The 72,089-nt window shown below is 40.8% G+C and overlaps 2 protein-coding genes across 3 annotated transcripts; one reads left to right on the forward strand and one right to left on the reverse strand.

Annotated features, from left to right (window-relative positions):
• Nucleotides 1–9,316: 9,316 nt before the first annotated feature.
• Nucleotides 9,317–11,760, reverse strand: si:dkey-251i10.1 (ADP/ATP translocase 2). Its single transcript, XM_030438104.1, has 4 exons — nucleotides 11,508–11,760; nucleotides 10,147–10,633; nucleotides 9,913–10,053; nucleotides 9,317–9,745 (listed from the first exon to the last, which is right to left on the reverse strand). Exons 1-4 carry the CDS (start codon nucleotides 11,616–11,618, stop codon nucleotides 9,588–9,590), a joined length of 897 nt encoding a protein of 298 aa, XP_030293964.1. The 5' UTR covers nucleotides 11,619–11,760; the 3' UTR covers nucleotides 9,317–9,587.
• Nucleotides 11,761–16,296: 4,536 nt separating this feature from the next.
• LOC115594840 (GDNF family receptor alpha-4-like) lies at nucleotides 16,297–43,355 on the forward strand. Of its 2 annotated transcripts, none has more exons than XM_030439099.1 (8): nucleotides 16,297–16,800; nucleotides 28,912–29,178; nucleotides 29,303–29,395; nucleotides 29,491–29,860; nucleotides 32,032–32,141; nucleotides 33,704–33,838; nucleotides 37,443–37,579; nucleotides 40,355–43,355. In XM_030439099.1, exons 1-8 carry the CDS (start codon nucleotides 16,746–16,748, stop codon nucleotides 40,556–40,558), a joined length of 1,371 nt encoding a protein of 456 aa, XP_030294959.1. In that variant the 5' UTR covers nucleotides 16,297–16,745; the 3' UTR covers nucleotides 40,559–43,355. The 2 variants fall into 2 exon arrangements, with proteins under 2 accessions (XP_030294959.1, XP_030294960.1); XM_030439100.1 differs by having other exon boundaries at nucleotides 29,336–29,395.
• The last annotated feature ends 28,734 nt before the right edge of the window (nucleotides 43,356–72,089 follow it).

Below are 72,089 nucleotides of genomic sequence, written 5' to 3' on the forward strand. Positions count from 1 at the left end.
TAGCAGTTTTATTCAAATATTGGCACCGTCTAATATTTTAAAGGCTGTCCCTGAAATACTAATCTGACATTATTGTGACTTAGAGTACATTTAGCCATTTATACTTGAGATGGACCAAGATGTTAAGTTTGCACATATTTGTAGGTTGTTTTATGAAGCCAAAAAAAAAGAAAACGAAAGAGAATAACTCTTTAGAATACACTCTCTTAGCAAATGTCACAGTCGTTCATGTTCACTGAACAAAATACAAAAAAGAAAAAAAAGAAAAGCATCAGAGCCAGCCATCACTACATGATGAAAATTAATCCAAAACCAAACCCGTAACATGATTTTAGATATCACAATGTGGTCCAAATATTTATGAAAGTGATTATATATTTTTGTAATGACGACACACATCATCTGCGAGCGGAATGTAAACCATTTGGCTAAAAATCTGACAATATTTTATTACTGTAGGGTCTCGGTGAATCTGCTGTATATTTTTCATCCTGTGTGTTTCAAAATAGGAAATTTGAATTACTGTAATTCGGGCGATGTTTTGTACCTTGGGTGAGGACAGAATTTCTCAAAAATGACAAATAAGAAATAACACGTGTCCTAATCAAAACAGCTTAGGTTGTTTCTTTTTTTTTTTCATCTGGCTTTTCAGGCTTTTTTGCTGCCATATCTTTGTATGTAGATGCTTCTGTAAACATGCACTTGAGTTGAACTATGAGATGTGCTTATAAATATGTGTATATTGTGTCAGGCTCTTTTTCTGGCCTACGTTAGCTCGATATTTTATTATTTTTTTCTTCCCTAAGAAATACTTCTCCTATATAGCTATGAACTTGGCAGAAGTGGAGCTGTTGTAGTAAAGGTAGTTAACATCACAACTAAGCAAACCCTGAAATATATGCTGCAGTAATGTGTTTTCAGTTTGTTTTTTTGATAATTTATGCTCCAAGTTGGTTTGTATTTTATTATTATTATTGTTATGAAACAAGCTTGTTTGAAATGTGCTGACTGCTGTTTTGAAATAGGGGATAAAGATTCTTTCTTTCTTTTTTTTTTCTTAAGTGTATGTGCAAGGACGTTTTTTCTTTTCTTTTCTTTTTTTCTTTTTTAATAATATGATTTGTCAAACACTGGACTGGAGTGAGTTTTCCAACATTTCCAAGTTGAGAGATGTATTTGACAGACATAAACTGCACAGACAACACCCGTTAGCACAGACGTGAGCTGACAGACAAAAAAAAAAGCACATCCTCCCAGCTGTACAGGGGGAGGGTGACTAACATGGCCGCCATCCTCCCGCTCAAAATAGGAGTCATTTTAGATGTAAGAAGTTCAGACATTTCCTTTGTGCTGGTTAATTGCATTCATTGGGGTGATGGGTTATGTATAATAGGAAATATTTAGCAGGGTTTTTTCTTTTTCCCTTCCAAATTCTCGCATGGCATCGACTGGTGACGGATGAATTTTTTTTTTTAAACGTTCTTTTCCGAAAAAGAAAAAAAATCTAATGAATATTTCAGAAAAAAAAAAGAGAATCGTAAAGGGATACCACTCGACAGCTATCCAGTCATCAAAAAATCACCTGGTGTGTTCTTGCTATGGTAGAGCAGATATGACAGTTGAGTCTCATTACACCAACCACCACTTCTCAAACCAGAAAAGAGATTTGCACTAGACTTATTTTGGTCTTCTTCTATCAAAAGCAATATAATTCACTAAACACATTTTCAAACCATAGTATGTGACAGTTGTCGTAAAGTGGTGATATTTGACATGTTTTTGATTTGTTTTTTTGTATTCAAAGGTACAGAATTGGTCACCTTTTTTAAATGATATCCACATGTTGTTGTTCGTAGCAGGGTCTCTTTCTTTTCTTCTTCTTCTTTTTTTTTTTTTTTTACCCAGCAGTACCCATGAGTATTAGTGTCCAGATTTTGAGGGGCATTAAAAACTGTTGTTTCCTCCTGTGATTGTTTTGGACAAATCAAGCAGCTCTTGCAGATCTGAAGTGAGAGACGGGATGTATGAGGGATGGAATCATTTCCCACGAGTCTTCATCACGCAGCCGGCAACGTTATTTAAAGAGAAACACAAATACCAAAAGATAAAACCCCAGCTTCGTCCACTGTCTTGCACACCTTTTCTCCTTAAAGAAAAATCTTTTCTGCATATTTGGTCACTTTGAGTGCTTTTCTTCTGCTGGGACGTTACTAAGATTAAAGGAAAAAAAAAATGCTTTAAAGTGAAACAATAACGCTTGTTAGAGGCAGAAAAAGAAATTCCAAACGCACCCTTTTTTCATCGTACAAACACAGCATTATTGGCCACGTATGTAGAGAATCCACCAAAATGTACCATATCGTCATTCTTTTTCGGCGAGGTCGCCCATGACAGCAGTAATTACCGACCTTAACGTTGTTATTTTGTTGATGGATAAATGTAAATTTTCTCTCAATAATTCACAAATGGCAAAACTTCTTCACCATTTTATCTGGATGTAGTAGCTTTTCCTGTTTTTCACCGCTTTGTGGTGTTGTTGAAAGATGTTGCGGTTTGTCTAAATATGTTGCGTGTTAGAGGAAGCATAAGTATGTGCCTTCTTGTAATCTCCTTGGTGAGCTTGTTATTATTGAGAAGCTGAAGCCAGCCAATTGTGTTTGCACTAAAACCAAATTGCTTTTGTGATGTAGACTATTTAAGCAAGCTTGTTGCGTCACTTTAACCGTACAGTATGCATGAGGGTGAAATTGGTAAGTCTAGGGCTAGAGCTCTCATCTGTTGACCTGTAAACCAGTGCAGCTTAGAGGATCTTGTGAATATATCTTGGCTTAGTTTCACATTCAGTTTTTTCAAATTCCATCTCCTTTTACTCATCAAAGTTCGTCACAGTTTCAACGGTTCAAAACAACAACAACAATGAAAAAAAATCTTAAGTAAAAAAACGAGAAAAAAAAAAAAAGCAAACAACACATACCATGAATACAATACAGCTTTTACTTTCACATGCCACAGTTAGAGAGTTACACAACTGCAGTAGGGATATTCATTTTTCTCTGAATCATGGGAATGCATGAGTATACGAGGTCGCCTCAAGACTATTGGTCAAATTAATTTAGGTTGGTTGTTTTTTTTTTTGTTTGTTTGTTTTCTTTTTGAAAACTTGTATTTATTACATATTTTGTTGACATCTAAGAAAAAGGCCTACATGCTTTGAGTCTTACAAATGCACCTTATTCATGTCAGTCCATGTGGGGGGAAAAAAAAAGAAAAAAAGAGGCTGGCAAATGTAATATCTCTGATTTAGCACCTTACTACACAGCATGTTTTCAATTTATGCCAGTTTAGCTATTCTTCCATATGTATGAGTTCAAAAATAAATTAAAAAAAAATTCTCATTAATTTGTGGAATTTGTTTCATGGGATGTGCCAAAGTTTGGAGGCGATCTCCCAAGTGTTTATGCTTATCATTTTCTTTTTTTTTTTTTTCTTTTTTCTCCTCCTCCTTCAGTTATAGCAATGGTATGTCAAAAACTTTCCTATAACAGTGTGTGGAATCAATTTATCTCAGCAAACAGTATCATTACTTGCCATTTTACAATAAGCCCTGTATTTCACATATATTTACCAGTGATGTGTATTTGTTATTATAAAGAAAATAGCCGTAAAAGCTTCATTATGTTACATAATATTGTGACTTTTTTCGAAAAACTGTGAAGACTTATCTTGCATATACTTTATACAGAAGTATTAAGCCTTAATACAAAAGACTAAAAAAAGTGTGGAAGAATAAACTGATTGTTGCTAAGTAAGGATGATTTTTGTAAATGTTACCAGCACTTTTTTTGTAATTTTCACTCTCTGAGGTATTGTACAAGTTCAAGCTGTTTGTGAAGTTTGATTATGAAGGAATAAAAACTAGTACTTTCCTGTACTTCACAGAAAGTCTTGTTGCTGTTTTATTTTTCATCCCTCTCTCTCTCTCTCTCTCTCTCTCTCTCTCTGTCTCTCTCCGTCTGTCTCGCTCTCGGTGGGGTTTTTTTTTTTAATAAATATATTTTTGTCTAGAGACACACAGACAGTAACCTTTTTGGCTTTAAAAAAGTTTCTGCAGTAAGGCTTCCACACACGACCCTTCACATGACTGCACTGCCAAAATCTGCAAACTGACTTCCAGCGAGTGCCAGTGGATAGATAAGATCAGGAACTACACTGCGTTACGGTTTGAGTCATTTCTTAAGTAATGAAAGTCAGGGGGAAAAAAAAATTCTCTGATTGCAGCCTGTTGAAATGTGAATATTTCCTGGCGTCTTTAAAAGTAAACTGAGTGCCTTTGGGTCGTGGACAAAACAAGACATTTGGGGACGAAACGCTATTCGAAATCTGTTTAGTGTTTTCTGACGTTTTATAAACCAAATAGCTAATTGAAAAATCAAAAGAATAATCGAGAACAGAAATAATTTTTAGTTATAGATAGATAGATAGATAGATAGATAGATAGACAGATAGATAGATAGATAGATAGATAGATAGATAGATAGATAGATAGATAGATAGATAGATAGATAGATAGATAGATAAACAATCAATATTTCTCACTATTTCCACCACATTTTATAAACCAAACAACTAATGACTGCCAACTATTTTGATAATGATTAATCGATTTGGAGACGCTTTTACAGTGACAGTAAACAGATGATTTTGTGGGGGGGGGGGGTTGTTGAGAAAATGAAACACTTGAGGACATCGTCATTGGACTTCGGGGAAAAACACTGATCAGAGAGTTGCAATGATAGTTGTCAACTATGAAATTAATCATAATTCTCATAGTCCATTAATCGGTTTGAGATTCATTTTTTCCCTTGAGAAGAAAGTCCAAATGCTGTGATTCTAGATTCTTAAATGTGAACATTTTCTGATTTATTTACTCCTCTTTGACGGTAACTCCATTTCTTGGGTTGTGCACAAAACAAGACAATCGGGGGCATCATCTCGGGCTTTTGGGAAACATTTCATACACTCGTGGATAGATAGCTGCAACAATTAGTCGTCGACCATTAAGTGAATTGCAAACTGTTTGGGTAAAATATCAGTTTGGATATTTTCTGGTTTCTTCACTCCTCTGTGACAGTTTAACTAATTGTGTGGGGTGTGTGTGGACAGAAGATATTTGAAGATGTCATCTTGGACTTTTCGGAAATCATGATCAACATTCTTCACCATTTTCGCACATTTTCTAAATCCAACAACTCATCAATTAGACAGACAGACGAAGACCCCAGATAGATGGATGGATGGATGATAGATGGATGGATGGATGGATGGATAGATAGATAGATAGATAGATAGATAGATAGATAGATAGATAGATAGATAGATAGATAGATAGATAGATAGATAGATAGATAGATTGGCTGTATTGAAGCCCACAGTTAATATTAGCCTGCAGGGCTGTCGATTCCAAATACAGTTGGAAGTGACGAGATCCTGAACAACAGGCTGGACAATATCCCAGAATGCACTGGACAGAAGGCAGGAAACACCCTGGACAGGCGAGCCAGTCCATTACAAATCTAACAGTGATTAATCAACAATTGCAGTCACACCTCACTTCACGCCTACTGTACGGGCGATTCAAGAGTGCAGTCCACTTCAATCACGAGTGTTTGGACAGTGGGAGGACGCTGATGCAGCCAACATGTAAACTCTGCACAGGAGAGTTTCCAGGAGCCGAAAAAGCCCGGGTCAGTTCTGCTGGGAGCGAGGTGTCTGTGTTAACCTCTGAGCTGCACGCACAGAATAATGGGCCGTGCATGGTTTATTTTCAAACTCCGACCGGCCTGCTGCATGTGGAACGTGTCAATACCAGTTTTTATAAGACTATAAATACAAAAATCAGCTCCACAAAAATGAGACACAATGATGTGCTTCAGTAAAAAGTCATCAAGCATATAGTGATACTGATCACAACCTCCTTTAACTGTGTTGGGCTATTGAGAACCCACCACAGTCAATTTTTAATTCGATTTCTGATATTAAAGGGGCATTATGCCGCTTTTGAGAAGAAATAAAAACTCTGAATTTTAATATTTCTAACATAAATAATGTGGTTACGCAAACTCAGATTGTTTTTTAGTTGTTTTTTCGATTCTCAGAGGAACATAATCTCTCAAGAACACTGTTCGAAGCTAGAAAGGTGGCAGGGTCCGCCACATAAACAATGTGAAACAGTTTAAAACTGTGTTGTCCTTTAAGGTCAGTTTGTTTATTCAGATTATTCAGTCATGAAAACGAAGAGAGTTTGTTTATTTAGTATGTTGTAGTTTTAATGAAGATGAAAGCGTATTCCCGTAAAACTACATAGTTCACCTTTAATGACAACTATATTTTGTCTTTTAATAAAAAAGTCCAACATAATTGTTTCTCTTAGAGTATAAAACACATAATGTCCTGTGGAAACTGTCAAGACACACAACAAAATCCATATCTTTGATTTCACATGTTCATCATGTCTTAAGTCGTAGACAGCGCTGGTTTTCTTCATTTTTCGAATCACGAAAAGGTGGTTCGTTATGTCAAATTTCAATGGATTTGTGTTTAAATCAGCTGATACTTTATGTGCTAATGTAAATTCCATTGTGGACATACATTTGTTAAATAAAAAAATGCCTCCTTATATTTAGAAAAAAGCCAGAGGATAAAAAGAGGAGAGGAAGCAGACAAAGAAGAGGCTCTGGGTTGTATTCAAATCCTGGATTCAGTTTGTATTGAAATATCGTTTTAAAAGATTTATTTGGTGGAATAAATTAGAAGTGTTTATGAATCCAGAATGAGCTTGTCTGAGGAAAAAAGATGGTGGCTTCACGCTGCCGTGCCTTTTTTTTTTTTCATTCTCTTATTATTTATTTCACTCCGGACTGCCTCATTTTTCTTTTTTTGCGTTCAGGTTTATATATTGGCTAAAACTACACTTTTGACGTCAGTGAAAAATACAGGGGCGCCCTCATCATTAAGAAAATGATTTGTGATTTTTATTATTTCTTTTTTTAAATGCATTTTTCCCATCGCATGTCAAGTTAATATGCACCTGATCATAAACTGGGAGATGTATTCTGCCTGCGACACGCAAACCAAAACAGTCAGTGAGGTGAATTCATGGCAAAAATGATATTAATGATCCTTTAATAACCAGACAGTGTGTGTGCTCATTTGTTCACGCAGATCTAAGTATTCTTTTTGATTTGGTCATAGTGATATATCGTGCTCTTTTTTTTCTGCACAGGAGACAGCAAACATAACTTAACATCCTATTTTATATCACCATCTTTAAACTGGAGTCAACCAATGAGAAGGCCAGAAGCACCTGCAGCATGTACACAGTGTACCTTTAGGCTGCAGGTGGTCATGGCGACTCCGCGCGCACTTTCAGTCGCTTGGCACACATCCTCCTCTCCACACTCTGTCACTGTGTCCTGATAAGAAGATAAATCACACTCACACGCCTCATTGACAAACTCGAGCGCGCGCAGAGGAGGGTACGGGAACGCGGAAGTGTCACACTGGTTTGCAGCAGGCGCCCCCTGCTGTCAGGTGTCCGCATCTCAGGACGAGTAGAGGATTACAATCATGGAGGAGTGGACTGGAACTTCCGCGTCTGTGTGAAGGGGTCACCCCTAAAATATGTCGCTGACGTTTCACAGGAAATGCTTTTTTTTTTTTAAACTTGGTTAAAGTCGGTGTAGGAAGCAAATTGTGTTTGAGCAGAAATGATAAAAACATCTGATAACGTTAGCTGTAAATCTACACAAGCACAAGTCCAGTAGATGTGAGTTACCATCAGATCTCCGTCTGTAGATAATGACTTGTTGAGAAAGTATTTATCTAACCAAACCTTCACCATTCTCTGCTCTCTGTCACGCCTCAAAGTCATATTTGTTCTAACATGCTTGAAGTCAACCCAGGACACACAACCAAGTCCATTCATGCGCTGTGGTGAGAATCCACACACAGCATTTCACATCTTTAATGACTGCTGTCACTAGAGTTTCATTCACAGCGTACAGTACAGTACAGTGCATCCTGTATTGTGATTACTCTGCATGGCAGGGTCTGGTACATTTGGACATAGCATATATTCTGATTTCTGAGCAACATGATGCACTTTTTGTTTTTTATTCCTTTATGATATTCCTACATGTTAAACAGATACAGGTCTAAAGCATAATGAATTTCATGCTGGAAGTAAATACCTGTTTACAATTAATCATGTTCATGTCATGATTAAAGTAAGACCTTAGGCGCAAATGCAATTGCAGCTAGTACCTACATAAATATAACTTTGGATGATAGTGTTGGGCATGGTACTTATAAAATGTAAATACATATTACTAGTCACTATAATTTAAATATCAGGTTTTCTTCAATTACAAGCTGTGTGTAGTAATGCATTATAGTCCTGCGTAACAAAGCGTTTACTCCATTTATTTTTTGTGTTATGTGTTAATTTTGTACACGAGACAACCAACACTGATATTTAATTGAGCTCACAACTTAACTGCAGCATCTAATGATTGTTTATCAACCTTTTTTCACGATTTTAACTCTTATATGTGAAACATGATCACAATTTCCCATAACCTAAAGTGACATTTCCAACTTGATTGTTTTGTCCAGCCAACAGCCAGATCGACCCCCCAAAAAGTCTTCCTTTACAATCACGACTTACCAAAATAAAAATGAAGAACTTGGAACCAGAGATTACTTGAAAATGACTGAAATGGTGGATTTTCAAAATAGCTGGCAACCAACTACATTTGATCAACTGATTTATCCCTGCAGTGCCAATTCACATACACAATAAGTGTTGTGACTCTCATGGGCATTTCCCTGCTGTTTGTGCTAGAGTAACTGAGCCTACATGCTTTAAAGTCCCTCAGATTTCCTTTGAAAGTTGTCCATGTAAAACAAAATACAGCTTCCTGGAGCAAGAAAGTTGCCAAGTTTCATCCTCAGGATAGTGACAAGACTCAACCATCTTTCCCTGGTAAGTCACATTTTGGCGCTTTAAACAAAATGTTCACAGCGGCAGTAACTTTAAAGCAACACAAAACAAAATTCCTTATACCCTACTGACTTCTTCAGTAGCACTCAGGTGTTATACTACAATCCTAGTAGTGACTACGGTCAAACCAGGAAGGCTCAGGAGGAGATAAGTGGGAGTAAATATAGCAGTTAGGTGTAATCCACTTTGTGCATTTCATTATCCAGCATGTGCTCATCTCATGCACTGACAGTAGAGGAGACAGTTTGACAGTGGTTTAGTTTGTTCCCCAGAATAGATTTATTCAACTTGGGACCATACAAACCTAGTGAATGACAGGAGGTATCAGATTTCTTTAACAGGAATGACATTGGTAAAGAGGGTGTGGAACGTTTAAAATCATAAAGATGCACAACGTACAGCCATCGCCCACAGCTAGGGGTGAGACACTAGTTTGTTCCCATAAATAAGGCAGAATGCAGAGTCCATAGAAATGGAAAGTTATTACATTTAGCCAAATTGGACAGTGACGTGACAATATGACAATTTACATGACTTTCTTCAGCTCATCGTACAACACAAGCACAAAGGCGCCGCCCATGCCTCTGAGCACATTGGACCAGGCTCCCTTGAAGAAAGCCTTGCCACCCTCGTCACGTGCGATCTTACGCCAGCAGTCAATGGTGCCGGTGTACATGATGTCAGCTGAGAAAGGAGAGAAGAAAACGGCCAGGATTAGATATGCGACCAGAAATAATACACAGAAAAATGTATTCCAGTGAATGCATGATCAAGAAACCACACATCAGTAATGTCTTTCAACAGTATATCAGCACAACTGCAAAGGCTTCCATCAATACAAATAAACTCACCTCCTTTGCGTCCAGACTGCATCATCATACGTCTACGGACAGTGTCGAAGGGGTATGAGGTTAGGCCAGCAACAGCTGTGACAGACTGAGCGATCATCCAGCTCACCAAAATGTGGGTGTTCTTGGGATCTGGAAGCATGCCTGTAAACAAAAAGAGGGAAACATTAGAGATCTAGAAGCACCAGACCAGCCTATTCAGAGATTTAACTGTAAACCAGTGCCAAATCAACATACCCTTAGCTGTGTCATAGATGCCAAAGTAAGCGGCCCTGTAGATGATGATGCCCTGAACAGAGACATTGAAGCCCTGGTACAGGCCCTTCAGACCATCAGACTTGAAGATTTTAGCCAGGCAGTCGCCCAGACCGTTGAACTCTCTTGCAGCTCCAGCCTTTCCCACATCAGCAGCCAGACGGGTACGGGCGAAGTCGAGGGGATACACGAAACACAGGGAGGTGGCTCCGGCGGCGCCACCAGAGGCCAGGTTACCGGCGAAGTACCTCCAGAACTGGGTGCGCTTGTCGACGCCATCAAGGAAGATCTTCTTGTACTTGTCCTTGAAGGCGAAGTTGAGGGCCTGGGTGGGGAAATATCTGATGACATTGGCAAGGTTACCTCTCCAGAAGGAGACGAATCCCTGCTCCTTGGGGATACGGGTGATACAGTCCATGATACCCTTGTAATGCTTATCTGCGGTGATCTGCTTGCTGGCATGCTGGACCTGAAATAAAGAAAAAGAAAGTTTAATTTATAGTTTTAATTAGGGAAGCCAATTAACTGATCAGTTTGTTAAACACAGGGTCTCCTTGTTGTGACCTTGATACTGGTTGCAACTGTAAAAGTTGCAGCAAAACCCTTCTTTTAAGTGCAATTTAACAAATATCAGTGTGTACTAGCAATCGAATGACAGGCTTCCATCTTGAATCACTCAACATTTGTTAATGCAGAGGACATCCTCTTGCATTAAATCCATAAATCACGGGTATGGACGAGTACAGGAGCAAGTTCGGGTTAAGTACATTACTCTACAGCAATGTAATCATGCAGGTTAAACTGAAAAGGATGGAAAACTAGTTGACCCGGCTATGAATGACTGTCCCAGGGCCTCGGTGCAGCCTCGTCTCTCTGCGCTAGCCACATCAAGAGTTAACATTAGCCGCCTGACAGATTCCCTCGTCATATACGCCGAAATATAACAGATATGTAGCCCTGCTTCAAGTACCTACAGTATAGTTGGGTTGTTAATGAACCAGAGGTGATGCCGCACATTTGTACACAATGTCCCAGAGTCACTACGAGCGTTTGTCCTTTGTTAGCTATGCCGGCTAAGGTTAACGTAGGAAGCTAACATTAGCATCCAAGCTCGTGTAGGTCATTTCGCATCCCATGGTGACCTTAAATCCTTAAACACATCACCTTAATCGCGTTCACTTATTCCACATAACCAAATGCCACAGAACTATGTACAACTCCGAGCTTGCCGGTCAGCAGCGTCAACCGGCAGAGATAACGTGAATGACTTTCTCCCATGGCAACTAGCAAGCTCATACAAGCTAGCCGGCTAACGTAAGGAGCCTTCCGGAAGAGAGTTTTACCTGAAGGAGCAGCTTCACTCTCTCAATTGGAGCGACGGCTGTTTTGGAGACGGCGGCGGAGATGCCACCGGCCAAGAAATCCTTGGCGAAGGAGATAGCTGTCTCACTCATGGTTCCGATTTTCTTGGTGCGCCTTTCAAATAACCAGTACTCGAGATATACCCCACTGCCCTCTACAGCTGTTAGCCCGCACCGACGAAATGGCCGATTGTGTAGCTGCGTTGCGGATTTATGTAATACAATGGATCGCGATAAAACACGGGAACTGAGATTCGAGGTGTTGGCCAATCAGGCGTAGTCACGGGGCTGGCCGCCAATTAAACCGTCTACATAGTGTTGTCGTCACTTTGCGTTATTTTCTCTGCCCCGGCAAGTAAATCACGCACATTAATTGTATATACTGACATTACACAATACACGTGTGGCAACTAAATTTAGACAGAAAACCAGACGAGTTAGTGTGTCCTGTATGGTCTTATTTGGCTCCCTGCGCTCTGTCACGCCCACGGACCAATGGAGACAGCGGCTTGGCAGCTAGCTTGTTCTGTACATCACACTTGAGGAAAGTCACGGGGTCGTTCAGAGCTCAGACCTTCAAGGACTTCTCAGGCCCGTGTCCACCATTATAACTCACTATACGTTAACCATTACACGGCAGCTCTCTGTGAAATGTGACGACCATTGTAAAAAAACCACACACATCGGACTGCAGTACTGCTCTGTGGTGCGTTTCCCCCTGAATCAACCGTTTTATATAACCTGACACATAAATTATTAACATCTGCACGTGAGTTGTTGTTGCAGCATTTTGGGGCTGGGTGTATTTAAGTAGCACTCGAGTCTCTGTGCTGCTTGCAAGAAAATAAAACCTGGACGACACTGCAGATGTCTTGATGAATTGTTCGATATTTTAAAAAATGTTCTTTAGCAGCACACAGTCACGTGTCCACACCTTCTCTGCTCACAGCACGGGGGGCTCGTGAGCTCACCTGTTACCACGCCACGACTCGAGGTTTCGAGGGAGGGCTAGTTTGCAACACTGCGTTTTTCTGGATGGCGACAAGTGCTGCATAAATTCCAAAATAAAAGTTTCATTCATTCATTCATAGTGGGGCTTGATCACAGTTGTCCACCAGAGGGCAGCAAGAGACTGATTTAATGTAGCTCGTGAATGTCCCACATAGCCTTGCTACAATTAAAATTAATAAAAAATCTATCGATCTGTCTATCTATCTATAGTTACGTACATCACCTGTCTTGTCAACTGTCCATAACTGGTTGTCTTTAACAATATATATCTATGATAAACCTCTCTGCGTACACTTTCATTTCAATATAACCTTGTGCCCTTTAATTGACCCCGGGGACAACTAAAGTTTTTTGAATTGGATTGAATTGAATACAGCACATCAGTGTACCAATCTAGTGCAGAGTGCATACTGGTTGTTAGAGAGGTGCCAGTTGACCTCATGGGCACTGACAAGGTGCCCTTGAGCATGACACTGAACGCCCAACTGCTCAGGTGGCCTGATTATGAGGCAGCCCAATCGCTCTGACATCTCTCCTTAGCTCCTGTTTGTGCATTTGTGTGTATTTCGGGCCTGTGTGTGTGTAAAGAAATAACTACATTTATTTTATTCTATTTGACACACAGTGGGGTCAAGAAGTGTGAGACCACATTGACCGTCTCTAATATTGTCACACAAACCTGGAAATAATCAGACAGTTTGAGGGTTCAGCAGTCAAAATGTTATTCTAAGCAAAAGGGCCTTTCTCAGCCTCCAATCATGGCTGGACTCAAAGTTTCAAAGGTGGCAGTGCCTGTACTCTAAAACATTTTGTCAGTTGTATCCAAAGCACGATCAGGCAGACCAAAAGTGATCACATCATCAGAAGATCAATAAGTCAAGCTTCCTGAGAGATGGGAAAGCGACTTTATCACAGATACAGAAGACTCCAATCAGTAAAAGATTAATTTCTTGTGATGATTAGCAATTTCTAAACCACCTCTCAGGAGGGAAAACAGGGCCAAATGCTTCAGGTAGGCTACAAAATAGGATGAACAGTCAAAGTTATTTCCTCGAATGCTGGAAAATGTTGAGCAGCATTTTCCAAATACCAGGATGATGCCCTCAAATGTTTGGGTTTTTTTTTTGTCCCCAACCCAAAATGAATTGGTTCACCGTCCCAGTGGAGTAAAGAAACCAGAAAAATATTCACATTCAAAGGGGCATTATCTCAGAACATCAGTTGGAAACACTAACAAATTAACAGAAAATATCAGGGGGAAAATCACAAATTTGATGTTATGATTTTGATGAAGTGTGTTGCGAGAGATATCTACTGAAGTCAGATGGATAAACTTTATTGAAAACACATTTAAAACACATGCTAGCTGTGACCCATCCGTCTATTAACATTCATTGGAGGTCAGTGTGTAGATTTTGACTGAGCAGTTGTGTGAAAGGTCACGCCTGGAAGCTTTACAGCCCGACCTTTGACCTTTTAAAACCAGAGGATTACTTTCTGAGTAACTTTCGAGCCAATATATTCATGAGACATCCTATGAAAAAACACCACCAAGACCAAGAGAGAGATAGAGAGAGTGCAGAAAAATAAAGCAGCAACGAGACTTTATGGGAAATTTTTGGTCCCTCATAATCAAACTTAACAAATGAGCCAATATATTCATGAGACATCCTATGAAAAAACACCACCAAGACCACGAGAGAGATAGAGAGAGTGCAGAAAAATAAAGCAGCAACGAGAGTTTATGGGAAATTGGAAAACAAACTAAATTAACAAACTGGCCTTAAAGGACAGAACAATTTCATACTGCTTTACCTTGTTTTCCTCTGAGAACAGCTTCTTTATTCAGTTGCTCAGTTCAAATTTCTAGGTTTATAACCTCATTAATATTTCAATATTAAAATACCAACACTGATTTTTCTTCTCCAAAACCGCACATTGCCCCTTTAAATGAATGTTTTCTAAATCAAGTGCTGTTATTTACATTACTTCGGTGATCCGGAGGGCCAATATGACACATTGTTGACTTCCTGTTGCACTCAAGATGTCAATGTTGCGACAATATGTTCTGGTGGTTCATATGCTCCCGTGACAATTTATGAAACTACTTAATGTTTTATTTCAAGCCTCATCGAACAGCAGAACTGGAAGCAAAATGTGTTTCTCATTAAGCTGATGACAGCTGTTGAATAGAGTTGTCTCCGGGGGCCTCGTTGATAGATGTCGTGCCGAACCATCGTCAGTGCGGCCACACAAAACTCTGACCGTTCTGATTTAAACACTGCTGGACAAACACCTTTATCTCACAGTGAAAGGTGATTTGGGGGGTTTATGCAGTAACCTGTGTGTGTATAATGTAATGCCCGGCGTTGACCAAAGGGAGGAGCTGCTGCGATGCCACACAGTCAGAGACAAGCCTCCTCTCAGGGATCCTGTCACAGACCATCCTCTGAAGATGGAGCAGGAGAAGATTACAGTGAATAGAACCTGACTTACACGAGAACACACTGAGAGACAAGCTGTAAGAGAACATCCGCTGAGCAAGTGGTCTCCTCATGCTGCCACAGTTACTGCTCCATCAGAGGCGTTTGCTTTTGTTGTTCTTGTTTGGCTGGATGTGCATTTTTAATGACAGCCTCTGTCCACTTGTGTGTCTTGCTGCCACTTGAGCATCCAGTTGAACAGGATGTGTAAATTAATCCACTAATCCCTCTCTGCTGCCTTTTAATTACAGCAAGGACAACAGGTCAGTGGCGTGCACTCTGCGATTTTAAATTGCTTTTGTTCTCTTTTTTTATTGAGTGGCAGCGGTGGTGTTAGTGAATCATGTTTTTAGTGCCGTGTTTTTCACTGTAAACTGTGTAATATAATGAACTCAAGATACATTTCAAGTAGCCCATCCATGAATTACTTTATAGTGAGAGAAAAAAATCAATAATGAGTGGCACTTTTCTTTGTTTGTTTTTTTAACCTTGAAGGCCACCTTTGTGTCTTCTTGATCACTTCAGAGAGTTAAAGCAAAAATGATATCCCAGGAGGGAGTAAATGCAGAGGATGGAAGATTGAATCTGAACATGCAAAGACACAAACCGCACAGTGAAACTGTGTGTTTGGATATAAAACCCCTCAGTGTTGCAGGTGAGTACCGCAGCTTTCAGTACTTCTCACTGCGTGTCATCCCCCGTGCACCAACCCTTTCCACTCACAGGTCAGCTGCAGCAGTGGAACAAGTAAAGATTTCACACTCCCAGTCCTGCTGTAAGCTGATACGAGTGGTAAAGGCTGTGGAGCTGCAGACCGGTCTCAAGGCAGGAGAAGTAAACATATTCAATTGAGCATTTAAAGCTCACCTCAGCAGACAGACGAAGGCACCCGGGGAGGAAAAGAACAATATGTATAACCAGAAACATGCTCCTTTCGAATGGAAACACAGGACAGACTTTCTCTCTTTGTTTGTTTCCCCATTGAAAGCATTATTATGTATGCAGTGTCAAGGTCAAAGCCATTAAAGCCCATTCAACAGAGATTTGCTTTGAACAGCCCTTGAAATCATTAGAACACAATAAAATATATAGAGAGAAAACTTCCCGGTTATTTAAGTGGATTAGTGAGTGTAATTCTGCGGCTGGACATAATGACTTTTCAATGCAATCTATAATTTACACCTTGTGTTGAAGCCAATACCCCCCCCCCCCCCCCCCCCCCCCCAAGAAACATGTTCACATCCCACGAGCACGTTCAGTCATTTCAGGGGCCAATCAAGAACGAGATGCGCCACACAGTCTCGGCGCCCTCATCTCAACTGTGGCCAGACAACTGTGGAGCTGCGCACAAGTCCAAATGCGACACTTAGAGGCTGTGGTGCGACTGACTGACTGACTGATTGCTTAGCAGAAACTTTTTATTTTGGATAAATGTTTCGACCGAACATGCCCGCAGGAGATCAATAAAACCGGGATCCGGCAATTAAATGGGAGAACAAAAATTGCGAGAACTTGATTGGTGTGCACGCTTCAGTTTGGCCAACTTTGTGCGCTAAACCCATCCGATCCGCGTCAGTCCGTGCGGGCGCAGCAGCAGGAGCAGCAGCAGCAGGAGGAGCAGCAGGAGGAGCAGAGGAGGAGCAGGCTGGCTGGATGTGGCAGGAGACGGGTCACTGAGCTGCAGCGAGCCGGGTGCGAGTTTCACAGTCAGTCCGCCAACTCTCCAATGTCACCGGACAGGATGATGATCATTGGACTCCTGCTCAATGTCTTCTCTCATGGTGAGTAACATCTTTCTCATTGTCAGGCAGATCGAGGCACATTGTCCATTGCGGCTGCTGGAGGAGATTCGCGTGGGGCTCGGGAGTATGTGTTCCGTTTAGGATGAGATCTTCTAGTGTGCAGAACTTGAACAAAAAATAAATAAATAAATAAATGAATAAAGAATAAAAAATTTTTTATATATATATATATATATATATATATATATATATATATATATATATATATATATATATATATATATTTCTCATGGGAAAATAAAAACGATAACAGCTTGTCAGGAAGCCTTCAACACAAGATCCACAAGAGGAAAATGGATTCCAGTTTACATTGCTGATGTCCAGTATTGACAATATATATAGGGGTAACTTTTTGTAAATCACCTGTATGTGAATAGCTCATGGAACATGACAGGACAGTTTACTCATCATTTCAAGATGAACAAAGGACAAAGTGGGAAATACTGTGTGTGACCCTCAAAGTCCCATTAAAGAGCTCCATAAAACCACTTTCTAATTGATAATATAGCAGCAGCCTTAGATTTCTTTCTTCTTCTTTTTTAAAAAAATCTTTTTTTTTTACATCTGGATGACATCATGCACTCAGGTCTGTTAATTCTGCCTTGGACCCGTTCCAGGAAAGAGCTATTCATCTCCCCAAATATTGATCGGAGTGTCTCAGATCATGGAAATATCACACATGAATTGTTAAACTAAATGACGTCCTCCTGTGCACGAAAGCATTTCAGCTCCCATATCATGTAAATCATTGACCTTTTTTTTTTTTTTTTTTTTTTTTACATAAGTAGTGCATTAGAGGTTGATTTAGGAAAAGCAAGAATGTAACTTTATGGCATCGGTTTGCAGTCTTTGTCTTTGCTGATGATCAAATCTCCAAAAAGATCTGACATGGCAGTAGATCAAACTGGATTCCTCTGAGTTATAATCATTAAAGTCAATGATGTGACGGCGGCTCGATAAGGAGTCTCCCAGCGGAGCGTTAAGCTTGTTGATCTGTGGTTATTGGTAATGTCATTTTGGATAACAGGTGTTCGTCAGTGCTCGAGCCGGAGCAGGAACTCTTTGTCATCCTTTGAATGTGGTTTTCTGATCCACATAAAAAATAATATTTACATGAAACACACCTCCTCCTCCCCCCACGTGCTCTATACTGCAGAAATAAATGCATACACCATAATTGTTAGAATCATTTCAGCTGCGGAGGAGGCGCAGGCTTTACTGCATCTAGGAGAATTTCAGATAATGCCAGGTGAAGCAGCCCATTAGAGATTAGTATCTTAAAATGATGGATGGGTCTTGTGAATGTCAAAGCTTCTCGGGCTCCCAGTATATCACCCGCTGTGTCGAGCCCACCTGGCAGGCACTTAGGTGGAATCACACCAAGAAAAGCAGTTATTTCCAAGCGCTGTTTAATAGACATCTGAGCTGCTGCAGATGCAAATCAGACAAGACTGTCATGATGTTGGATTCTTCCATTATAACTAATTGCGAAATAAATGATTGGATTTCCGATGTGTTAACTGACATCATTACAGGAAGGTGGAAACTATGCAGAGCTCCCTCGACTTCAGTCTGGTTACTGGACAAATCTGTTGCACAGCTGCTTTTTTGCAGCCTTACCACACTCTGTTCACTATCTGCCAACGGATGCTCCCTGTTTATGTCTATAGGTACTGTATGTAAAGGCCCTCTCGTTGTTATTTTTACCTTGCAATACATCTGACCTTGTGCAACACTGTGAACGAAACAATGGCAGCGGGAGCTTCAGAGGTAGACAACAGCCTTCCCGAAATGTCTGACACCACAGAGCTCAGGGCCAACGGGTGCCATCTCTAATGTGTCTCTATAGGATTGAAACAAACAATGAAGGGGAATTGCAGCCATCTAGAGAGGTTGTAGATTTTCTTATTCAAATACTTTGCAAAAAAACAACATCACAAAATACAGTGATTCGACCCAATCCTCAAATGACTTCCCAGTTACTCCCTATGAGTTATGTTGATTGTTTTAAGGGCTGCTTCTACAAAATGTAGTAAAGTGTCCTCTCTTCACTACGAGTATATCACGACTTTCTGCGACACTGTAGTGCCCTTTTTAGTTTCTGTCCCTCAAACATTCTTTAAAATTTTAGACCGCTGATTCTTTTATACTTGTTGAGTATGTTTTTATGTTGAATATGTGAGTATTTTAAACATTATTTAAAGCAGGGAGTTCTTGTCTCCAAAATCTGAAGATGATGTTTCCCCAAATTGTTCACAACTGAAAGATATTCAGTTTTCTGACACAGAGAGGAGTAAAGAAATCAGAAAATATTCACCTTTAAGAAGCTGAAATCAATCGAAGGAAGTTAAGAAAAGTTGATTTCATTCGCATCTTGTCAAATGCTGACGCTTTGGGGACGGTTGGTCTTTTCTTACAAATAACACCTTTAAAGCAGCATTATGTGGAAATTGCCATTTTGTGCCATTTGGCGCCCCCAACAGTTTTCTGGGTAAAACACCACTGTCGTAAATACAAATCCCAGGTCTGTGACAATTTGTCAGACGTGCTGTAGACACTAACAACAACAACACCCATGGCTTCATAAAGATGTTAAGTCACTGAAGGTACAGAGTGCAGAAACAAATGATGAGAGTGCGGAATTGCCGAGACAGAGACACCATTCACTCTATTACAGGACAATGTACCATCAACATGATTTTGACATAATGTTGCTTTAATTCAATAGATGACAACTAATCAATTGCTGCAGCTCCACATGTTTTGTTACATTCATCTGCTTGTTTTTCCACTTCAATAATGGCAAGACTTCTCACAAATAATGCATGAGTTCACTTTGAGCGTGTCCACACTGTGCCTCTGCAAGACAGATAAATGGGACGCCGGCTATTGTTGAATGACATTAAACCCGACATTGACCCTTTGTTGCGAGGCCTCTGTGGATTACGGCTAAAGTCCCAGTACAAACTGCAACTGATGATTGAGTGTTGCTATTTTCGTCCTTCATTTAGTGGACATGATTGAGCCATAACACGGCCGTCATACATTTATTAGAGCTCATTTTCAGGCTGTGTAAAGTCACACAGGTCCAAGGTGGACTGATTTTCGCATGCTCGAGCTGTCTCTATCCACTATTTGATATACAGACTGTGCAGGGATTTGGGTGCCCTCACCCCATGCACACCTCGGTTTATCCAACCCCTGGCTTCTTTATCTTTCCCACTGCGCCGTAGACTCTTCTTTTTTCCTCTCTTTCTGCTGAGGCATTGTCTTTACGTACTCTGTGCCTGTAATTCAGTTTCGTTTAGGACGGCAGCACACAAAGATTAAATTGGCAACCTGCCCATTGCACACTACTTTGATAAAAAAACTAAAAAAACATTAAATATAGTTTCTGAATATGCAATTACTTCACGTATTTGATCCAGCACTTTAAGTAAATCATTTTAATTAAAATGCTCACATCAAGGACAACTTTAATATTAAACTGGGGGTTTCTGAATTACATTTGATTTAAGCTATAGAACGTTTCTTGAGTGCCAATCATTTATGTATCCTATATGTTATACTTAATTTGTCTGTGTACTTGATTGTCACTTGTGCTCACTTGATGGCACCAACAAAAGCCAACATACCCGATGGAAACAGCTGATCTGTGTGGTGCTGTCTGGCCAAGAAATTATTTGGCACTTAGTAATTTGGGCCCACGCTGGGCAGCAGAAAGGCTGAAGCCTGAAATATTCACACAGCTTCACACAGCCTAACTGGCTGCTGCATCACCTGATGCAAGCATGTATTTGGACCTGGAATACCTGAAGGAGGGATGCTGCCTGCGTGATGTGGCTGCACAATCCAGCAGCACAGCTCATTAAACGAGACCTTATCCAGGTACTGGATGGACTGGGCGGCAGTTAATTCAGCATATGAAGTGATGATTCTTCCACACATGAGCAGAGCTGTCAGCTTGGGGGAGCTTGGATCCCAACACATGCTGTTGAATATCTGGATTATGGTGAACAGGCATAATTCTCATCTGTCTTTTATGGTAACACATTAGAATGCACACATAAAATAATTAACTAGCTGCTTATTAGTATGCATATCAGTAGCATATTGGCTATTATAAGTCATTATCATGTTCTGTTTTTTTAACGTTCTGTTTTGATGAAGAGGCCGAGACCAGGATATTGATGGAAGTGATTTCCTATTAGTCTGAAAAAAAAACCAGTTGAATAACAAAATATCTAATATCTATTATTCTAGCACACTACACAATACATTTCAAGCTGCTATAAGCATTATGTTCTTATTAAAGAGGTCATATTATACGTTTTCCCTTTTTTTATTGAGTTATGAAGCATTTTTGTGCATAAAGAGGTCTGCAAAGTGAAAAAGGCCAAAGTTCATGCCAAAGGGAGTTACTGTCTCCCAGCGAAAACACTGATCCTGCACTTCCTCAAAAGCGTGGTTGGGAGTCGAGCCTTTACTTCTGTAACTTATGTGCACCACTATATATATATATATATATATATATATATATATATATATATATATTTAAATAAATATATAAAAACATATATTTATATATATTGTAATGTTATAATATATATACACTCCGGTCACTCAGCAGACATACAGCCACTACTGCTGTAGCTGCGTTATTTTAGATCACACTACCTTGCTCGGCATGACCCACCCTACTCTGCCTCTGATTGGCTACATCCTGCCCATTAAGTAATGCGCATGTGCAACTCTCCCCAGAGACTGAACAGGGGCAATGGTAACAGGTTAAGATGAATTAGCTGAAGTGTTCCTGTCTCTACTGAATGCCGCAATAATGAGAACGTTAACACCTTGGGTTACCTGTTCCTCACAGGCCCCTCCTAGAACTGCACATGACTTCAGTGCTGGAGTCGTCCCTGTGGGTTGTGTGCATAAAAACTGATTACAGCACATGCAACTGTGCTGCACTTTTGAGCACCTCAGTCTCACAGAGACTCAGTTTTGTTAGCTTGCACAAATTGCGTAGAAAACAAAGGTGTCACTTGCCTGTGCACGCAAAGTGGTTTTGGGCAATTATGGGATAAAGGTGTGTGAAACTTATTCTTACATTCTCCCTGTTTTGGAAAAAAGCTATCAAGGTTATTTCCCTGAGCCGGAGTTGTACAATTCAATTAAATTGCAGCTTTTTGTGAAGCCAGGGGTATTGTTAAGGGGGATAAAAAAATCCTGTTGTTCTGTAAAGTGGAGTTTGTATGGAAGATGCTTTGTTATCATGCTGGCCATTGAATGAGACAGTACACTGTGTATTTCTCACTTTCTCACACTCGCAGTAGGAGAGATTTCTAATGTTTTGGCTAAAATTTGCAGGCGGGGAGTTGAGGATAACAAGGGGCAAAAGTTTTTTTGGTTTCTGCTCAAAATGTGGCTTTTTGGCTTTTGACTGCTGAAAATGTACTCAGGTCAATTGGAAATCCATGATGCCTAACACATCCCAAAAAAGACTGTCATCCACTTTGAAAAGTATATACAGAAGTAGAGACTCACTGGTAGTTCATGCAGTAAGGAGACGAGCTCAGTTTTATAACAGAACTTATCCCTTTTCCTTAAAAAGCACTGCTTTGCTCGACTGAGGTTGCCCAGGGCGGTGCTTCTAATTTTCTTCATACAAAAGAGAATATGTGCAAACTTTTATGTTTAAATGTTTAATGTAAGTAGAAAGTTTTAATGTTAGAAAGACGATGAGCTGATTGGCGGAAAGTGGGAAAATTCAGAGCTCAGCAGAAAAAGCTTGATAATGGGCCACACAAGCGTTAAAGCAGTGCCGATTAACCAGATGTGCTCTGGTGTGTCCTCTGGAAACACCTTCGTCCAGCACAGGAAATGACAAGAGTCCCGCTGCTCTTGGTCACTTCTCACTTCACTGATCAGTGGGTGCGATCCAGGCAGACTCCAGTCAGCTCATAGGGCCACTTAGCTCCACGGCTAACTGAGCTGCTTGCTAATGGCAGCGAGTTACCGCAACCAAAGAAAGCAACACTAAAGATGATAATGAGCACTGAGCAGCAGTGATACAAATAACACCTTTAAGAAGCTGCATTATGGCACATTATAGGACATGATGCACAGTCCTGACAAATATGATGCACAGTCCATAGTAGGAAAAAATAAAAAGATAAAATATGAGTCCAAATACACAAATCAGTAGAAACCAGGAGCATTTTGCACAAACAGTCAGAAACTGAAACGTCTCTACAAGCAGTACAGGGAACATTTTAAATACAACTTTACTGTGTGAAATAAAGGGTTATTAATTTTGGAATGAGCTGGGGTCAGCCACCGTTTTGTTTTTGTTTATTTTTAGGCTTGGACCTAATCTACTTGTCTCTAATGTTTATAAAGACCTCCTTTGCATGTGCCATCTGCTCCGTCCATTATTAATAAATATATTTATTTTGAATGTAGTAGCTTAAATCAAAATTAAAATAGGCGTTCTGGCAGGAAAAATCATTATTTTGACATACAAACATGTGCGCTATTTATCCCGTTTATTGTTCCCACGTTTTCCACGGTTGTTGCTTAAGGTCAGTTAGTGAGTTTAGTCAAACATTAACTATTCATTAACTTCACAGTATTCTGTGAATATCCATATATTTAGGGAACATTATATTATCATATATTTACACCAATCAGGATGAGAGTTTAACCAGTAAAGCTTAAATGTTCTGGTTATAGGATTAACATTTTAACCTAACATTTGTAGCATTTGTATCCCTTATTGCACAGTAAAGACAGACTGTTAGCAGGTGATGACAATTTATGAGGCTTCATATTTTAACAATAGCCGCCTGTAAAATGTAATGTTGACTCTTTCATCGTAAACGTTTGTGAAATGGCGAGGACCCAAGTGCAGACACACAGAGGCAGGAAGGTAAAAGAGGACAAAAAGCGAGCTTGAATGATAAGCTGATAGCCAAAGTCCAAAATCCAAAATGCAAACATCAAAACACAGGCAAAGGAAAGCGCAAAGAAAAACTGTTGAGAAATACAAAACGGAAGACAGACCAGAAGCCATGGAGAACAAAGCAGGGAACACAACAGAGGACACATGAGGACACATGAGGACACATGAGGACCGGGGACCAGGCACAGGAACACAGGAGACACAGACGAGCTGTCAAAGAGTGAGGGGAAAACACCAGCTTAAATACACAGGGACGAATAATGGAACAGGGATGTAACTGAAGAAGGGCAGGGATACATCTAAAATGTGCAGGGCAGGGGGCCACCAGGACTGAAAAACACTGGGATAAGGAATACACATTCCAAATACTTACTTCTCATGTAATTACCAACCAATTCTGTATTATTTTACTCTCCTCTTACCCAGTGCTTTACAGTAATTCCCTGTAATGACATACTTCGACTTGTCTAACTGATTTTAGTTTTGTTGTTTCTCATTTCTTTACCTTGCTATTAAATTAACGTGAAGTAAAAAGTTAATGAAAACGTTGCACAGGTGTTCGAAAAAACCCCGCGAAAGTGCCCCCTCGGTGCACCTATGGTTGATGAAACATGATGAAGCGCCCTGTCGAGTGCTCTTTCAATGCTCTTTTTGTCCCTCAAACATCCACCACTGGTTACCTTGAATTGACTTAAAATGTATTTGAACGATTCATTGATTATCAAGCTAGTTGATTGGCTAGTGGGTTCATTCGTCTAATCTTTTGTTTTTGCTGTTTTCACTCCTACAAAGCTACTGATTGACATGTTCCAAGTCCTGCCATGCTGTAGCAGGCCTTCAATGTGTGGAACATTAATCTGCATGCGAGTCCACTCAGGAATGGCTTCGGTCTGAGTGCAAGTAGTAGCAAGTCGTAGGAGTCACCATCATCCTCTTCCGGTCACACTTTCACTCCATCTCGTCACCTCTCTGCCGCTTCCCTCTTGAGCCCGTGACTTCCCCTCCGAGAAGTCCCTTCTGTCACGATCCCACAGCACATTTCACATCCGAGTCACACTGTCCCGCCACGCTCTTCTCTCAAGTCAGATTACTGCTCGACAATCTGGACGCTCTGCTGCTCATCCCGCACCTTTGAAAGGAACGGGAGAGAAATCCGCCAATCCGCTCTGCTCCCCCCCCCCCTCCCCCTCGGTGAACGTCTCTATGTGGTGTGGTGGTTTGTCGTTTATATCGTCAACCTTCATCGGCTTTGCCTCACAAATTCTATTAATCAGCTCAGTGAGAAATCAATAGGGTGTATTATGGCTCACATATCACAGTGATTCATCTTCGCTTTTCTCTCCTTTTCTCTTCAAACACACACTCACACCAACGATCCCCTCCACCTGGACTTTGACTTTAGTATAACGTGAGCGCAGTGCCTCTTTACCGCCATGACGTTAAAGATGTTCAAGTTATTAAAATAATTATGACCTGTCTCACGGAGCTCTTCTGTACTTTATATCGGGTTTTTCTTATCTGTGCGTGCAAAGAAAGGCTCTCGGAAAACTTAAATTGCTGATAGTCTCTTGTTATCAATGGTGAGCCTCAGGGAGCAAACACTGGGAAGGAATAATGAATAAACTGCCCGAACAGGAGAGTATACGAATTCTGTCTAAACTGCAGCTAAGCACAGTGGAATTCAATACTTTAGTACAATTATCAGGATATCATATACAGGTAACCATCACCTTTACATACCTCGGGGAGCTGTGGCTGTGTGCATGACTCACTGTTTGTTACCCAGAGTTTTTTCTTCCCGCCTCTCCCTGTGGATTCGCTGCAGTAGCCTTGGCAGGTTTCCTGCAGCGGCTACGAAGCGGAGCCTCTGTTTATGATATGTCTCATGCCAAAGTGAGACGTGGACCTCATGTGGCGCCCGAGATTGCAAAACATGCAGCAGCAGAATTGGATTGCAGCCGCGCTTTGTGCCGCCAGTCAGCAGGAGCTTAATCGAAGTGTGTGACCGATGAAACACAATGCTGTGTGTGTGTGTGTGTGTGTGTGAGCTTGTGTGATGTAAATGTTAATGCGCTGAAGCGTAAATACACGTGAGATTTAAATAAGCGCAAATATTTGTTAACATTAAGCATTAAGTTCTAACATGAACTGCGACTCCATTCGTTTCTAGCGGCCCAACATTTTTTTAAATGTCTGTCAGTCTGTTTCTTTTGTGCAGCTAAGAAGTGACAGGATACAGCAAATTAACGAGATAAAGTGTGTGTGGAGGGGGGGAAGTGGGAGCATATTGTCTACCAGAGCCATTTTTCTTTCTGTAGAATCACTGTGTATAAAATGTAATTTGTGGGGACAATTATGTGTCACATTTGAGAAAATTAATTTCCTGAAATGCTCCATCAGAATGCAATTTTATGAAGAGGCCTCTCTTCCTTTTTTCTTCTCCCTTCCCTCCAGCTGCCTCTGGCCTCCCTGCATTGTGTTTTTCCATGGGGCAAAAATCATTATTATAAAATGATTTGTAGTTTGTCACTTTCATTCATGGCTGCCAATCAAAACACTCTTAATGCCTACTGACTATGGCCCAACACGACTGCTGTTCCACAGTGCGTTTGTTTAAGAGGAAGTGTGGTCGCTGAGATGCAGCACGTTTGTACTCACCGACTTAATAGGATCAGTCCTTTCAAATACACATACAGCTGATGTAATCCTACAATATATACAAGCAGCATATTTCGTAGGTGTTCTGATGCATCTCTCAGATGAAAAGTGTTTTGCCTCAGACTGTTTGTTTCGGAAGCCTCGGGGAGGGAAACATCCTCGTGGTGGACATTAGATATGAGCCACTGTCTCACCCAGGATGAGTTTTCTGTCTGGAAGCAAAATTGGAAGCAAAAGTCTATTGGTTTGGTTTGATGGAGGGAAAAAAGAGGAACCGTACTGAATAAATTGGTTTTGTCTCTAGTGTTGCATGTGGAGACAGTGTCTGACAGTGGTGAAAAGCTTGTTCCAAGTGGAAGGGACCCTGCTGCAAAAGGTTTGGCCCCCAGCTGTCCGTGTGTCCTTTTACAATAACAACAGCAGTGCTTTTGTACAAGACCTCCATGACTACAGTACACGACTGTGAAAATACCAAATATGTCACATGCAAAATGTTCAAGCACCACACCAGTGATTTTATATCTTTTTGTTAAATTTGTCCTGCATATTTTTTTAACAAAGCTTCCAGTGATTTTGGAAAATATATTACAGAAGTTTAGAGAAATAAATGCATGTTTGCTACCTTAAAGATAGCTGTTAGTTTGCATTTATACCACAATGGGAAGGTTGCTGGTCCTTGACCAAGATACTGAACCCCAAATTGCTCCTGATGAGCAGGTTGACACCTTGCATGGAGGCCTCTGCCATCAGCCTGCGAATGTGTGTGTTGTAAAGCACTTTGAGCTATCAGTGGACCGGAAAAAGCACTATAGAAATGCAAGTCTGTCAACTATGGCAAGATAATTCTGCACACAGGGATCTTTTTCACTGTAATCTTTCAGCCATGTTATTATTGTCACATGGGAGAGTGCTATTTTGGAAAATGCCTCCTTGTTGATGGTTCAAGTAATTGCAGGAAGATCCAAGAGGCATCCAAGACTTAAGAGTTGGCTGAGTAACAGCATCCTTTTTGATCCAGGAAACTCATTAATTCTCTGTTCTCAACATCCCCGTCTGGTCAACTCTTGGGTTGTATTTTCAGCCTAACATTTGAATGCAACGCTGCTCGGCAGCTGACCCTCAAATCTTGGATGCCCAGGTTTTTCTGAGAGGCCAAAATCATCACATTATACAGCAGACTGCATAAAGAAAAAATGGGTAGAGGCAGCGCCGTAGCTTGATAACATTTCTCTAAATATTTGATAGCATGTGTTGAGCTGACTGATCCAGGAGCACCTTGGCCTGTGGTATGAGAGTTCCATCGATGTTGCAAACTTAAGTGTGTTTACAGGTCTTGTAGAGTACTATTGCACAGGCGAAAACAGTAGTATAAAGACTTTAGTGGCTCCAGAGGAAGCTGCATGAAATCTGATGAACTGTCTCCAGTGATTTCACTCGTTGGCTAAGTTGCAAGTCAGCTTGTCTGATCACATGCAGCTTCCTCTGGAGAGAAAGCTTTATACTACTTTTTTTCATATATGCAGTAGGACTCCCCAAAACCTGTAAATTTGCTTATTTTAAACTCCTTTTTCAATGTTAAGCTTCTCAGGTGTTTCAAGACTTTGAGTGTCCAACTGGTATTGTAGGGTGCCTTTAAGAAAATCCTCATTTGCTTTTTTTATTCGGGAGATCAGAAAGTTGAAGTCCTCACTTGCAGAACTCAAACTGGGTCCTGACTGGGATCCTTTTTACCTCTAAATGAAACAATTTTTGTTCACTGTTGTGTTGCTTCTTGTTTTATGGTGTTTAAATGTATTGTATTACAGTTTGTGTTTATATTGTTCTGTCTGTATTTTATTGTATATATTTATTGTGAATTTGTGTTTGCCTTTATGTAATTGTTGTTGCGTCTTATGTATTTTAAAAGCCCATCTGGGGATGCGCAATGCAAATTAACTTAGTCTATAAACACTGTGGTGTGTGGCTTCTGTTTGTCCTACATTATTGTCCATATACACATTAACATTAATTAAATAAATTAATTTCTGGCTCCAAAACGTGATGTGCCTGGCAGCTGGAGCATTTCTGAAAGGGCTGTAATGAAAGAATATGGCTCATAATTAAAAGGGCAAAGTTGCGCTGTAAGGCTGTGTACATAAAAAAAACATTTTGGATCAAAGTCAACTAGTCGTCCCCACGAGAAGATAAAGAATTAATTAGAATCATAGCATAACTCTATAGTGTTGTTAAATTATCCAAGAGACTCCTGTTTTTCTATGAGGAACACTGAGCTTTCGCCCACGTTGCTCCTCTATTACACTCGCGAGCTTTCCATTTAATCTGCCTGCTGTGGTGCAGTGGAGGGTCTGTGGAGTACACTCACTCTGCTCTCTTGTTTTAATTACAGCCTATTTAGCTTAAAGAAAAATACCGGACCATAAACCCGGCTGCACACATTGGTTGTAATGTTGACAGTGTCTTTCCTCCAGGTAATGTGCCAGTGTCTGCGTCCTTGGACTGTCTGGTGGCGGAGCAGGGCTGCATTCAGGAGCAGTCCTGCATGGTGCTCTATCGCCTGCTGGAGTACTGTGCGGCCGAGGAGGCCGTGTCGCCCCTGGGTGCAGACGCCCGCTTGGAGTGCCTGGAGGCCCAGAATGCCTTGCAGCATTACCGCCCCCTTCAAGTTTGCAAGTGTCAGCGTGGCTCTCGCAGGGAGGAACACTGCCTCAGGGTCTACTGGACTGTGAGGTTTGCAGGTGGGTTTACTGGCATCTGTGTGTCTGGTATGTGTGTATGTGTGTGTGGTGGGGCGGGGAGGGGAGCTTTTTTGGATTCTCAGCTGCATAATCCATGTGACAAACCTCTCCACTGTTGTTTTAGCATATGATGAGTATGAAGTGTCTCCATATGAAGAACTGCAGGTGAATCTGGTGAGAAACATTGAGATGTCACGTATGGCCTCCATCATGGCAGGTACTGCTCCCATTCATTCTTAATATTCAAAGATTAGGCACCTAAATCGCTCTCCTTCACAATTTTTACGCTGCTTTCTTCCTGATGATCTCCAGCGTCCTCTCTTTCTGTGGACGGTCAAAACCAGTGTCTGAAGGCAGCTCAGGACTGTGGCCTGTATGAGAAATGTGGCTCCCTGCGGTCAGAATATGTCGTGGCCTGCACCAAGCGAGCAACAGTCACTGACAACAGCTGTAACCGCCAGAAATGCCACAAAGCCCTGCGGCGCTTCCTGGAGCGCGTGCCCGAGGAGTACAGCTTCGCTCTGCTCTTCTGTCCCTGCTCTGACACTCTGTGTGGGGAACGCCGGAGGAAAACCATCGTGCCGTCGTGTTCCTATGAGGAGAACGGGAGAGGGGAGGAGAGGGTCGGGAAGCCCAACTGCCTCAGCCTGCAGAACTACTGCTCCAGAGACGAGCTGTGTAGGTAAGACGGCTGTTTGGGTGTAATGGAACAGTCCATTAATGAGGGTTTCAGCAGAGAGTAACACAGAAATGAAGAAATATGGATTTCACGATTCCTACTACACAGCACCAAGGCTCAAGGTATTAGAAAATGTATTCAGATACTATAAACTAAACAACACAGAATGACTTGGCAAGTACATCCCTCTTGAACGCAAAACTACAAACCACCAGCTGTTCCTAATCAGGTTGCTATTAGAATAGGTTTACATGCCGTAATGCTCAAAAAACACATTGGTTTTCTCATACTGACCAGTGTCCGTTTAGCTCTTCAGGGCCCCTCCTCCTGAATACCCTGTCTGCTCTGATTGGTCAGCTCACACACGCCTGAGCCAACACCACTAACAACAACAACAACAACAACAGAGAAGCTGTGCTAAATGAATGTGCCCACACTAGCCACAAGGCATAAGCAATGCAAACATGTGACATGGTGACGTGGTGTGATGTCACAAAGTCACAGAATTCAAGGAGGGGCTACTGGCGAGGCGTTTCATGAGCAGTGTTTCAGTTGTGTGGGAGAGAGGAGCTTCTGTTGGTCTTTGGCCTTTTTAACTTTCAAGGTCTTTTACATGCAAAAGAGCACATATAACAAACGGAAGAAGAGGAAATAACCAGAAATGCGTGAAAGTTCTCCTTTAAAATAGTTAGTTTATCCAACAAATAATCTGAAATCCAAAGATATTCAGTTGACAGTTGTATACAAGGAAAAGCAGCAAATTCTCACATTTAAGAAGCTGGAGCAATCAAATGTTTTGCATAGTTGCTTGAAAAATGATTATTCATTTGTTGTAGATTAGTTTTATGTCAGCGGTTGAAGTGATTAATCACCTAATATTTCAGTTCTGATCTTGTGCTTTAATAGAACGAGTATTCGTGTTAGCGCGCTGCCAATTTGATACACATTCCTGATGACTATGAATATAAATCAGCATTAGCTACAAACTGTGTTTTGTGTCCTGGTTTCACCCTTCTTCCGCCGTTCAATATGTGGCAGTGGTAACACGCGGGGCAGAAGACTGTGAGGTGATGTTACAATTTAAGCATGCAGGCGTCAAAATGTGCGAGAGTCACTTTTGCCAGATGGGTTGACACCTTTTATGAGCAAGGAAATACATTCAACAGGTCTGGTCCTGTTACAGGCTATTACTCGGATAGAGTCAACATCTACTTGGTTCCAAAAATAAGGAATCAGACTTCATGGCCTCACCCCTGCTCATCAGAGTGATTGTAGCTGCTTTTGTGAGGCTAATTTTAGTCTGTACTCTCTCTTTGCATATTTTTCACAAATGTAGAGGACTTGCTTACATTAATTACAGTCCGCCCAGTGTGTTTTAATGGTACAGAGGTTATTAACGATAAGAGAGGAAAAAAAAACACTTAAGAGTTATTTAAAACTGAGAAGGTCATGCGAAATCCATCCTCTGTAGTATTAATAACAGATTTAAGACAAGAGCACAGAGGAGTGTTAACTACAGGTGACAGGAGCTTCTCCCGCTTCACACGCGGCCGCCAAGTGTTTCCTCTTAAACGGTGGGAAAAGCACAGAAAACACCCGTCACATTCTCGTGCTGCCGTCAGTTATAGCTCGAGCCTTACAGTATTATAGATCTGCTTTCAATTATTCATGATGGGATTTGGCTACAAGTGACAGGACTGTGTGCGCATGTTTAATGAAAATAATTGTGAACTTCAGGCTTTTAAAAATCTACAGCTTGTAAGAGCTTATCTGTCACCTTCAGCGAGAACGAGAAATTAATCCTCTCCCTCGATACTGATTATTGTTACCAATTATTTGACTTTTCAGTGTTTTTCATGCCGCGGAAGATTTTTGATTAGGTTTCCAATGAGCTGTGAGAGTCAGTCGGTGTGCAACTGAAAATCCTTGTGTTGTACCAGAACAACACATGATTTTTAATGCGACATATGGTTTAAGATTGAGTCCGCAGCTGCAGTATCCTCTTGTTGGGCTTTGATCGCTTACACAATATTGTAGTTTCTGCTGTTCTTTGTTTGAGCTCGAGCCCAAATCCTCTTATGTAATTGTAAAAAAAATGCTAGAAAATGCACACTCTGTTTCTCTGTGCTGACACATGAACAAGATTTCTGTATTTGTGTGTGTGTGCGCTTCAGATCCAGGCTCGCTGATTTCCAACACAACTGCCAGCCCTCCCCTCTGTCCGCCTCCGGCTGTATACGAGAGAGCAGAGCCATGTGCCTGAAGGCCTACGCTGGACTCATAGGTGAGATGGGAGAACAGAAATTAAAGAGGTAGAGGAAGCTGGAAGGAGGAGCAATGCAGGATCCAAAACACTTTGAGTGTAAATGCTAATGTCGACATGTGTTTCTTATCCTGTCCACACAGCCCACAGCAGCACCCCTTGTAGATAAACACAAAAAAAAGGTTTTATGGATACACTTTACCTCCTACATGATGAATCTTGTTAAGAAGAAAACCTTTTATATTGCCTTTTATATATATATTTACTCTAAAGGTTTGTAGATGAATCCACAAAACGGTTTAAAACCCGCCAGCTCCGCTATCAGCACTCAAGTGTCCTCAACGGTATAACGCGTAAAACAGACAGTTGATTGTCAAGTCTCATTCCAGGTCATCAGATACCTGGAATAATCAAAGTAGAAACACGTATGAGTAAATAGTAACATGTAAATAGTAACAAAAATGATTTACCCACAAAATGAACTTTGCTGAGCTCTAACAGACAGAAGGCTGCTTGGAGAGCGACGGGGACAACTTTTTTTGTGGGTTAATGTGAAAATTAGCATCGCCCTGGTTCCCTTTGATACAGGCTAAAGGATTTTTCAATTGGATTTTGGATTATTGCAGAAAATCAGCAGCGTGTTGATCTTCACAGACAAGCACCACTGGTACGATTTGTGAAAATGCAAGTGCTAGAAGTGGAAAGCTAACGTTTAGATATAAATGAGCTACATCGCGATCGTATGACTTCAATATCAAAACCACTGAGCCTCTCACTACCATATACTGAACACACGTGACTATGACCGATCAATCCACAGGTTGTAAAGTTAGTGTTGAAACAGTTTGCAGCTAGGCTCCGCCAAGAAAGATGAGCTGGTGAGTCTCCGTGTTCAGGTTTGTTCCGTAGGCCCATTTGTTATCAGCCACCTTTTTAAAATGTATTTTTCGGCAGATTTTATATCGTGGAACAAAACGTGAAAATCTCTTCAGCTTGTTTTAACCACACACCTTATTTCAAGAATTTAACTGAAGAACTACTCAAAAAGCCCAGTCACTTTAAGACGAGGGAACTGGAAGTGTGAAACTGCTAACTGATTCCTGGGTTTAAGAACTCATTCCTGGGGCACTCTATTAACTCGTTATTGGAAATCGTCAGACGGTGTTCGGCGGCGAAATCTGGCCCACATCGTTTCCATTTTGTCGCACTAAAAGAACTCTACGGGCGTTCATGAAAAGCCGGCCGCCTAAAAGCTGCTGCTCTGGGGATTCAGTCAACATCAGTTGATTTAAAAATTACATTTCCAGCAGCTCTACAGAGTGATCCAGGTGTTATTATTTCCTTTTGTCTCCCATGCTGTGTTTTTCAAAAAGTAATTTTGTGTACCTGCAATTATCAACATCGAGAGCTCGAACGTTGGTGACACTGGATCTCCGGGGGGCTAATAACGTTCGGGCAGACAGCATTTTACTTTCTATAGAGGAGTGTGCTGCAAATGAAAACCCTCTGTCTGAGGGAAATGTTGCTATAAAAGCTTGTAAAGTTGCACCTCTGATGTGACTTCTGTCTTCCTCTGTAATTAGGGACCATCATGACTCCCAACTACGTGAGCAACAGCAGCACAGAGGTGTCCCAGTGGTGCGTGTGTGACGGCAGTGGGAACGAATGGCAGGGCTGTCAGCGCATCCTGCACATGTTCAGCAGCAACACATGTCTGCGTGAGTCAAACGTCATGAGATCACAAGGGCGCAGCACAAAACGCCTTCCGTGGCTGCATGAACACACTTGAGCTGTAACATAACAATGAGTTTCCTGCATGAAATATCAGCATCTTTTCAGGATAGAACGTAAAGTTCTGACCTGTCTGGATTGTCAAGCTACAGCAAAGTTTATGGTACTTTTAGTGTCGTGTGTGTCTGCAGTGATATGAAACTTCACTTTACCATATAAATAAATGATGGAGTCAGATATTGGCAATGTCAACCCGCAGGTGTGACCTAGTGTTTGTATATAGAGATGGACGACACGACAGCTCCCTAAAAGTGAAGCCAAAAACAGTTGGTCCCTGGAGGCTGGCTGCTGTTTATCTAACAATCTCGCACCCCCCTCTGTTAGCAGATGGGAAATGGGCCAAACCAAAAACGCAAAGTGCACGCCAAATGATTATTTTTCCTCCCAAAGTCATATTCAGAAGTTCTCTTCACACTGATGCAAGTGTTCATTTTTTTCTGCTCAGTTTGGTTTGGATTAGTTATTTGATGCTATATAAAGAGCGTGTGATGTCTTGATTGACAGCCACGGCTCCACTGCACGATTCAGTAGTGGCCAGACTCCGGCTCCGAGTGACGTCAGCGCAAGTTCGCAGTGCCAGGATCCCGGATAGCGCTTTTCTTTTTTTTTACAAGGGGAAGAAGGGGAGACACATCATCCATCTTTGTATACAGTCAGGGGTGTGACCAAATGACAGATCTGATCAATATTACTCCATAGGTAATTGGATAATTGCACATGAAGAAGTGTCTTCAACCGTGGTAATAAAATGACATATAGAAAAAAAAAAACATTATCGACAGTCAGCATTAAGCAACTTCAACAAATTGCCCACAGGCTTTGTACAGGCAACTGGGAGAGATGGAGGAGGTCTCATTTTTCACGTCACATTACAATCTGCTCACATTTGGCCAATAAAAAAGTGATTAACACTCATAAACTACTACAAATTGTTACATTGTGCTCCTCTAAGTGTGCTTTCTCAAATGGATTTAGCTCATGTCAGTAATACTCTATGACTATGTTTATGTTGATGTATTGAACCTTTTCCTATATGTACATCGACATTCACACTTCAGGTTTATGTCTTTGGTGTGTGTCAGTTATAAAGGCTAATATCGTTAGGCTTTTTTGGTATTGAAACAAGTTCCAAAGAATTTTAAATAGATGCAGTCTGTTATTTGATGTGACAAATGTCTCAAAACTTCAGACACTGTGAATTCTGACTTTTATGGAGTCGTTTGCAGCAGCTGTCCATGCTCAAATAGGAAGATAATGTCACAGGAAATGCTTCCTAATAGCTGTCAAACCTGAGTGTAATCTAAATTGATCTTCTAGCTGAGCATTTTATAAAGTGCATTAATACAGAATTTAGATGAGGTGGGTCGTAATTGGTGGTTGAGAGGGGCAAACCATTGAACCGCAATGTTTTCATATAAATGAATAAATAAATAAATGGCGAGAGACATTCACATTCTCCCCTGTGTCTGGTTGGCTGCCAAATGTAAATGTGATTTCCAAGTTCTGTGCAGTCGATGAGAGCTCTCTCCAAAGCTGATAAACATAAAGCGGCCTCTTGTTGAAGTGTTGCCAAAACCAGCAAAGGTCAAAAAACCCACAAAAATATCCCTCATGAAGTGTTTTAACTCGAGGCCAGTCAGGTTGTTTTAAATTAAATAATCATGCAAGTGTCGACCAACTGATCACCCCGCAGATGTTGATTTTAAACAGCACTCTATGTTCACATTTCCTACACGTCATTATTTCTCTTAGTCATCCAAAAAATAGTCTTAAATGGTAATAGGGGGAAAAATGAATTGTGACTTCAGAGTAATGCAAATTGAAGACAGAAGAACAAAGGGAGCATAGAAATCGCTCGAGGTAACTCAATTAATATTTATTTTCCACATCCCTCCATTTAGCCAGAGTTAGATAAGCTGCAACTACAAGTACGACTGGCCATTTTTTGAAGTGAAGTTTCACCAGAATCTTTTGAACCAGATACAGTGTACAGGTTTAAGGTTAAAACATGACTCTGCAACAAGACTCCACAACAATGCAAGTGGCTCCGTGAGGCAGCGGCGGTGCTTCGAGCCGCATGGTAACATGTTCATTACAAGCCTTTAGGAACAGTGCTGAGCTCTGAAGTGATCTTAGTGTGGTGGCTGCACCGGTTATCTCTACTTCCAATATCATGATCACTAGCCCAAAAAAGCAATTTTCCCATAGCCTCAGCAGTCATGGGACGAAGACAGGCTATAAAACAGTGATTGGATTTTTCAGAGCGTCACAAAATGATTCTTTTAATTATTAGAATGAGACGATTTGGAGAGTCTAGAAGAGCCATATGATAACAGGAATCAACCTGCTTGACTGGAGAATGACTATAGTTAGTTATCTGAGTGCTTTTTCATCCCTAACTTGTTTTTTTTCTTTTTGTTTACTGTGTTTTTAACGCTTTTGATCATTTGGATAATCATGTCGGTGTTTTTAACTTGCGAGGTCAGCTCACACATAATAGTAGAACCCGTGTCTCTGATTTGTGATTTCAATCAGTTTTCCAGCAATGAGGTCGGAGCTTTAGTGCTCGCTTTCACAAGACACTTTCCATTCTGGAAGCACTTCCAAGAACGGAGTGTAACAACGAGCCACAGCGACCAAATGTTATTGTGTGGTTATCTGTCCATCTATGAAATCAGAATGTTCAAAACACTGTACACACACACACACACAAAAAGTATTCTAAGAAAGTTTTGGATGAAAAAGCACTGAGATATAAACTTTAACTTTCGAGTTGGCACCCGAAGCAAAAGGAGGCGGCGACCCGAAATACTCGCAGGGGCTTTTTGTCTTAGTGTTCACCCGGTGAGCAACTTTTGAGGAAATTAATGAGACGCAGATAATAAGATAATAACACGTATTACATCTTCATGATGACAAGGATGACATGCTAATGTTTAGCAGGTATAAAGTTTACCATGGTGATCTTAGTTTAGCATGTTAGCACGCTAATATTTACGTATGAGCAATAAACAAAAAGAACTACAATGGCTGATGAAAATGTGATTAGTTTTACAGCGATCACATATAAAAGCAGTGTTATTGGACATTATTTGACCCATTAATGGCACGAGATGAAAAGTCACCAAATCACCAGTAGTTATTACATTTCATCCACACAGGGACATGGATGTGTGAACCAAATTGATTGGCAATCCATCCAATAGTCCAATAGGGGATATATCAGTCTGTACCAAAGTGTCAATATTGCCACTTGTGGCTTAGAAATGTTCGATATTTAACAGGGACGATGCAGTTTAACACAGTTCCAGTACAAAGAATGTAAAGTTTAGAAAGTTCAAAACTATTGCTTATTTGCAAATACTAGTAATTTTCTCACCAACATATTTAGATGTGTTTTGCCCAGTCATTCACAGTATTTACAGAGTTGGTTGTTTATAAAAGCTCATAAAAGTCAGTATTTTGGCCATGCTTCAAGGATGAATAACGATGTAAACCTAATGAAGACGGCCCCTGCTGGTTCTGTTTCAGGCAATGCCATCAGCTCCATGGGAATCTCTGCGCCTCCTCCTGTGGAAAACACACCCGTGCCAGCTTCTCAGCCCTCCCCACGTATCTACCAGGAGAGGGTCCACGTCAACGTTAACACTCTTCCCGAATTCAACAGTGTAAGCGTGCTCTGCTTTTTCACTGTCTCACCATATGCTAATGTTGGACTCTTGCTACAAGCTGAATCGAGGAAGTGGTTGACTGTGTATCAGATCGTAACACCTCTGTATCACCAGGGACTGTAGCAGCTCCGTCCTCTACCCCTACCTCTCATCCGGCGGAGGATTAGCCGTAGGTGTTTGCAGCATTAGACTAAACCCTTACTGTTAATATTCATGTATGCACACCCATCCGCCCCATATTCCACATTTTCTGAACATTTTAATCCTCATTCCACATATCCTATCCTCCTTTCCCACAATCCTTCACAGCGGGGAAACCTGCCACTGGTGGGGCTGCATATTGGCCCACCAGATATACAGTTTATTTAAAGATTGATTTGAGTTGCACTGAAGTTGAGACGATGCATTCTTATTCCATTAACAAAGTGAAAGTCTCCTTTTAGAAAACAAGTCATTAACTTTAAAGATTTGTAAGACATGGCCACAGTTTGAAGCTTCAAAACTGTAGCAGGCAGCACAACCACTGCCTGCTGCTCAGCATACTCTTTGCTGTGCTTTGGCTGTAGCCACTAGCTGCCATTAGCAAGTAGTTCAGTTGCTGTAGCTGTGGAGCTAAGTGGCCCCATCAGCTGACGGGAGCCCTTCCCGCACCGCAACCTCGGGTCATAGGTGTAGTCAGAGGGGATTATTGTGGCTCTGTCCAGGACTATGACTCCAGGACAAGAAGTCACAGTAGGTGTGGCGGGGGCGAGAGAGACATGAAATGCTAGAGAGAGTCGACCAGTGTGTGCTTGGCCACCCTTCGTCAGACCATCCATTACCACTGCCCGAACTTCCTCTGCTATGTGCTGACAACACCCACCTGAATCTCAGCACCAACCCCAGCCTGCAGAGTTTTGGGAACAGAGCTTTTAGTGTAGCAGCCTCCACCTGTTGGAACTCTCTTCCAGCAGAGAGCCTCGACGCTGCTTCAGTTGTGACCTTCAAAAGCTCCTTCAAACCCTTACTCACAAGTTCTTACTTAATGGTTCCTTCCTGGCAATCATTGCCGCAATTATTTTCTATTCTTTGTGCTATGTATTTATTTTGCCTTCCTGTATTGTGTCCTTTGGTCCATTGAAAGGCACTATGTGGATGCAATTATTATTATTTCTTACTTGTTCTTTTTTACTTTTTACAAAATGGTACATTGGAAACATTTCATTGGGGAGTGATTGATGAAAATTATTTGTCTTTGTACTTTTTGGGGTCAGTGTTTCCACTTAATTTTTTTGTATTTTTTTTCTGCGGCCAGATATTCTGAAAAGTTGGTGGAAGGATACCAATTAAAAAATTACCATTCATGGTGGGTTATAGTCATATTATGGGTATAATGTCATATTTTGGGTAAAATTACATATTTCAAATCAATCAAGCAATCAAACTTTTTGACACCTTTCATGCAAGTTAGTGCAGTTCAAAGATATTAACAGATGACAAGCCATTATACAAGACAGGACATGTGTAGGCACTCAGTATTCATGGGTGAGTCCACGTCCATTCTTGAACTCGGCCCTCATTTTGATCTGGAGTGCACACTTGTGATGTTTCGTGACTGTATCACCCACCCGCCAGCACAACAGCACGGCTGTGATGATAACACGTTGACAAGGTCTGTCTGTGGACTGACCAACGGACATAAAACACCTGGCAAAGTAGTCAACACTGCTTCCATGTTACAATGGGTGTCTCAAGGACACACACACACACACGATGAAAACGTTGGCAGCTGACGACGCTGCCATGGCTGGTAAGAATGAAATAAAAAAATAATGATGAAAATGAAAAACAATACATCAAAATATTTCAGTTGGATGTTTGTTGGGAAATCTTTAGTTTGAGTCTCACAATCCAGATCTGCACATTTGAAAAAGTTTGTATTTTTCGTGTCACAATTCGTCACTCAAATAAACAGAGGTGAAGTCTGTGTACAGCTGCAGACAGCAGATGGTGGAGAGCAGTCAGGGTGTTTACCTGTTTACAGTATAGTCTCCCCCCACAGCTGCCAGTGTGACTTCATGCTGAGTCTGTTTTAAAGTGCTTGTGTGTGTGGAGGGACACAAATCAGATGGCAAAGGCCACTTCTGTTCGATTGCACACTGGAAGTGTCTTTACACTGTGTGTTTTATTTGTATACCTGTTGGCAGCGAACCTCATCCCACACTCGTCCTGTCTTATCTCAGGGGGACAGATTGGTTGCGAGCCAAGTAATGTTGATCTAGATCTGGGACTTCTGCCAGTACTGTTATTGTTATGGTTATTATGTGGTTCTTGTTTTCGTAGCCACAATGATACATGATTGCTTTTTATACATACCTCCAAGTCAGGATAATTTAGGAAAAAAAATGGAAGTAAGGCATCATCAGACTGCCCTTGCACTGATAATAGCGTTTTATTAGCATTATAAAGACTCAGGGTGCATCCCCTCTTTTAGCCAGGATGAACAGTATTTATTTAAGAATCAAATGCTTCTATTTCAGACACAATGAAAGAAACACCTGAAAAAATACTTTGAAGAGCTGTTACAGCATGTCTTAATATAACAGTTTAGCCTCCTGGTTGTTTCACGCCGCAGCCTATATCTTCATGCACTTTCAAATTCTGTTGACTGTTTTGGACCTTTCTTTTTTTCCCCTGACGTTTTACACCCCGAACTTCCCTCCACGCTCCACCTCTTCTGTTAATTGGAAGAATCACTCTTTCTCTGCTTTTTTTTTTTTTTTTTTTTTGCAGATGGAGGACAGCGAGCAGGAGGAGGAGGAAGAGGAGGAGAGCGAGGAATTCAACGTCATCCCACCGTACTCCGAGAAGGACTCGAACATCGAATCTGGCGCGAGAGGGAGTAAACGGGGGGCAGCTAGCCAAGCGGTACCCGTGTTGCCATTGCTGCTGCTTCTGCCCGCGCTCATTGTGGACTGGGAGTGTTGGAGCTTCTGAAGCCTTCATCTCATTCTCCGCTCATATTTTACCCAAATCCATCACAGGGCTCAGAATGAACCACAGAGGACAATTGTGAGGAAGAACCACTCCGTTTCTCTTTCATTATTTTTCCTGACTTAATTTTACAATTCGGTTCTTGCTATCACTGCCTCCTCAAAGAGTCAAAGATATCAGACAGCGGTCCTGCAGTATCTGCCAGGTCTTTGCCCTTATAAAACCCAGCGAACAACGCAAGCAGATATATAAGTGCATGGGTGAATTTAGAAATGCTGCCTGGGCAAGTACTCGATCTAGAGCCTGCTCCACACTCAAAGTACATCCCCTCTTTTAACAAGAAGCACATCGCCCAAGGCCACATCCACTATACACACTCCCGAAAACCATAACCAGTCCACTCCACTGCAACCCGGGCCCGAGCACGGCTTTTGATTTCCATTTCATGACTCGTGTCACATCCGTTTTCTCCGTTGCCCCTTCGGCTCTCCCTCTCCCTCCTTCCTACTATGGTTGAGTAAGATAATCCACTTTACAACAAGCTAATAAGAAACTGCACCACACTTAAAGCGCTTAGTACCATCCCAAAAAAAAAAAAAAAAGAAAAAACACTTTTTAAAAGGGCCTCATTTAGGAGGTCGATAAGACATGAGGAGGGCTGTCGCGTTATATATGAGAGATCTCACGCCTTCTCAACCTTTGCTTCTTCTCACGTTGTGTGTCATAAAACAGAGAGCAACAGTCACTCTCTGCGCTGCTTCTTTTTGTTCACATGCCACTTAGTGTTATTGCCAGCAGGCTGAGCTACTGAGAATTCAACCACGGGCAAAAGTAATGAGATCAAATTCTATTGTAGAAAGAGACGAGTAAAGCAACACGACCAATTATGGCACAATTCAAATTACTCAGTGTGCGGCCAAAGTCTGGAGTAAGGCTCAGGGGAGGAAATAGCCAATTTACTGCTGTCATACCCTCTCACTTTTTTGTCCTCAGGAGGTGTGTTTTTAAGTGCTCCTTCCCCATCATGTGCTTTAGATGTTGTGAGAGCGAGATGCGGAGATAGGGACGGACACAGGAGGCTGTAAAGCCTGCCGGCTGCTCTCATCATTGAGCAGCACACTGAGCCATTCTCTCTGCCTGAAATAGCTTCTGCTGATGTTAATGATTTCCCTTTCTTATGGCTCATTTTCTTGTAAAATTACTCAGCTGCAGGGATGAAGGTTAAGATAAGTACGGTGAAGTTTTTGCAGAGGGAGAGTTTGCGAGAAACAACCCGTCCGAGCTCTGCAATGATACATTATGGTTATATATTCATTTTTATTTTGAAAAGAAATGGCATGTAGAAATTGCAGCAACACTATGGCGGGTGACTTCAATCAGCAGTGCACTGACTTGGCCGTCTTCAAACAGATCAGAACTGCACATTTCCAGAGCCATATGAAAAAGAAATCGTTCACTTGAGGAGGCAGTATAGCTGTGCCACTTTTCCACCTCCCCCCACTGCTGGACTTGTTTACGTGATGGTTTATTGACGTGGAGACTGAACTTCTGATAAGGACGCGCAGCATAAAGGCAGAAACACACTGGAAGCGCCTGAGCTGTGCTCCTTATGACAAAATATGACATGCTCCCAACTCCCAACTTTGATTTCTAGAAGTCAAAGTGGGACTTAAATGGATGTTGTAAGGTTAGTGCACCTGTTGCCCACCTCGGGGCAAAATGACATCATGCAGGTTTTTTTGACCACTTTCTTGTGAAGAGTTTAGCCACAGGGTAGCGAAAGAGGTGGGCGAGGAGAAGACCAATTAACAGAGCTCTGAAGTGTGACTGCGAGCTTAGAAGGTGGGGGAGAAATAAAAAAAAAAAACATGTTTGGACAGAATCTTTGAAATCCAAAGTCTGGCTGGACAACCAGCTGGCGTCCGCTTATATATGTGACCCGAAACCAGACGGTATAAGAGATGTGTCGAGAAAATAAACACGCGCGAGAGACATTACCCATCACGGTGTCACAGCGCTGAGGCGTCCAGTGTTTACGTGTCAACACCTGTGTCCAGCACGCTCCGGCCTTGATGAATGAATGTGAGTTTACATGTAATTTTCACATTTCAACAGGTTTGTTTATAATTGTTAACTATGTAAAGTAAACATTTTCATTAATACAGCTTGTACGTTTTTTTGATGAGTTCAGGGGTTACAAAGAAAAAAAAATATGGCTACACTTTATATTAAGGGTTTCGAGTCTTAAGTAAAACATGACTCAAGATGATTTAATGCAGGATGTGTCCTGAATTCCTGTTGTTGACATTAAAACATATGAAGTCACTATTACTTTATGTGATTAGATCACACTTATTAGATCATCAGGTAAGAGTAGTTAAAGGGTAACGCCACCCATTTTATACATTAAAGGGTTGGGGGGGGTTATATGTCTTGGGGAGTATATGCGTGAAGCCTTTTGTGGCTCCAGAGGAAGCTGCATGTGATCTGATAAATTCTGCAGTAAGTCATTCAGTCAGTAAGTAAATGATTTGCACCCTTATTATAAAGCGTAACCAAAATGGTTCATCCATATATCAAAATTCCTTAAGAAAATCTGTGAATATTCCCCAATTTAGTTTTTAGATTGTATCTTGATACACTATGTATGTACAGTTTGTTTCCACATGCTTCTTTTAAAAGACATATCAAACATGCCAAATAATTCTGACTGTAACGTGTAATAACTGTGATTTTGTGACATAGCAGGACAAGTGTGCGGCTTTGTTGAAGGGAGAATAAAAGTTGTATCGGAAATTTTCCACGTCTGACAGAAAGAAAAAAAAAAATCGCCTTTGAATGACAAAGAAAATGACTGCTGTGTGTGAACTTCTAACATTTTTCTACTCCTGAACACAAGTGGTATAGGAAAAAAAACAAAAAAAACGGTGGGTGATGGTGGGATACATGATAAAATATTAATCAAAAGCTGAATGGTTTAAAAAGTGTAAATAAATGATAAGTAGCCGGTTTTATTTGGCTCACAACCACGTCAGACACACTGAGCCAGGACTCTCATGTTTATAATTTAACGTCTGACTGATGGAGGTGATTACGGGGTCTCGGGGCTTCTACAACCAAAATGACACCACTGGCAGGAACAAGCTACAGTGGAATGATTCTGAGGAAGAAAAAAAAAAAGAGGCTGTAATGGAAACTGGCATTGGCTTGCACTTTAATTATAAAAAGAACAGCATGAGGGCTCTGGCCCTTTGTTTTTTTATGTCCAAATTCAGCCAACTGTCTACAAAGTTAAGTTATGCTTTATTAATGCCCCTGAGGAAAAATTAGCCTCTGCATTTTAACCATCCTAAGTATTCATGAGCAGCGGGTGGCCGCAAAACATTCCGAGGCAAAAAACCTAAAAGAACCATATCAGTGGTTTGCATGTTTTACTACAAATTATATACTTAAAATCCCAGTGTAACATTTTGTGAACAGTGAAGTTTTTGCTGCTGCCAGGAGGAACTTTTCTCTACACTTCCAGACATCGATGGTTTCTTCACTTTCTCTGAGTTACAACCCTTGAGATGTGCTGAAGCTGTGTAGTCCAACACAAGGAACATTTTTTGTTTACGACCTATTGACCTAAATGTAGTTCAGACTTCTATTTGGAAAAGGCATTTTTCCACACAGACATTTTGACTTGTCGCACTCAAAAGGAAAAGCACAGGTGCTACTGATAACCATAAAACCAGGACCTTGAAACTGAAGCCGCTAAATGGAATCCAGCATTCATCACATTACCTGGTCTATCAAAAAGGCCCTTTTGATGGCCGGCTTGATGTTAATTGTTATAGATTGAAGAACTAAAGCATGTTTGAAGATTTTGTTGATTGATATTCCTGCTAATGCCGTGGCTCAGAGGCAGTGGTTCCCATCAGGCACTCACCTGGGAGCCGGGTGAAACTTCAGAGCTCATTGCTCGCACAGCGGCCCGGGTTCTGTCTCCAACAGTTTCTGGCACTCTTCACCCGTCCTGTCAAATAAAGCCATGAAAAGGTACATATGTCTGTGTAGATTGTGACCAGAGCACTATTTCTTTTCCGTCGCTCCAGCTTGCGTTGGTCACACGTTACCTTGCTCTGGTTCGCTGCAGGTCAATCCAACTGATTCAAGAGGCCGTTTGTTCTGCGAGCTCTGATAACACCCGTTTGAAATCAAGACTCAATTGAAAGGGACCAGACTCATACACATTGCCATGACAACAAACTTTTTTAGCACCATTGCTCTATTTCGATTTTTTTTTCTACAGATGATGCTTTAAGGTAGGACACTCATCCTTCCTTCCTCACGAAACCATGAAGCCCAGTCGTTTCCATCATACAGTCTAATTATAATGTGTTGTGGGTCTCTGTTGAGGGCATAAATATTTCAGCGCAGTGACAAATCTCTCCATCACGGCTGTGACAGTCATTATTTCTGACTGCTGATTTTTTTTTTAAGTTAAATTATTGTAATGAGGCAATTAATGAGGTTTCACAAGTGTGCCAATGGAATCTCAAGCTCTATTAAAATTAATGGAAAACGACAGCTGCCCGGAACAGCAAATACATTTGAAATATAAAAATCGAAACCTATATAACAGTACATGCACTTGAAATCGATCAGCAGAAGCCTCCTACTGGCTGACCACTTTTAATTTGGGGGAGTCAGGAAAGAGAGAGAGAGAGAACAACTGCAGTCGCACAACTCGGGACCTTCCTTCTGCGAGGTGACAGTAATCACAACTGAGCCGCTGTGCTGCCCCAGGAGGCACTTGGGCTGCCTAATATCCCAGCACCGTCCTCCTACCTCATAATATATATAAAAGATAAGCAGTTATGTTAATGCGAACATTAATTAAGTAAATCAGTGCATTCATTTGCAGATAATCCTGTGTCAACATACAGTCCTCGTCACATAATGCACAGAATGCATTCATAAGAACTCAGGCATGAACTCAGAATTTTAAAGCACTAAGGAAAATTAGCTTTTCTTATTAATATGATAATTTGTGCAGCGAGAAACGCTGCAGTCTAATCAGATCACCCACTTACTTTCTATCCAGTTTCTAACATTGTGTGCCGTTCCCTCAAAGAATTCTGTCTCCACAAGCACACAACGCCGAGCAAACACAAACAAGATTTGCTTGTGTATAAAGGTGATGCATTTAAATTTTTTTCTGATGCAATTTGGAGCTAAATGATGAAATCAGAAAATCAGAGGGGAATATAAAAAGTAGCTATGTGGCAGACTCAGAAGAGTTTTCCTCGCAACGGATTTGATTGAACAGCAATCACACGGCCGTTATAATGGAAAATGTCTTCACGGCTGAAGTATTTGAAATTTCCCTCAAGAGAGATCTGGTGGACGATGAACTCAACAGAGCTTTAAGTGCAAACATTCAAAATCTGAATGTTGCTGATTTCTTTGCATGTATGAACAATTTTGAACAGTTATATTATTCTCTCTGTTATAAAAAAAAACAAGAAGGCAAATCTAATTCATCTTATTCCGTCTCTTCTGGCTCTGCTCACCATTTGGCTGACATGCAACACTCTCTCCTAGAAATTACTTTGATATGGCAGCAGATTGTTTTTTGCAATTACTCTGTGATGAAAAACACAATTGCTGAGTGTAGATACGCACCATGCGTAGATACTACCATATAGACCATGTTCAGAGGCAGTGTTTTTTTAGAATGAATGAAGTGCTACAACAATTAACACTTTTGACATTGGACTGTTATTGTAAGGACAGATAGAAGGGTGGAAAACAAGGGAAATACATGATGTTTTTTTTTTACATTTTACCTGTTGCGGGAGAAGTATTCAGATCCTGCATTGCGCCTAATTCGTTAGAAGTAAAATGATCCCTAACGGTGAATAACTCCTATATACTGTGTTTTTTGGATTACAATTACTGCTGCATTCATGTGTATGTTACATTCTGCGGCTGTAGATGTTTACGGTTGATCTCATTGTAGATGAAAAAACCCTTAACTCTCTAAGTTTGTCAGAAAAACTCTTATTCATAATCCCTAAATGTGTTTTTTATTGGACAGGAAGGTTATAAACTAATGTAATCTATAATATGTAATATTGACATGTGGTGGAGTATCAATATAAAGTTGCACAAATGTAAATACTCAGAGCACATAAATACAGCACTTGCACAACGTACATATTAGTAATTGTACAAATATACGTGCGACCTGCTAGAAACATTACTGAGCATTTCCTCATTTTGTTTAAGGAGTCCACATATCATGTTTCACATTAGTGGTAAATCCACATAATTCATAAAGAGGGGTTGTGTGAGCACATCTCCTAGAATTAAATTACAATGGCTGGATTCCATTTAGCTTCTACATTTCCAGGGTGCTGGACTTTTTCATGCCAACTCACTGTCACGCTGTCGTGACATACTGAACACATGAATAAAACAGAGCTCTCGTTAATGTTATTAGCGACACCTGTGCTTTTCCCACTATGACAAGTCAAAATGTCCGCTGTAAAAAACATTTATTTCTCTCATTAAAGTACCCCTCCAGCCCATCCACCGACTAATCTCCCGCCTGCACGCCTGCTTTGTCATGGCCCTGTCACTGCTGCCTCTTTTTCATGTGTTGTTCTGGGTTTTTTTTTTTTTTTGTGGTGTCTTTCCAGTTCGCACACTTTCCCTCCCGTGTTCCTGCTCCTTCCACAGCCTGATTTAGCCTCCACACCTGCCCTGCATTAGCCTCGTCAGCCCAGCCTGGTTCCCAGAATCTTTCCCGGCCCTGTCAGCTCCTTTCCTGCTCTCTGCTTCTTCACGCCCACGCCCCCCTCATCCCCTCGTAAGTCCAGTTTTCAGTTCAGTCTGTTCATTTACCTGTTCCTGAAAAAGTTCTGCCACTGATCCATCCGCTGCTGTGTCTTGCACTTGGGTCCATCCTCTGCACTATTTGTGCAACATGCTCGCTTTCAGACATTAGCCTCAGCCAGTATTTACCACTTTGATAGCTTTATCAGATTGCCCTGGATTTTCTCTGGTTTGCCTTCCAGCCTTTATTTCTCTTTATTGGAAATCTGGCTGCAGTCCCTTTAGTGTTGTCTGTCTTTTTACTCCAATAGGTGGACATAAAACATATAGCAAGAAATCTGGCTAACCGCTTAATGGCTGGTGGGCTCCGGGTCAGGGCCACCTTAATCATGTTTTCCTTTTTTTTTTTTTTTGCGCACTGCATCCAAGAGGGCACTTTGGCCACATTTTATTCAAACACTTGGACACCTGGAGGGGCAATGAATCTTTTCCTAACTAAATCCAGTCCATCTCAATTCAGTCCTACAGGATGTTAACCAGATTACATGCTGCTTTCCATCTTCCAGCCAAAGAAAACAGCATATACTATTTGAAAATAGCACTGTCATACTAGAAAAAAAAAAGTAACACTGAAAATAAAAATATCTTTATTTTCTATCAGAAGGGCAGATTTCAAACAATGAACCCTGGCCTGTCAAGTGTCTGCAGGATTTCATCAGCACAAAACAATCGTGGATGATTTCACTGATTAGCACACCTTGACACAGAAAGGGTAAACTAATCAGTGAAAGAGTAGAATTTGTTGTTGAAAGAACCTTGTTCCAGCTCTGCTTTGTATCCCGCCTGACTGCTTTAAAAAAAAAATGTTTTTAACTGGGATGGTACAGACTGTTCTATGAAGGTTTAGGATGTTCTTTTGTGTCCACATTGGACATTTTTTTGTTGTACCACAATGTGCTGCAAATGGGCGACAGACTTTACATTTTTAGAGAGACGTTTGCTAAAGGAGCTCTGTATTATTTTAACATTGAGGTGCATGTCGTGATAATGGTCTGAGGGAACGCTTTATTTCGCTTTCTTCCAGAGAGATTTGGATGAGAATACCGATGCCACCATGTCTGTATGATAAATATGAAGCTACAGCCAGCAGCCACTTAGCTTAGCTTGGCGAAACTCAAAGACTGGAGTGTCTGCTCATTAACTGACTCCAGTCATTAACAGTTTGTCTCTCAGCTGAATTTGGTAATAATCTGGTCAGATGCTTTAAAAATATATAAGTAAATTAGACTATATTATTAAAGTATGTGTATTTGTAGAAATAACCAAATAAAGACAAACTTCATGGTTTGTTTGTTGCTGGGCATCGACTTGTTTCCAGTACCTGAAGATCCAAGATGTTGTTTGTGTGCCGGTGGCTTCGTGAGTCATTATTGTGGTAATTTTCTGAACCGGAACATCTCAATCGACACTTTATACCTCCCACCATTTCATAGAGCCGGTTCACCTGCTGATTCCTGACGGCCACACGCAGAGAGGTACATGCAGCAGCTGCTGTCAACAGTGCAGCTTCTCTTTGTGTGTGACTCTGGAAAATTACATCTGTGAGGATTTTTTTTTTTTTTTCTGCCACCTTCATGGTGAAAGTGTAAAACAAACATCATGGCATTTTGAAAGCGCATCATGATGTTGGATTTGGCTATTCAAGCTGCATCAAAACTGCATTACTTTGCACAAATGATTTTTAAAAAGCGCTGTTACCCGCCAGAACAGATCTAAACATTTAACAGTTCCCTAAACACATATATTACAACTTTATGTTTCTTTAGTTTCAGTTTGCAATTCTATGTTGTGACACTGCTATGCCTTTGCTTTGGTTAGGTTAAGACATAAAAGCTACTTGGTTACCAGAGAATATCTTGTTTTGTCTCACCAACATGAACTAATGAACTCAACTGCCACAAACATGGCTGGAAATTATCCCGATGTCATCAAAAGTGGTTTCAGTCTTACAAATGTTGAAAGGTAGTGGTCCCTCCATTAGAAATAATGAAATGCCGTCTCGCGGTCTCTGGCTTCACAGTTGTCATGCCAACCCCACAACAGTCAGCTTCTATACATGTAATGTGAATGTGATATGATGCGCACTGTAGGTTGAAATGTGGTATGCATGACACATACAGATCTGAACATGCCGGTGATTATGAGAAATGGAAAATGCCAACATTTTATTTTTGAGACTGGGAACAGTGCAGTGACATTTTGTGGCCTTCAAACTTTGTGCAGGAATAACAAACAGTCACCCCACCTGTAAATACAATACCTGTGGAGCAGATTTCTCTCACACGAGTTGGTGTGATGGTGGCGTGCAATTATTTTCATCCAGGTGTTGGGACCTTGATTGCAATGTGCTCTGACATTTTGCAAAGAAAATAAGCCTACTTTCAGCTGCATGCGAGAAAAAGGGAAGTGCTTCCTGATGTGAATCTTTCTATAACCAAGGCTTTATTGCTTTGAGCTCTATTTTGAATTCTATACAATCTCAAATTTTCTGTAGTCGTGTCAATTATGAGCAGATGGAACAACCTCTGATCACATTACAGGACAGTAGTTGCAGAAATGGGGGAAAAGGTGTGTGTGTGTGTGTGTGTGTGTGTGTGTGTGTGTGTGTGTGTGTGTGTGTGTGTGTGTGTGTGTGTGTGTCCTTGCTCTTGGTCAACTGTATGTTTATGAAGAAATACTGTACAGTGTGTGAACATATAATGCAATATACTCTCAACATAATTTTAAAGGAAAAATTATGCTCATTCGCAGGTTCCCAATTCTATTTTGAGTTACTACTAGAATAAGTTTACATGCTTTAATGCTTAATAAACACATACATTTTTCTCATTCTGTCCAGTGCAAACGCTCTGTATTCCAACTCCGTCTGAAACGCTGTGTTCTGTCTCTTTAAGTCCCGCCTCCTGAATACCAAGTCTACTCTGATTAGTCAGCTCACCCATGCCCGAGCCAGCACCTCCCACCGTGTCCCTTGTCGGCTCTGTCTTGCTTTCAGCTTCCAGTTAGCTTCACTTCTACCATCAATATAGGCATAAATTATCTTAATGTATGACACAGTGATGTAATGTGATGTCATGAAGTCAGAGTTAAAGGTAGGACTACTGATGAAGCATTTCAGGCACTTTAGGAGCAGTGTTTTTTAACTTTCAAGAACTTTTACATGCACAAGAACTTAAACAAAACACACACAAACAAAAAAAAATTTAAAAGTGTAAGAGGGTTCCTTTAACTATTTGTTGTAGGCCAAGTCAAATTGAACACCCCATGCAACAATAACTTGGTCCAGGTATCCTTGGCAGTAATTAGATTAAAGATTAAATAATAATTACAATTAAATTATCTGAAATGTTTATTCAGATTTTTCTTGTGTGCTTTTATTGTGCTACTACACATGACACAGATGAGTACTTGATGATTTTGCTGTCCTACTGTTGATAAATTACACAAATTAATGAAATATTTCATAATGAAAAGAAAAACAGCCTTTGACAAGGGCAAAGACACCAAGTTCAGAAATGAGGCTTATATGCTCCTTTAACCTTTTTAGATTTAACGCAAGAAAATAATGTTGTGTTGCTATTGTTACACCAATCTCATGTTTCAGCTCCACACCACACCATATTTTCCATTAGGTTGTCAGTTCTGCCAGCTAAATGTGTTCATCTCATCCTATCTTTTCATTATCCATGTGGCTCTGACTGACTGAGTTGTTACAGAGCACTTTATCTTATTACTGCAGTGAATGGAGCCTCTGCAGCAGCGGTGGAACAGGCTGTTATGACAGCCATGTAATGTCCAAATCATGAATCGAAGGCTTTTTGGTGTTTGATGATTTCAGGCTGATGAGCTGAATTAGATATTGTTTGTTGTTTGGCACCACACACTCACCCATTTTTAATGTGTCTTGATATGATAAAGTCTGGAGCTGCAAAGGGAACAAAAGTCTTTCAGTCTCAGTCGTTCCCTTTTGAATTGTGCACAAGTCTGTGTGTTTGTGTGTGTGCGTGTGTGTGTGTGTGGTATTCATTATGATGTCAAGACACAGATATGTTTACTGTTTGAGTCTGCAGTGGGAGTCTCGTCTCACCTGAGGACATATCAAACCATTATTTTAGCCAAGGCTCAGGTTTAGGGTTACAGTGATGATTAGGTTAATGGTTGGGATGATATTATAATGACTGTGGTGAGAGTCACCACCATGAGAATGAATGTACGTCAATTGCGATGTCCTCACAAGCTCAGGAAGTCAGCATGTGTTTGTGTGTGTTTCAAGAGCTCAAATGTCATCGAGCCAGCATCCCACCTGTCATTACATTTCCGTCTCGTCCCACTCCCTCTAATTGTCATGAATGACATTATCAAACTTTTGCTTACTTTTGTTAGTTAATGTGCAAAACCAGGAATATTGAAGATGCTTTTCTACAGTGTCTCTTTACAATCTTTTGGTATTACTTCTGACATCTTGGTTGGACATCTTAATAAGCCTCTAGCAGCTTCCCACAATTCACAGAAAGGAAGATAATGTTTAGTTTGTGTCCTCAGCCAATGACTAACTCTTCACTTCCAAAGAGAGTGGCATTTTTCACTTATCGCTAACTTTCTGTGTTGATTTTTATAAAAATTGCTCACATGGAATGAAGCAGTGTGCATAATATCGACACAAACCTAATACTTATAATGAAAAGTTCAACATTTTGAAAAATATGCACACTTGCTATCTTCACAGTTTAAAAATACATATAGAGAAAGCAGCTGGTTAGAATAGCTTAGCATTAAGACTGGAAACAGGGAAAACAGCTATCTGCTGTCTCTATACAAAAGTAATAACAACTGCCCATCAAAACCTTAGAAGTTTTCTGATTATCAAACCTGGTCTCATTAAGTGGGAAAGATTTTGAGAGGGTTAATGTGAATGATCGCACTTGGCTGGCTGTGATGTTTACTCATGTTTTTTGTTGACTTGTTTTTGTTTACACTTTGTTTCGTTTTTTTGTCTTTGTCCTAAAATGACATTGGGCAAAGAAATCTTATCCAGGTGAAGTACTGGAAACCAGGCAGTTTGTATTATATAAATCCCCAAAGCTGTCATTTATGTTTGAGCGTCTGAGATCTAATCTCCAAACACAAACATATTTGAATGTTTGTCACAATCACAATGCCTCATTGAATGCACCTCAGACTGCTGATTGCCTAAACCTATGAAAAAGTGACAATTTACACAACTTCTTCCATATGGACAGTCGTAACCCTCACAGTAGTGGCTTTGCATATAAACACTGCCCTACAGTGATACGCATCCACTGCTAAATATCCACAATGACAATGCTGCAACTTCAGGCCTGCCAGGCTGCAATTCACTGCTGCTCAAGTCGACACATTTTGGGAAATGAGCTTTCCTGACAACTCTGCAACGCAGATTTTGTTTTGTGGACACAAATTTATGTGAACATTGTGTTCATCTGCCATGGAAAGGATTGCCCGATGATGCCATAAATTGGACTTTGTGATAATAGTACGTTTATAAGCCAAGGGCCTATCTGATTTTATCGACCATATATAGGCTATAGCTTCAATGACACGGGTCATTGAATCTGTGGTGTACTGGATAGTTTTCAGTGATATCAGCAGGAAGTTGGCTGCTGTGTGTGAAAGGTTTTGGCACAGGATCCAAGATGTCTTGATCTTCCTCTATGGGATAGAATGGAGTGACTTTTAGGGGGTTGACATGTGAGCAGATTCAAAGGTGGTGGCTGAATTAAGGGCTTTGAGACCGCAGTTCTGATACAGAAAGACTGAATTTCATCCAGATGTATCACTGTCCATCCAGCTGAGTTTCTTCATGTCCTCACAGCTCAGCCTCTGGCCCTGTTTTGCTTGAGTGTCCTTCGACGAGCCTCTCTGCCTCCTCTTGTACTTGTTCCAAAACCGTTTGTTTTCCCTGATGGTTTGCCCTGTGACCCATGTTGCACCTGCTCTACAATATCTCATCATGTCTGAGCTCCCACCGTGTCTGTTGGCTATGCCTCTTCATTGTATTTGTATCCTGCTCAAACAGTCCTGCAGCACTGGCTATTAAATCATTAGACTCTAATGCTGTCAGTTTCAGTTTACTTCTTACCTGCATACACTTTAACTTTTCAATTAGTTTGTTTTTTCTCCCCTGCCAACACAAAGCCACACTAGGAAGACTTCAACTTCTAAATCTGCAGTTTAGCATCTAAGTTAGCACTTTATAATCTCCCAAAACTCTCACAGGGCAGTGAAGACATCCAAAAGCCAGAAAGTGGCAATCAAAATGATTTAGATTTAGTTTAAATCCGTTGAGGACTCCTAAGTGTAGAAATTTGATTTACAGATTGAGTTAGCCTGCAGTAAAACTTTGAGCTTACATTTACCTCCCTCTGTGCTGTCTTTATGTGCTCATCTTTATCAAAGGAGACCAAACTATCGCACATAAATATTTGGATTAAAGTGGTATTCTGGGATAGTTTAAACCTGTTCTCTACATCTACGTGTTTTGGTGTGTAATTGATTCATACTTGCATACGGTCAAGGAGATCGCTGCAATGGCTGTGATGTAATCCTTTAGGGGCAACTGCAACCATCAAAGTTAGGTCCACTAAAAGTCCCTGTTTTTGCCACTATGACGCTGAGGTTGTTATTCCAAGTGTCTGACAGTATTACAGAAACGATTCCTACAGACACAGACCTTTCTGTTGAATAATGTTGTGTAATATAGTCTCAATTAAGGAGAACTCAAGAGGTCAGTTGTGACGGCGTAAGAATTCTGGAACGAGACTTCAAAACAAACAACCAAACAATAATTTTCTAGGAATCATTTCCATAATATTTGTTGGACACTTATAACAACCTATGACAGCACTTGCCCCTAAGGGTAACAGGCAATGTGCTGGGCGGATTCCAAAACCTTTTCTATAAACAGATCCTTTTACGCACCAAAACATGTAAATATAGGGCCCAAGTTTAAAAATAACAGAAGTACGTAAGACTTTATTCGTAGCTTTCTTGATGACTTTTTGGTTTCTACCTCTGTATTTAAGCAGAACATCCTAGTATTAGTCTGTAGTTACACAAGTGCATAAATTGTGCAGGCAATATGAATTTGACGGGATGGACCCCCCACTTTATCAGCATGCACACACTGCCCTTTAATTGTTCACTCCCACTGCTGTTCAATATGACAATGCTGCAACATCTAAAGACCACATTCTGGACTGACCTTACACCATTAACCCTACTGCTGAAAACATGGAGATATTTCTCAAATGAGTATTCCTTTAATGAGTTAACAGAGAGACTATATGAGGTCCTCAACACATCTGTCAAAGCTCATATCTCAGGTGACCTTTCAGACAGCGCTGCTCTGATTTTGATGAGTTATGTTGCATCATTATGTTCTGTTGTGTCCTTGTCAGACTGCTATAATTAAGGGTAAGTGGCCCCAAACTCCCTGACACAAACACAACCTACACATACACAACCTACACACACACAACCTACACACACACACACACACACACACACAACCTACACTCAAGCCTGAATAACCAGTTAATTCAAACAGGGCTCTTGTCCTTCTATTTTTGCTTCTTTCGGGAGTGAGAGGCTTTTCATTTGATAAACCATTCAGTTGCTTCAACACAAAGGTTTTCTACAAAACATAAATAACATCATCATCATATTTTCTAAGCAATATGTAGAGCTCTTGTTACTGGAAAAATTGCTTAAACTGTTTTTCAATGTATCAAGCAGCATTTCATTTTTATCGTTTTAATCTTATTTGCAATAACAAAGACATAATATGATATACAGATAGGAATCAGGTGTTCCAATCACTTACATGGCCACAGGTGTATAAAAGCAAGCACCTAGGCATGCAGACTGTTTCTACAAACATTTGTGAAAGAATGGGTCGCTCTCAGGAGCTCAGTGAATTCCAGCGTGGTACTGTGATAGGATGCCACCTGTGCATCAAGTCCAGTCGTGAAATTTCCTCACTCCTAAATATTCCACAGTCAACTGTCAGTGGTATTATTACAGAGTAGAAGTGATTGGGAACGACAGCAACTCAGCCACAAAGTGGAAGGCCGCATAAAATGACGAAGCAGAGTCAGCGGATGCTGAGGCGCACAGTCCACAGAGGTCGCCAACTTTCTGTCAATTGCTACAGACCTCCAGACTTCATGTGGCCTTCAGATTAGCTCAAGAGCAGTGCGTAGAGAGCTTCATGGAATGGGTTTCCATGGCCGAGCAGCTGCATCCAAGCCAGACATCAGCAATTGAAATGCAAAGCGTCGGATGCAGTGATGTGAAGCACCGCCACTGGACTCTAGGTCAGTGCGGAGGCATTCTCTGGAGTGACGAATCGTGCTTCTCCATCTGGCAATCTGGTGGACAAGTCTGGGTTTGGTGGTTGCCAGGAGAACGGTACTCGTCCCACTGCATTGTGCCAAGTGTAAAGTTTGGTGGAGATGGGATTATGGTTTGGGGTTGTTTTTCAGAAGCTTGGCTTGACACCTTAGTTCCAGTGAAAGGAACTCTGAATGCTTGAGCATACCAAGAGATGTTGGACAATTCCATGCTCCAAACTTTGTGGGAACAGTTTGGGGATGGCCCCTTCCTGTTCCAACATGACTGTGCACCAGTGCACAAAGCAAGGTCCAGAAAGACGTGGATGAGAGAGTTTGGTGTGGATGAACTTGACTGGCCTGCACAGAGTCCTGACCTCAACCCGAACACCTTTTGGATGAATTATAGGGGAGACTGAGAGCCAGGCCTTCCTGTCCAACATCAGTGTGTGACCTCACAAATGCGTTTCTGGAAGAATGGTCAAAAATTCCCATAAACACAAGAAGAGTTGAAGCTGTTATAGCTGCAAAGGGTGGACCGACGTCATATTAAACCCTATGGATTAAGAATGAGATGTCACTTAAGTTCATATGCAAGTCAAGGCAGGTGAGCGAATCTTTTTGGCAATATAGTGTATAATTTTGAATTACGGTGATAAATTAAGATGTGCGGTGAATGGTTGTTGAAGGGAAGTAGATGTGTGGAATCAATTTGGGTATAAAGGTATTTGAAGGGTCATTGAAGGACAGCGGAGAACAAATGCACTGATTATGGTGTTTGAGGCAACAGTGATGATAGATACAAGTGAAAGGACGGTAAGTAGAAATAACAAGGATAAACAAAAATAGTAAAATATAGCATTAGTTAAAGATGTTTGTGTTGGCATCTCGTCTCTACGAGTGTAAATGTGTTTAATAGTGTATGCGAGTCTATAGTCCCATTTGTGTTCGTCTATGTAAATGCACATGGATGTTATCCAGCAGCAAATTGTGTTGAAGATGCATTAAACTAACAATAAAAAGGGAAAGAAATGTCCAAAACTCTAAAAGGGATGATTTGATTTTAATAAACATTGTCAAATATAAGTGACAAGTGATGTGAAATGTCGTTTTTGGCAGTGAAAGATTTAAAATGAAAAGTATTACAATTTATAAAGTATCAAATGAAAGGTCCTATATGTAAGAAAAGTTTCTTTTTGAGGCTCATGCCCAACTCGTTAAATAATGACGCTGGGACTGTAGGAGGGGGTTTTGATGAGTTAGGAGACTCAAAAATCAATTCCTCTTACAAATAAGACCCTTTTCGAATTTCCTGAATCAAGATTTATTACACACTTTTCATTGTTCTGTACATTACATACTGATTGAATATACTAGGTAAAACAAATCCATGATTGTTATTCTCCAAAAGGTGGACATGATTTCGAGCTGAAGTTGTTGTGAACAATCTCAAAATGTGTGTAGTTTGCATGATTTTTTCTTAATCTTTTTATTTTCATTTTTTTTCACAAACTCGATGTCCTTATGTGGAATTGGTGAGGTTTGAAAAACATGCAAAATAATGCTCTCCTTCTTCGCACTATGCAAGTGATTAGAAAGCGCTTCTTTAACAACATCTGGTTTATTTGACCTTTTTACACATGCGCAGATGTAAAAGAAGGAAAGAAACCGGATTAATGGTAAACATGCACCGAATAAAACAGAATTTTGGGCAAAAACTAGGTGTGTTCATCAGATTTCTCATAATCCTATAACGGCTTTTATCTGATATAGCATTTTGCATTATGCTGTTCACATGCACACTTGAATAATCTGGTAACTCTGATAATAAATCAGATAATGATCGGTTTATTGGTGTGCATGTAAACGTGCTCAATCTTTCCATGATGAGAATCATAAAATGTTATGAGAAAGAGATTGTGCAGCACACATAATCACTGTTCTGTTTGGCACATTGCAGAGCTGGTGCAAAATAAGTTGGTATCAGACACCGAAAAGAAATCTAAGTCTTGAATACTGTCCAATTGCAATGTCCACATGGAAATCAGATAGAGTACAGGAGAGCCCCAGATTCAGCAGCGGCAGGAGGAGGAAGCCAGCGAGAGGGGAAGAACCTCAGCCAAAACACAGCTGCTGGCTGAATAAGTAAAGCCACCTAGAGGAGGAACAGAATGACCCGAGGAAGCAAGATGGGGGAGAAATTCCCACAGACCCTCTCCAACCCCAAATGTGAGAAAACAAGCGTATGGGAGAATGTGTGAGAGCTGCAACAGACACCTTGGGGAACAGTGTGTGAAGAGGGAGTAAAAAAGACGGAGAGAAACTAATGACTTAGTTCATTTTGACAAATGTGGACCAGCGATATCGCAGATCTTGTAGTGGGCAAAGAGCAGGAAGAAGAGGGACTGAGAGGACTTGGAAGTGGTGGCGTTTGGCGGGTGGGGGTGGTGGAGGGTGGAGGAAATGTTTCTGTGAAAGAGCACATAGTGAGAGACATGAGGCAGCAGATGGAGAGAAGAGGCCCAGAGTGGCTGACAGCAGCGATACACCAGAAAGGGGAGGTGGTGGGGGGCGAAGCCCCGTGTCCACTGAACAACTTTCAGAACATTATTAGGTAACGCAATAATGTGCCTCAGAGTTAGCCCTGAGACAGTGCTTTGAAACGAGTCTATGGAGTCGTCGATTTTGCATGTGTGCTGACTAGAAAAAGAATGCCAATTTTGATTTGATATTTAAAGAGTAACGGTATTACTTTACCTAAGACTGCATTTATATTTAGTGCCAAAAGAGTGTATGTCATTATGCCTCATCATCCGCCAAATTGCACGCTTCACAAAAATATGCAGGCATAAAGTCTCAGCTCGGTGAGAGAAAGAGCCAGGAAGGGAGATGGAGGAGGAGGAGTAGCAGGAGCAGGAGCAGGAGGAGGAGGAGGAGGCCGCAAATGAAGATGCAGTGTTTGATGTATGTCTTGAGAACAAGAGCGGCCTTAATGATAAAACACTGCCCATGAATAAGTCTGCCAGTGGACGGGGCAGGCCTGTCAGCGTAAGCATAAAAGGGTGATGAGTGAGAGCTTTGCACTGTTAAACCTTCATGCTCTGGGATGCACGGTGTTGAAGGCACAGAGGAAATCTGTGAATATAAAACGTAATTAAGTGCTGGTATAAAAGTAGCGGCACGTACTTTTGTTCAGCCAGCAAATAAATAAAAAACAAACATGATTTGCTTCTGAATCAGAAACCTCAATTTCAGTAAATTGTTTGCAGAATGAAGAATGTGACCAGAATAACAGCCTTGTTTACACTTTCAGCCACTGAAAGTCTGTGTGTTTAATCTCACATTACTTCTTTGTGAAGTGACTTATTTTTCAGGACGACTGCCTTGAGTGCAACAGAAATAACTCACTTGTAGACCACTTAGCCGCATAAAGGTAGACGTGAAAATAGTTTATCCAGGCTGTAATGTCCCTACTAACAGTATTGTTTATTTTCCCTTTTTTTCCCCCCAAACTTGTCGTCTGTGAACAACTTTATTTGACAGGCCTTAATACATTACAAGCAGAGGTGGTGTGTGTGTATGTGTCATGTATTTACTACATTTTGGGGACATAAGCATCTATATTGTGGGGACTCTGCTCCCATCTGAAGACATAAAGGTTGAAGTGGTGCTGCACTGGCTTTGCACAACAATCCATTTACAGGTCTTGGGGAGCACGACTGCATATGTGAAAACAGCTGTTTGAAACACGTTGTGGCTCTAGGGAGGAAGTGCGTGAAATCAGATTAATTGCCAGATGTGGCGTCTCTTGATTCAGCGTCAGTTTGGACTAAAGACTACAGGTAAAATAACAGGGAAATAACAAAGATCTGGAAGTGTGGAGTTGAAGAAGAATACCTGCAAACATTAGGCTGTGAGAAAGAGGAAGATTTTCTGCAGTGTTAGCTAATACCCCACAGCCGACAAACCCCAAACCACATAAACCTACACCAGAGTTTAAAATAACCTGCAAAAAATTTACAGAAAAGTGATCAGAAGTCAACATTTGTTAAGTGCAAACATCATATCGCGTGAGTGTTGGAGGAGCCATCATTGCCTTAAAAAAGAGGAACATTTTGGGGGGACTACAGTCTGCAGAGTGGAGGCAAGAGGATGAGCAAGTGACAGGCGGCAAATGTAAATGAAATGGAAGGTCTGCCAACAGGTGAGTGAAAATCAAATTTGGAAGCATATTTCTTCTTCTTGGCATCCGTTTCATCCATTTTCAGCAGCAAACTGAGCGGCCAGAGGGCTCAAGTGAGCGCGGGGATGAGTGACACGCGTCAGGCAGGGTGGTTTGTGCACCTCCCTCTGGGTTGTGTTGCCAGGTACACACAATCCACACAAAAACTCAGAATTTACAATTTACGCTGACATTGTGAACTACTCCTTTTTCATTCCTTTTTAGTCCCATAGTCTGATCAAAGTTATACAATCTGAATATTGCTTGAAGCCACAGTGTAATAAGCAGTTAAAATCAGAAGCTGAACTGCTCACGGTGAGTCTGAAGCCTTAGTCAGAAATGTTGAGGGCCTTCAGATCACTCACATGATTGTTATTCTGCACCACTGTTGCCACATCTAGAAGTTAACCAAACAAGTTCTTATTTTAGCTGGCGGCCACTTTGGTCAGATAATCAAAAAACCTGCTTTGAATAGATTACCATGCATGATGAGGTCTGTGTTTTAAAAGTCTGTAGAACTATTTCTTGCATTTGGTCCTTTCATTTTCACTACCTTGTGAACATTGGTTGGCTGAGAAAAACTGCCATGTGTGCTCGAAGGGCTTTCCAATGCAGTAATAGATTTGGATGATGCAAAGCTGTGTGAAGAGACTACATTTGCTTCCACTTATTAAAACCTTGTCAGTTTCTGGGTAATTTGTGTTTTAAGCCATGTTAGCAACATGTCTCTAGACCTGGTCGGTCTGTAAGCCTTTTGGTCCGGTGATCGACCACATTGGTTCAGACTGAAATGTAAAAGTTTTAACTTAGCCAGTAAAATGTCTCAGAATCTACTGGATGCATTGGCACAACATTTTGTATTGAATGTATTGTATTATTATACATGTCCGATTAAGTAGAAAGTGAGATTTCCAGGTCTTCTCTGATTATAAAGCAGGTCCAGCTATTATCAACAAGTATTCATATCGAGGCAATTTACAGCGGCTTCCACCAAGACTCTGACCTGGATCATTTTTTGTGATGTCCTCTGGCTGTTCTGTCTAAACTGCCTGTGACCTACAGAGTTTCCTGATGGACAGATAGCTTTACTAGTTTGCATAAGAAACCGCTAAAAGCTGCAGTTATCAACTCAGTTAGTAGTCATATTGGCTGACTCTACCTACTTGGTCACCTCACCCTGGGCCTAAAAATCTCTCATCACGGTTGTTCAGAGCTCCCGTGCTAGAGGGGACCTGATAGGGCCACTAGCTTCACAGCTAACCAGCGGTAGCTACTTTAAGTAAAGGTGTCTGTCCATGAAGAATATCCTTAAATCGCCAAGTTATTTTCTCAATGAAATATGACCAAGTTTAATCAAATCAGTGAATAAAGTTTGAAGCTGTGTTTTTGTACAATAATCAGTTGGGTGCAGCCTCATCCAAGTCATCAGCCTAAACTATGATTCGTGATAACTAGCAAATATAAGCATGCTGCATGCTAAACTAACATGATGAACACAGTGATGCTTAACATCATCACGTTAGCACTGTATTTGTAAGAATATTGGCATTCTTATGTTGGCATTTAGTTCAAAGCACCACTGAGCTGCCGGCATGTAGACTCGCACAGCCATGTCCACATAAGGTGTCTTTCTGGCAGGGAGGCATTGTCAGTGCACTTGAGAGTGCTCGATTGGAGCGTTTGTGCCATAGGAGACATTGGTTTTGATTCAAACATACATACACTCAACAGTAGCACTTAGTTTACAGACAATTTGGCAAATTGTCACAAATGTGCATTTCTGTCTCTGTTATGATATGATATGATATGGTTTTTCTTCCTGTTAATGCTCAGGATCGACAGAGACATCCAGAACAAGTTTCTCCTCCACTTTCTTGGTTACCAGGGTGATGGATGACGAGTCTCACCAGATCTAACATATGATTGGCTGCCTGAACAACAGCGACAATAACGACCCCAGTTCAGAGATTTTAAACTAGGAACTGGATGCAGCGTTGGAGACAACTGAAAAAGAGGTGGACGCTGAGTCTCTCTGATCAGAGACAACTCTCACTTGGTTGTGTTTCACCTTGGAGTTTAGAGCCCACCTTGAGATTTAAAGTGCTAACATTCATACAACATAATTTGTCACAAACACAACACACACAAATGGACACACACGCTGCTCCGGTTAGCCTTTCATACGCACAAAATGGGACTGTTATGATGTGATAAATGCCAGCCAGAGTGAGTCGATGATGATGTCACTGCACTTACTTCTGTTGGACATGAAAGCCCTTTATACTCCATAATGGCACAGTCACTTACAGATCCCACAGTATTAAACTGGCATTAGCTGAGAAACTCACCAACACCCATCAGAAAATCATGACGAAACGATCGCACTCCTGGATCTTCAATGCATATTTATGTACAGCTGTTTGAGGTTTTTCCATTTAATATCAGTAAAAGTAATCTCAGGGCAGATGTGAGCTGACTCCTGACTGGCTTTTTAGTCCTCTGAGTACACCAGGGCCAGTAGTCAGATCTTAAAAGCCTACAGTCTGGTAGGGTGAGGTTTACACAAAAGCACTTCCTCTCTATTGAAACACTCACAATGGCAGAGGCCCTTTTTAAGACTTTGCTTTGCGGGTGAATTATGCAACTTAATGGATTCATCTCTGGTCGTCTTTGCTGAGGATGGATAGGCTGGAGAGAGCAGCGCAAAATGTCCGGGAATGTGGAGAAATTACAGAGGGATGAAGGAGGGATATAAAAATGGGAGTGAAAGAGGGGAAGGAGAAGGGGAGATGGGATCTCTCAGAGGTAAAGATGTAGCCAAGGGCTTCACGCTGTAAATCCTACTTTCGTAAAGAGACATGTTTTTTTTTCTTCTTTCTTCCTCTTTGCAGAACCCCCCATCATAAACACCCATAAAATCCAGCCATTTATATAGAACAACCTGAAGTATAAAAACAAAGTTAACATTGTCTCATGTTGATTGCAAGAGAATTTAATCACAATTATTCAGCTTCTCAGATCAGATAAAACACTAACACTTATCTCCTCCAACTCACGTAAGACTATTCACAGTCTTTACTGTGCACCGACACTGCGTGGTGTAATTATTTAACTGGTATTGTTGTTAAGCATCTCTATGTTTATTCAGAATTTTTAGTTTATGGTGTGTTTTTAAATGATCTCTTCTCCTGAACTTCCATTGTATGAACATGACTGCGATTATGCCATCCATATATAAAGCAGTGAATCATGTCAGTAGGCATCTGGCAGCTTATTGCCTATTTCCTCAGATGATGAACACTGTCTGACGAACAGCTGTCTGGACAGTCGAGGTGACCATACAAGAAGTGATTACTTTTGCTTTTTAGAAAACTGTTTTACTTTTATATAAGAAAAGTAATCAAATTTGATGGCAGGTTAACACTGGTGCTAGAATATTGGAAAAATATCAATGTGCAAGTAAATAAGTGACATTGTGACAGCGCAGTTTGATTTGTTTATGTGCACTATATAATCTAATATGAACATGTCTAGACTAAGAATGTGGATGAGTGTGTGCGGTTACCGATGCGCGCGCACACACACACAAACACACACACACACTGCTGTAAATGCAGATTGCACACTCTTCTATAAACTGCACTGACATTCACTGCCTTTGACTTAACTTTGTATCGTAGCTCTCATCATTTGTGTTATAATTTCTCAAGTCAAGTCTTTCAACTCCTCTAAATGAAGGTTGAGTCTCTCAAGTAACTTTTTTTCTGTCAAATCAAGCTGCAAGTCATCAGAACAGTGACTGAAGTCAGCTCAAGTCCAAGTTACAATGACTCAAATTCACATTGTTTTCGTTGCAATTTGGTTAAAATTTAAATTTAAATGGTTCTTTATAAATGTCCAGTATGTGCAGCATGGAGGGAGCAACAACTGCATTTCATTGTGCAGTATTGTATAATGGAAACTGAAATAAAACTGAACCTGATTATATTTTTTAGAATGTATGGGTGGGACACAATGAACTTTGTCAAAAATGACCTTACATTTGAAAGAAAAAAAAACAATTTGAGAAGTGAAAAGCAAACATTTGCAGGATAATAATCTACATGTGGACCAAAGTAAAAAAACGACCAACAGAACAGCAAACATCAATAATGCGTTGTGGTGGGAAGAAGAAATTGGACGTCTGCGCACGTGTGACAGAAAGAGCGGCGACGTGGAGGAAGAAAAGTGATGGACAAACGAGCAGCCAACCTATCATCTGTTTATTCGAAGAAACTGGCATCAAATTAAGACACTAGACGGAGGGTGAGGGCAGATAGAAGGAGCTGGCGAGGAGTGTGTACAGATTAAGAGTGGTATTAATTCTGACCCATAATCTCTCTGCCTCTGTAATTGAGGTCGCACACCAGGGGAGGCTGAGTTAGGAAGAAGACTCACTTTCTGCTTTACTAAGCTCCAAGGAGCGGGCAAACAGAGACAGAAATGAACTGAGGGGATGCAATCCGCCGCAGACCTTCAGACTGTGGAGTTTGTGTTTAGAGACGAAGTGAAGGGAGACGGTCAGGGACACACTGAGGACAAGCTCAGTAAAGTCCTACAGATGTCTGAAAAGACTACATTTTTTCAAATGTGATGGTAGCCTATTAAAATTGATTGGATGTGAATCGTTTTCAATGTAGTACACATAAAGAGATAAACTACATCCAATTCAATGATTGTTATATGATCAAAACAAGAAGAAATTACATCATTACAATTACATACTAGCTTTCTAGTATGGTCTTTTGGGAATTTGTGCTACCTTTAGCTAGCTAAGCTGTTAGCTTTCACTTTTTGAGTGGATTACAAACTTGTAAGCACGATGGGTCCTACCAAATGTTCAATGTTGTCGAGCGAAATGTCTCAAATCCCTAACTGTACATATTTAATGCCATGTGTGATGTGTGTTGAAAGAGCAGGAAAATACTGTAGGCTATCAATGTTCATAAGCTATACATGTCAGTGACATGCTTATAGCGCACCGCAGAGGTTGAGGTCTCCGAGCAGATCAATCGTTGTCAACTGCAATTCGCCAACGCAGGGGGCTGACGCTTAGGTTTCCATAACTATGTGCAAAAAAAGGTTTCATACTCCTTCAAAAATGGAAAAAAGCAGAAAAGCTGCTGTATAATCATAGTATATATATTTCCTAGAGATGGCATTCAACTAACTTCCAAACTAACTCGTCTCCATATACATTTGATCCGGCAGAAAAAGATCAGAGACTAAACACATTTCTCCTCTGGTAAAAAAAACTGTACTTTACAGTAACCCTCCTGGTGTGTCATCCTCCTATAATAAATTCCTCAAAATGTCAGGCTACTTAAACTGTCTACCTCAACAAAGGCGCTGTTAGGATCTTGAAACATGGGCGGTTAAGGCCTGCCTAGGACTCTTAAGATTTTCACCCTATAATTGCACTATTCTTGAAATAGTAAGTGAAATGAATATAAGATTTCAACTCTGTGCTCTACACAAAGGTTCCAGGCAGGTACGTATCAAACAAAATGAGTGCAATCTAAGTTCTCGTTCAACATTGAAAAACACATTCAAAAGTAAGAGCTTTGGCATTGATGAAGCAATCATATGCTAGATTGTACGCTGCCAATGCGTTGCTCAATATCGACAACTGACCAATCATGTATGACAAGGGCTCCTCCTGAACTCTAATGTCTCCACCTGATACTCTCTTCTTCTTCTCCTCTCCAGTCACTCTTTTGTTGTCTCATCTGTCTTTCCCTCTCCTCATTTCCTCCTGCTCTCCTCCCTCCTGAGCTTGTACTGTACATGAGGCAGTGGTGCTCTCACGTCCTGACTCATCTGCTGCTACAGCAACGGGAGATAACTCTTCATCCACCTCCTCAAGCCTTTCCTGCACCACGTTGCCTTCATCATTTCCCCTTTTTGTGAAAGCTTCTTACGTCTATAGCCCTCAAAGTCTTGCCTTTGTGAATTAGCTAGCTACCACTGGATGCCAATGATGACAAGCCCTGTTACCAGCTCTCTGTCTCTCTCACACAAAATGTGGCGCGCCAAGTAGAGTAGATATAAGTAGATATTTTCCACGGCTTGATTGCATGACATATTATTAAATTATTGTTTTCAGTGATTTTCTTTTCTTTTCTAAATTTTTGTGTTAATTGCTTTTTCGATTATTCTTGGCTGTAACCTCGGACACCCCGGCCTAATGATGCCACAATTCTAAACTTAGCTTAGAGTCCTCACATGTAGTCGCGGCCCATCGATTCCTCACACTGCTTTTAGTTCCTCCGCCTCCAAAACTTCACCCCTCTATCCGCTCTGTTCTTCTGCATCTATCCCAGATCAATATTGTAATAACCGGAGAGGAGAAAGCCTCATCATAATCAATAAGAGCAACGTATAGCAAGACAGAGGTAGACCCAGAGAAACCATTCTGGCCAACAGCAGAGCTGAACGTTTCAGACACCTCGTTCATTACACTATTGAATAATCCATCGGCTCTGTCACAGCCTCAGAAGAACAGAATAAGCTCCACGGCGAGCACATCTGCAAGTGCTCACAGCGGAAGGAAAACCCGCGGAGAGCTTCATATTTCCTTTGATTACACAGGAGAGTCATGTGAGTTTAAGATCATATTCATGTATCCACAGGAGTCTGAGGCAAGTTTGAGTCAAGTCTCAAGTCTGTTGAGCAATAATATATTTTTATTGTTACTGGGATGAAACTTGAGACTTCAATGTTTTCTTGCCTTCAACTCTCAAGTCAAGTATGAAGTTAAGTCACGTCTCAGAGCCGTCAAGTCCAAGCCGAGCCTCACTTTTGTGTTGAAAGATGTCAAATTCAGCTCTGCAGAACAATACTAGGAAACAGTAACAAAACATCTAGAATACTAGAATATAACTGTCTATATATAATAATTTTTCATGTATATTACGAATATTTGCATGGTGTGATGGAATATTGCAATTGGTTTATTGGCTTGTTTGGTCAAAACTGCCATGAGTGACAATACCAATAAAGACAGCTCAAAAAAGAGAGAAGGTACTGATGTCAACAATGTGGGTACATCCCTAGTGGCGCTCCTCGATCCTCGCTTGACCAGCAAATTGTTCTGGTGCATCATCCCTCAAGTTCCTCCAAAGCTCTTATTTCCTCTCCAGGGAACAACAAGGAGATCTCTGAGGAGCGATGAGCGAGGATACACGAGAGCAGCCTTCGTGGAGGACTTTCAGCTAGACACCATTACACATAAAAACTCCACAATACAATACTGCTTTGCACGACGACCCAACTAGAACCATACGGCAGCTTGGTCAGTGGCCTTAAGCTTTACTTTAACCTTTATTGTCAGTTTTGCATGTGAAGAGCTCTGCGGCCAAGTTAGCAATAATACGTCATATGCAGTGTCCAGTTAGAAACTTAAAATAAAACTTGCTGACAAACAGTTGACATTTAATGTCTTTTGGACTGTTACTAACATGTCAAATGGTCGGGGTTTGGGAAAAGATCATACTATGTTACATTCCCGTAACTTACTTAAAGTTAGTTACATAGGTAAGTAGCTCACATATGTAACGTTGTGTACGTACTTTAACTCTATTTCGTAACAAAACTTAAAAACATATCACTCTTGTCACAAACAGGATGCCAACTCTGGTCTCTGAAGGGACAGTCCAGTGTGTGACCTATCTAACCACCCCAACCACAATTGCCCCCTGACTCAGACTTTTCTTCCTCTTTATACAACTGCACAAGATGAGGGAGATCAAGAAGTGATGCCAGAGGGCTGACTACAGTGTCAAGCTTAGAAAGCGTATTGCCACTGACAGGGCTGCAGTATTTGACCATGCTGCAGTATTTGACCAGGCTGCTGTAGTTTACTAGGCTGCAGTAGTTGACTAGGCTGCGGCAGTTGAACAGGCTGCAGTATTTTACTAGGCTGCGGTAGTTGACTAGGCTGCAGTAGTTGAGCAGACTGCAGTATTTGACCAGGCTGCAGTAATTTACTAGGCTGCAGTAGTTGACCAGGCTGCAGCAGTTGACTAGGCTGCAGAATTTTTGATCAGGCTGCAGTATTTGGCCAGGCTGCATAGTTTACTAGGTTGCTGTATTTGACCAGGCTGCAGTATTTTGCCAGGCTGCGCAGTGTACTAGGCTGCAGTATTTGACAAGGCTGCTATATTTGACCAGGCTGCAGTATTTGACCAGGCTGCAGTATTTTGCCAGGCTGCGTAGTTTACTAGGCTGCAGTAGTTGACCAGGCTGCAGTATTTGACAAGGCTGCTATACTTGACCAGGCTGCAGTATTTGACCAGGCTGCAGTATTTGACAAGGCTGCTGTATTTGACCAGGCTGCAGTAGTTGACCAGGCTGCAGTATTTTACTAGGTGATGGGGAAATAAATGTACGGAAGCTCAAAGAGGTTCGATACAGCACGGGCACAGGTCTAATTTTATTTCTTTCTTATTAAAGACCTGAAATCATTGCAGGACACTCCAGGGGCTCATAGGCACATAATATGAAACATAAGATATATAGAAGAAAAGTTCTCAAACTATATTCAAACAAAATTAAGAAGACATTTCAAAAAGGGTTTAAAATTAAGAATTACCTAAGCAAGATTTTAAATTTTAATTATGTGAAGGTCAAGGTTAAACTTAAGCCTCAGGGGTGGGCCGCCACATATCAACGCCAAGTTTTAAGGTTAGGTATGGAGACCAGGATTGGTTAAGTTAAGGGTCTAGTTATCAGGCTAGAGGATCATCAAAGGTTGGGTTCAGGCTGGAATAACAGTCTAAAGGATCATCATATAGGCTTAACACATTTAGGATTAGGCATAGAGACAAGCAATGGTTAAGTTTAGAGCTAAGATGACAAGCTAGAAGGTCATCATATAAGTCCATCCGATTTATGATGAGGCATAAAGACAAAATGATGGTCAAATAAAAAATTGGACTGGCAAGCAAACATTCTCCAGGAGACTTGAGACCTAACAAGAATATCCCCAAAGGGAAGAGGACCAGGTAGGTAATAATTGATTATAGATTAAGTGCAGATGTACTTCAATCGAGACGGGAAACAGTACAGGAGGAACTCAGATTTAAATCAATAAACACACAAATCACAACTGTACAACCACCATCTTAAGATCATGCAAAAGAATTGGGGGAGAAATAAACTAAGGATTAAGCACTCCGAATAAAGAAGAAACAGGGGAGATCAACGTAATGCATAATAAATTTCAAAAACATGCAATACGAATCCTATAAATAAATTAATAATACTTCCAGGAAATACTACAACATATATAAACAAAGAAAAAGAAAGGACAAAAAGAAAAAAACAATCCTATAAGCATATAGAATTCAATTCATAGCCTCTTCTCCAGTTCACATCAAAAAAGTAGAACACCATACACAAGCTTTGTCTCTTAAGTTGTACTATGAGACGACAAGTGGGTCGAATTGAAGATGACAGATCTAAAGGTGAAAAAATCCCTATATTACATCCCTATTAAAGATAAGTGCCAATCAAATTAAGGTTAATCAATTTCATACCAGAAATCATATGTCATGAATCCCAAAGTATTAAAGGAGAAGTTAACATGCAAAAAAGATAAATCGCAATCCAAAACACAATATAAAGCTGATAATATCTCCAATATATAATATGACCATAAGATTCCTCTAAACAAAGAAGTCTAAATATATAAGTTAAAGGACAAACAAATAATAAATATTTAATATGTATTTATTATTTTAGGTGTATAGTTTATAGAACACCTAATACTACATACAAATTATAACGGGATTAATAGGAAACAATCTGTCAAAAACTCCTCTCTTACAACCACTCGCTTAGTATATATACATATATATGCACATAGACGCTCTACAGTTATCATATCATTCTTAAATCATCTAGGGTTTTTCATTTAGGCCTCCTGGTGTTATTGTAGATAATTTTTCAATTAGAATATGCTCCTGACGTTTACGCTGATTCGTACTCCATAAGGGATTGCTCTCCAGGCCAATATACTTGAAATTTTGGATACCATGAGATGTAAAATGGGCATACAATGTTGTCTACACACTAGCATTGCGGATCTGATTCAGATGTTCGTAAATACGTGTCTTTAAACTTCTGCCTGTTTCACCTATATACAATAACTTGCAGTGTTGGCATTGTATTGCATAAATAACATTACTTGTCTGTGCCGTCAAAGTCTGTTTAATAGGGTGACCCACCCCTGAACCTGCACCAAAAAGAAAAGGAGTGTGACTCAAAAGCCACGGATCCTCTCTCATCTTCTTTCTATCTAACGATGTATGTACCAACATATCCTTCAAATTCTTATTTCTCCTGTAAGCTGTAATCATTCGGAATTTATTCAAGGGTAAACAAGATTTCTGTGTTTTTGTAAAATTCGCTCTGAGTTGGGTGTTAAAACCTCCCAGACGGTGTGAAAAAGTCTCCACAACTGGAATCAGTGGGAGACCCTCCCCCTCCCTCTTATACTCTTTTTGATGTAAAAAGATCGAATTCACGTCAGCTTTAATTTCACGAAGAAAACGCTTGGAGTAACCCCTTTGTGCTAGAGCCGCAAACAGGATTTTGGTGGCCTCCTCCACATCATCAGGAAAGGTGCAGATTCTATGAAAGCGAATCAGTTGAGATTTAATCAAACCACGGAAAGTATGTTGAGGATGATAGCTGCTTTTATGTAAGAGTGCATGTCTATCCATAGCTTTAAAGTAAGCCTTAGTGGCAATATTTTTACTCCTGCCGCTTAGAGTCGGAGTGAAGAATACCTCAGTGTCCAAAAATTCAACTTTCTCTTTCTGTACATTACATTTTAACTTTATTTGAGGATGATGAGAGTTAAGAACAGCCACAAATTCCCAAAAGGACGCCTCTGAATCAGCCCACAGGCCAAAGATGTCATCAAGGTACCATAAGTACAATAAAGGCAGTTTAGTACATTTGGCAAACGCAGAGCTCTCCCAATCCGCCATATAAATATCCGCATATGCTGGAGAATATTTCCTACCCATAGCGCACCCACATACTTGTAAATAGAATTTATTGTTAAATTCAAAATCGTTTACTAGGCTGCAGTATTTTACCAGGCTGCAGTAGTTTACTAGGCTGCAGTATTTGACCAGGCTGTGGTTGTTGACCAGGCTGCGGTAGTTGAGCAGGCTGCTGTATTTAACAAGGCTGCAGTATTTGACCAGACTGCTGTAGTTAAACAGGCTGCGTAGTTGAGCTGACTGCAGTATTTGACCAGGCTGCAGCAGTTTACTAGGCTGCAGTAGTTTACTAGGCTGCAGTAGTTGACCAGGCTGCGGTAGTTGACCAGGCTGCAGAATTTTTGATCAGGCTGCAGTATTTTATTAGGCTGCGGTAGTTGAGCAGACTGCTGTATTGAACAAGGCTGCAGTATTTGACCAGACTGCTGTAGTTGACCAGGCTGTGGTAGTTGACCAGGCTGCTGTATTTGACCAGGCTGCGTCATTTGACCAGGCAACCATTGGTAGTGAGAAAGGGATGTACATGACACTTTAGAGGAAAGGACATCTTATCACTCTAAAAACACATTTCATGGTTTCCTCCCTATTCACATGGTTTCCCTGTCTACCTCCATTAGAGGGACTATGATGTAAGGAAAAAGATGCAAGTAAGGGAAACTTGGGATGACTTAGGATGTGACCTATATGTGCATTATAGCCATTAATAATAGCTTATTCGTATTTTTTTCCTCATTTACACCACCCCAGCTGACGCATCTTTCAGGTACCCTTCGAGCAGATTCTAATGAGGACCCCCTCGAAAAATGAGATGGTGCATCTCAATGTTCTTATCCCCAAATTTAGAATTTTTGACATAAAATAGATAACAAGCTTCTGCAAAATCCTCCACAACAACTCTGCGGATATTTGCTGTGGGTCCTCATTTGATTCAGTCAGCTCTCACAGCGTGCAATGTCACGACATGCAGGAGTTTCAAAGTTTGTGGTTTCAGCTTTAAGAAAAGC

The sequence above is a fragment of the Sparus aurata genome, chromosome 13 (assembly GCF_900880675.1).
Source record: "Sparus aurata chromosome 13, fSpaAur1.1, whole genome shotgun sequence".
Lineage (NCBI taxonomy): Eukaryota > Metazoa > Chordata > Actinopteri > Spariformes > Sparidae > Sparus > Sparus aurata.

Bases quoted from the DNA above. Each gene is read 5' to 3' on its own strand.
- si:dkey-251i10.1 (XM_030438104.1), bottom strand. From the start codon at position 11,618: ATGAGTGAGACAGCTATCTCCTTCGCCAAGGATTTCTTGGCCGGTGGC. The intron at 10,634-11,507 runs GTAAAACTCTCT...TCTTTATTTCAG, and splicing joins GAGTGAAGCTGCTCCTTCAG to GTCCAGCATGCCAGCAAGCA. The intron at 9,746-9,912 runs GTGAGTTTATTT...CTCCTTTCTCAG, and splicing joins GCAGTCTGGACGCAAAGGAG to CTGACATCATGTACACCGGC.
- LOC115594840 (XM_030439099.1), top strand. From the start codon at position 16,746: ATGTCACCGGACAGGATGATGATCATTGGACTCCTGCTCAATGTCTTC. The intron at 16,801-28,911 runs GTGAGTAACATC...TCTTTCCTCCAG, and splicing joins GCTCAATGTCTTCTCTCATG to GTAATGTGCCAGTGTCTGCG. The intron at 29,396-29,490 runs GTACTGCTCCCA...GATGATCTCCAG, and splicing joins TATGGCCTCCATCATGGCAG to CGTCCTCTCTTTCTGTGGAC.